Source organism: Botryllus schlosseri, chromosome 2, assembly GCF_051294905.1.
Source record: "Botryllus schlosseri isolate E-star chromosome 2, Bs_hap1, whole genome shotgun sequence".
NCBI classification, from domain to species: domain Eukaryota; kingdom Metazoa; phylum Chordata; class Ascidiacea; order Stolidobranchia; family Styelidae; genus Botryllus; species Botryllus schlosseri.
In genome coordinates this window covers 26,193,490-26,265,578 of record NC_137237.1, presented here as the reverse complement: position 1 = coordinate 26,265,578, position 72,089 = coordinate 26,193,490, and the positions used below count along the sequence as shown (strand labels likewise).

General features: G+C 40.0%; 2 protein-coding genes across 2 annotated transcripts in view; one reads left to right on the top strand and one right to left on the bottom strand.

Annotated features, from left to right (window-relative positions):
- Positions 1-9,407, top strand: part of LOC145457292 (retinol dehydrogenase 10-like) — a 241,837-nt gene extending 232,430 nt beyond the window's left edge. Inside the window, exons 6-7 of the mRNA XM_080335484.1 lie at positions 3,301-3,457; positions 7,290-9,407. Of these exons, the coding sequence (XP_080191610.1) occupies positions 3,301-3,457; positions 7,290-7,545 (413 nt within the window). The 3' untranslated portion in view covers positions 7,546-9,407. The remainder of the gene's footprint in view (positions 1-3,300; positions 3,458-7,289) is intronic.
- Positions 9,408-19,674: 10,267 nt separating this feature from the next.
- Positions 19,675-45,777, bottom strand: LOC145457094 (uncharacterized). Its single transcript, XM_080335261.1, has 9 exons — positions 41,052-45,777; positions 38,755-38,892; positions 37,988-38,130; positions 36,805-36,992; positions 31,460-31,546; positions 28,431-28,667; positions 25,283-25,461; positions 23,202-23,804; positions 19,675-21,326 (listed from the first exon to the last, which is right to left on the bottom strand). Exons 1-9 carry the CDS (start codon positions 41,094-41,096, stop codon positions 20,361-20,363), a joined length of 2,586 nt encoding a protein of 861 aa, XP_080191387.1. The 5' UTR covers positions 41,097-45,777; the 3' UTR covers positions 19,675-20,360.
- Between the last annotated feature and the right edge of the window lie 26,312 nt (positions 45,778-72,089).

The window sequence follows — 72,089 nt, the reverse complement described above, 5'->3', positions numbered from 1 at the left end:
ATTACAAAATATAAACTCAAATATATGGCTTTGTTGCGAGAACGAATTCCACAACGTATGCATGGAAGAATATGCGTGTCAGTCAACAAGTTTGTTACGGTGGGAGCGATATTCTTCCTCCGACACGTGTCCTCGAGAACTGTTCTCTGGTGTCTATAATTTCAGTAATGTCAGTAAATAATGGGCGACACTCTCTTCTTGGCGGCACGTTGATCAATTGGCTGAATCTGCTATTCCCAATTTGAATAGATGTGCTTGTAGTCCACAATGTTCGGTTTGTAGTCGGAACATAATCGCTTGATACCTTTTCGGAAGTCCATTCACGTCTGCTCTGTGGTTGGTTGGTTGGTTGCGGTGTTTTCGAAAGTATAGGGCCAGTTATAAATTATGATGCATCTTCGGGCGGTCCAATAGTTAATATTCATTTTGTTGCATGCTGTTATTTATAGACCTCCTATCAGCATTGTCGGTATAGTGAGGAGCACACGATTCCATGTTGGTATTTTTTCATGATGCACATCATTTCCCTCTGCTGTTCGTATCTGTATTGTGGGGCTCTGATTGCAAAGGGCGCTATACTATATTGAAATCGAAAAATGAAGTCACATTAACAAGATTATTTGAAAGCTTTCAAGAAATCGGGAGTCAATTCGTAAATTCAAATTGCATGTCGACGGCCGCCAACACATAGGCCTGCTAATTGAATTAGATGTCCACGGCCGCACAAATTTCCCTCTACGGCCGCAGGTTGGCCACCCCTGCACTAAGCATTATCAGCCAGGGTTGATGGGATGCATGGATTTTTTTTTCACCACCAGTCACAAGATGAACAACATAATGAAATAACAACAAAAGTCAATTTATTTAATGTGATGGCTGCGTTTGTTTATTTTCCACCAGCTGGTCGATGCGTGGCATACGTTTGCTCACAGCGCATCAAAAGTCATGCAGCATGGGCGCAACAAGTGGATTTTGTTTCTTCGACTTGTCGGTCATCGGGGATGAAAATCCTTGCTCGGACTCCAACGTAGAATGAAAAATTGGCAGATGGGGAATAACGCGAGAAGCTATAGCGTCGAGTACGAGGAGGCCGTGCTAAGCAAGAAGTTTATTGGTGAACAATCTTCTCAAAATCAACCCCACCTAAAAATAACTTCATTCGATATAAAAAAAATAGAATCTACTCGCGTACCACCTGGAAGACCTTCGCGTACCACTAGTGGTACGCGTACCACAGGTTGGGAACCACTGCTCTAAACCTTTGAGGACCACTGTTATATATATAGGAGGGCAAGATGTGAAACTGCGATGTAAACCATGCTGAGGTTCTAGACCTTTTTGACATCTCGGACCGGTAAGACTTCAAAACAATTGCTGCGGACCGGTGATTTTGCAAAAATCAGTATCAAACCTAAATTTAAGTACGAAAAATGTATGCAAGTCAGATGTAATATTGGGATCACCATTTAATGCTGCATTTTGGAAAGTAGATATTTATACTTGGTTCTATTGATGTTTTGCAAGATGAAGCTTACATAGTACTGGTATAGACCCTTGCCTTGATTGTGAGTGTTCGGTTTCCTTTGCAAGCAATGCGACTTTCCTGTTTTGGTTTACGAGTGTCGCTTAATTGCTCTGTTGGGATTTATCAAGATTTGTTTCAAAAGTATTCGTGACTTTCATATATAACTAGTTCGAAACGAGTTCGTCTAGTTGTAGACTGCTATTTGACAGATTCATTCAGCACTTGTGCTATCGTGACCCACACCCAAAGTAGACCATGAATTGTCTATTCCGACACCATGCAGAACATTACCTTCCAAACTTCTGAATAAAATTAATATTTTGCGCTTTATATCTCTAAAGCAGTGATTCCAAATCTTTTTTCGACTCATCGCCTCCTATCAAGCTCAACGCAAATTTTCTCCCCCGATATTTCCGGATCCGAAAAAAGGACATATTAACGGGAAATTTATTCACCTAACTCTGATCGCTGGTGTGAGTTGGCTATAAAAGTCATTTTTTTCGAAATCTTGCTCGGAAAAGCGGCTTCAGCCAATACTTCCCGTCGGGTTGACTTTTTTTAGTCAACCCTTGCGTCATATGCAGAATAAGCTGTCTTCACGTCCATTTTTGGCCGTGTTCATTTCATATATGTCACTGGACGTTCCAACATTTTCGTCCCCAATCGCCCACCTTTGGTATTTCCGCCCCTTCCTTTTCAAAATCGTCCACTTGGAGGGGATATCGCCCACGTTCGGAACCACTGCTTTAAAGCGTCCAAAATCTTGCATTTTGAAATTGAGATAGATATAAAAGTTGAATAGTATATCCATATTGAAACAAACCCGAATAATTTCGGCTGACACTCACTATGCTGGTGACGTCATATTTTGTGATACGATTGTTGATATACAATGTTCTTTCCAATTCTCTACTAGTTGTTGACGATTACCCCTGACGAATGTCAGCCGAAAATATTCGGGTTTATTTCATTATAAATATACTATTCAATTGTATATTGAAATTCTGTACCTCCAAGAAGCTCTTCAGATATAAAAGTCTAATATATTTACGGACTGTCGGAAAACCTGCCACGGGTCGGCACCGGTCCGCCCACAGGCGGTGGAAAACCACTGATGTAAACGATAATATCAGTATGAAGCAACATGGCGTGTCACCAGCACTACATCAGTGTGCACGGAAATTCTGTGATGCCGGCCAACAACTTATGCTGTTCAATGCCTTTCCCATTCCTACTAAGTGACTTAATTTCATAAGGACAGGCAGTTCTAACCAAAAAATGTAGACACGTACATGGAAACATTTTACGTTTTTGTGCAATAATTAGCAATTCAATCATTTGAGTTCTTGATCATAATAATAATAATAATATTACGTAGCCACCCGTTAGTGAGCAATGAGCAGTCGAGCAAGAAAATGTTCATATTGCATGGATCGACTCATCTATTCTGTCCATCTCTACTACTACATCAGTATGAAAATTAGTATTAGAGGCCAAAGTCTTACTTAACCAGCGGTAGTATAGCTTGTAAGCATCGATGAAAACACTTGAAATTTTTAGGGGCAGGGAAGCTACAGACATTAAAATATACCGAATGGATTCACAGGACAAAAACGTTGGGAGCCACTGTAGTTCATTTTATCGCGGGCCGAAGTAGTACTATATTTTCCCCGAAATTAATTTATGCCGAGCTTAAATATAACTGTTTCACGCTAGTAGTCAAGTATAAGGAATATATGAATGTATTGGAATGCATATACCTTTCATTACCACAGGTCTCTTTGCAAACGCCGGTATGACAAGTTACGTTTCCAGCAAACACGCCGCAGTTGGATTCCACAACGCTTTGGAGCTCGACTTACAAAGTAAAAAGTCGTACGGCGTGAATACAACGCTGGTGTGCCCGTATCATATCGATACTGGCATGTTTAAGTGAGTAAAATGCCGATATTTTGCTTACAGGTTCAACCTTTTGCGATTGATTAGGATTACTAGATTTTGTTATGTAATGCAGTGCTCTTCAACCGTTTTCGTCGTGGTACACTCTTTTAGCGTTTACTCAAAACTCGTACACCCTTGACCATATAGTACACCGATACCGTAGTAAGTTGCATTTCGATTAGATATATAGCATTCCAGCGGAGAGTCGTCATGGCCCATGGACGACACATACTGATGTTAAATTGGCTACCGGGAAGGGAACTTTGCAGCGCGGAGAGCCATTCAAGTATTTTGTGCCATCACTGATTTCTTGAGATATCCCTTGCGTATAAAATTTTCTAAATGTAGACGCAGAACATCTCAGCAGGCATTATATATGCATCAAAACCATGAGTATAAATGTCAGGAAAAGGTACTGGGTTAGGTTTATAGCCGCGCGTAGCGTGAAAATGTTATTCAAGCCCTTGAAATAATTTTGTCGATAATTCTGGTAGTTTCAACCATGACTGTCAATTTTTTATTAATTCTCAATGTACATGATCAGATTAACTTGTAGAGCTTATGAATGGGGTGTCTTTGAAAAATTACTGATGATGCATCTTCCGGTTTTTATTAATCGCTTTGTTGCATGCTGTTATTTCTTGACCTCCCATCAGGATTGTCGGTATAGTCAAAATATATTGAAATCGCCCAATCGCCCGCATTTGTACGGTGGGGCTCATATTGCAAGGATATTATTATGTTAAAAACGAAATATCCAAGTCACCATGAATCGCACCATGCGCGAAGAAAAAAGATTTGGGAACCAATTCGTAAATTCAAATTGCATATTGACGACCGCCAACACACGCTAATTTAATTATGTTTAGACAGCCGCATAATTATGGTCTTACCGCTGCATGCTGCTGAACGTCCGCAGGCTGGACACCCCTGGCTTAATCGAAATAAGGATGAGCAAGGACGCAACGTAACGTATAGGAAATGCTAATTACTACTCAGGGCTCGAGGTTACCAGACCACCATCTAACACATTGGTTCTCAAACTCGATCCTCTGTCTAGACCCCCTGGCTACGCCCATGCAATTATGTACACTGGGCTATTTATAAGCTTGCCGCAGGAAACACCAATTGAAAATGTCTGAGCTATCGAGGTGGTTTCTTCGAAAATCAATATAGACAGATATCGCAAGCTGAACATATGCTAACTCCATCCTGTTCTACTTCAAAAAGAACCAATAAGTCCATTACCAAAGGTTAAATGATGGAGAGAAGCATTTGCGTATGACATCACAAAAGGAATATAAATTACAAGCTGTATACAATTGACATGAACATTGTACGGCATGGCACATCCGGTCAACCTGTTCTGAAGCATAAAATTGCCTATTTATTGTATTAGCTATTCATCGGCTCATTATAATGCGGATCTGGTACAACCCTTTACACCCCATTCGAGAGGTACACCCTTTCAAAATAATGGTACACCGTGGGGTGTACGATAGACCCCGTTGAAGAGCCATGATGCATGATGTAAAAAGATTTAGCCGCTGTATGAGGAATGGTGTGAATCCCTAAATGCTCCTGGTTCATGTGAGCGCCAGCTTTTATGAAAGGTTCGCTGTGAACACGAACAAATGACTGGCGTAACGTAACAATGCTATTTCCAACAAAAATCACTTTAGCCTGTCTACGACCGTGAGACATTGCTAGTAGGGGTAGTGTGAACTTCTGAAAGGTTCAGGTTCGTGTGAACGCGAACGTTAACCTCGTGACGTCACGTGATGTCATATTGCTACGTGGAACCCTACATTTCAGCCTATACCCTATATCCTATATTAATTTATACGATACCAAGCGACCACTCGGGTATCATATAATGCCACAGTACTGAAGTACATATTGACGTTTTAAACGTCGCCAAATGTATCAACTGGGGCAATCAAGTGATATAATAATCCCATAAATTCAATATCGTCCGTCGCTTTGCCAACAATTTAGGCGAGAATTTGCAAGGGAATAAAAGCTTATGCCTTAACGGTCTAGGCCAGACCAGACAATGTATTCGGCGTCTGTGTATTGCTACGTAGATATTGAGCATAGTGTGAAACGGTTTTTACACTTGCTACCGATATTACACCATTAACAAGTTACACAGCAGTATCCAACACCCCAATCGCACGGATTTGGTTTCTGTGATACAATAAACATATGAAATCAAGATTAACCTCGTACGCCTGCTAGATTTTTTACACCCAACGACGATTTAAATTGCATTGATTGGTTGAATAGGCATCATTCGCTGACTATACGTACCTGTAGTGTATTTTGCTCTTGATGCTGTGTGATTGCTGGTCAAGCTCACAGCAGAGAGTCACTAAATATTCGAGCAAACTTTTGTTACATAGCAAGTAAATATTTTGAGATTGTCAAGGTGCATGCTCGTTTAGTCTTGATTTGTGTTGCTGCCAGCGTCATGCATATAGTGGCCCGCAGTTGAAATGCAATAAATTTTACCCAAAGATGTTATAATGAAGTAAAGATTGTAATATATGAAAAAGGTTCACAGTGCAGAACCTATCAAGGTTCGTTTGTGAACGTGAATCTCTAAATTTGTGAGATTCACGTGACTGAGTCTGTGACTGTCCTATTATATGATCCTACATTGTTCGAAGATATCCGGGGTTATCTGGCTATCCACATTATTGAATGATTGCAAAGAATCGAGGACCCTAGCGTTGAATATAAACTATCGCATCAAATATTCCATTGACACCAAAACGATCCAATGAAATTCAAACCATGTTGTTTTCTTCATGTTTGAGTATTAATACCAAAGAAGCTTAATACAAATTTTGCCGCGACGGCATCGGTAAATTCTAAGATAATGCCAATGTAGCGCGCCGTGAAATTTTCAGAAACGGACGTATCTGTGTATTTACTAACAAAGCAAGAGTCTAAATGTCCAACTATACGGTTCAAGGCCTCAAAATGGTAAGCGGCCATTTTGTCTTGCTGCCTACTGGGGGACGTTGCTGTACCTCGTGGATTGATAAACTTTTATAATTCAGCTTTACTGGAAACTAATCCCTGTTAATACTTTGTCTACTGAACTGTAAGACTGATTATTGTAATCTTACTAAGCCCAATGTCATGACTGTTGCGTGAACAAAAAGGACGGTCAGTAAGGTCACAACAAAGTTAACTGTGTGCACAATAAGGACAGCCCAATACAGACTTGTATTCCAAATACAATTTTGAAAGTTTGGGCGATCATCTTTCGCAAATCTTAATTCCGAATCAAAATGTTGTTTTGCTTGTTATAGCTAAGGTAATTCTCAAATCCTAATATTTTTTTCATATATAAACAGTCGAATTAATGTATCGATTGTCCGTCAGAAGTGATCGAAGTAACCATTGGTGATACTTGAGAACAATTAGAAGTGCCGCCGTTAATATCTGCTCAATTGCAGGTAGAATCATCGCTTTTTAAGGCTTGTAATATTACTGGACGTAGAAATAGCAAAGGAATGGCGAGAAATGTGCATTAGTAAAGTAAGTTTGAAAATTTATATTTGTGTCATGCCCGCCCTGCAGCCAGGATGTAAAGTTGTGGCTGTCTTTGCAGAAAAATTCGTTTGCTTCCAAATTCAATAGCTTCGATTGAATATTATAGACCACTTGGATCGATGACACGTTTATACTACCTTTTGACGAAGTCGCATTATTGCGATATCACGAAACGAGGAAATGTTTCCGCAGATGATCGCATATTAACGAACTATGCTGTTCATAGAAGTAGTATAACGCTCTTATGTCGTTACAGAGGCCTCACCCTACGTTTCCCTGACTTGATACCGCCGCTCAAACCGGAAGAATGTGTCGAAAGAGTGATGCACGCCGTTCTGACCAACCAGAAAATGATTGCTGTGCCGCGTGCGATGTATCTAGCATACAACGCTGCAACGTGGATGCCTCAACAAGCGTTGGTTTTGCTTGGAAATTTCCTCGGTTCAGACCAGGCCATGGACTCGTTCATTCCGAATCGGGACTATCAGCTCGATACGAAAATTAAAGATTAAATTATTGTTCTTTATTATATCCGTGATTCGTTATGTGATCTCGCTTATCGATTCGCTAATCCACGATCAAATCACTGTTTCGAGAGATTCTGCAATCCGATGATGTCCCCTAGCGTATTCAGTATTTCCGAATACAAATCATAGTCCGGATTTGAGTCCGAATTAATATTTCCAATTTATTTCAAATTTCAATTTTTTACTAGCTGCTGACGATTTGACTGGTTTCAATATGAATATATTATTTAACCCTAATTTATTTTGTCATGCCTGAATCCGAAGAGAATATGAGCCTATATAATATTACATTTACTCGAAATTCTCATGAAAATTGAAAATTTCTAGAAATTCCAAATCTTAATCCAGTTTCTGAAAATTGTTTAACCGGACACGGTTAAAACGTTCAATCCGGTATCGTCAAATCCGGAACTAGGCTCATCTCTTTTGTATACGTTTGGTATAAAGCAGTGATGCGAAGAATATCGTGTAAGCGGTGTCTTTAAAACGCCTAGAAGATGGCCGTGCTACAATTAGGCAGCTACGGAATTAAAACGAAGAACGTTGGCCTGTTGTAAATGGTAGTCGACAAACACCATGAACACTATAAACAAACTATCTCATTATCTGAGTTGTTGAATGATGCGTTTCCAGTTGCCATAAAACGAGATGGTTTATTACAATTGTCGTGTTAGAGCAAGGATTCCCTTAGAGTTCACGACGGACTTGGCAAACTGCAGCCCGCTGTCGGTCGAGTACTGACTCGACTGAGTCAGTCTGGAGTCATGTTTTCTGAATCATTTGAACTTACACGAGTCACTACCCTAAATTGACTTTACTTGACGGGACACGGCACATGAAAAATGTGGAACGAGTCAATTCCCAAGTCCTAAAATATACTACTTCGCAAATACATGTGATAAAAACTAATTCGTATTGATTTGATTCCATTTGCGGTCACATTACCGATGTGGTTAGTTCTGTCAGCAGCGACATCTTCTACAACAACTTCTACAACCACGTCACAACAGTCGTGAATGCCATTTAGATATTACAACTATGCGTAAATATATTGAGTGAGGTGTATAAAAATTTAAGTTTGTCCTTTCTTGGTAATTTCGGCGGACTTTGATAACAAATGACTCATACAAGCACGAACATTAGCTCTGCTCTACTCCAAATTAGATCGTCGCTGCAATTGTATTACTGCCGGCATTGAGCAATTATACTCCATACTATTTTGAATAGAGTGTATCCCATGGACAGTATGCTCATTAATTTACATAAACTTACATATCCGTGTTAACTCATATATTTGTAATATTAAAAAAGCATGGCTGTAAATTTGACTATTTCGGCGTAGTCTAGCGGCTCTGGGCAATATGAAGCCATACATCGACACCTGCCTCTTTAAAATCAAACGAAACAAATTGAAATTATTTGATGACTTGAAATTGACTCGAAAGCGGACATTTTAGATTACTTGACTGCAGCCGAGTCCCTGTGAAACTATGAGTTACTTCACTTGAAAACCTCTGAAAACGATTTCTGTCGACTCCACTCCAACGAAAATTTGTAGTGACTTCCCACTTGATGCAAACTCTGATTGTGACATTGCAACTCAATTTAGAGCGATACAGGTTGCCAATCATTGCAGAAAACGTGCGGAAAAAAGTTATTCTTCTAAAAATAGAACCTCCTTCGATCCGGCGCGGTTCGTTCTCTCAGTGCCGCCCGTTATCTTACCGAGTCCTCTTTATTTTTAATTTCGAACGAAGTAATCTTATGCCTACTGTGAATTGCTATGTATATTGCATATATTGTATCCGTACCAGCTTTCGATTAAATTACTATGAATCCACGAATAATATATTGGATTCTGATGGTTATGCATCAGTTAGCATCAGTGGCAGTGTATTGCAACTTGTGGAACAGAACAGTTCCATCTCGTTGTCGTAAAAATCAGTTATCGATTTATCTGTTCTCAATTTTGGTGGGGAGGATCGGACTTCAGGCGTGATGTGCGGAACGACCAGAATTTCTAATAAGTGACCAGACACTTATAACTGGAAATGAAAGAGAAATTCCAGCAGCTTGCTTCTCCTATCCGCGTAACGACTGGAGTTTGACATTGGGGATTGGATCATAGGCTTTATCATTATCTCTAAATGGACTGCAAACAACTAGAGATCGATTTTTGTATTGATTTCGATTGCTTGGGGGTATCAGGGTTGTAACCAAGTCACATGGTTCCGAGTCACGAGTCAATCATACTTTTGTGATTTTGACTCGAGTCGAGTCATTTTCAATTCATCACAGACTCGAGTCCGAGTCCAAGTCACCGTTTAAAGGGTCAAGTCCGAGTCATGGTGTTATGACTCGAGTCGAGTCCAAGTCACAGTATTGAAGTCATGTTCAACTCATGTTTTCAATCCTGCTTGGGTGATATCGAATTCCTTGTTTGCGAAACATGCTCATTTTGTCCCTATCAGAGTCTTGGCACGTGTTTATTTAGGCAGATAACGGACAGGTCCTGGCCTCATTTACCGATGCCAAATATAACTTTACTAATCTTAGAACTTAAATCAAATATCTCACTTGTCAGTCTGATACATTACCAATACAAGCATTCAGTTTTTATTATGAGCACATCGACGATAGCTAACGAATAGCTGATAGAGAACCAACGAATTCACGTCTACATACTATCTGATAGAGAACCAACAAATTCACGTCAAGATACTAGTTGATAGAGAATCAATAGATGCATGTTTATGTAGAGGTATTTACAACAGGCCAGCATGCTGTAAAAGCGTGCATGCAACTATGTGCATTGTGCAGTGACAACAGAACAGATACCTTTTGATTATACTAAAGGTTTTCCCAATTGCATTACAGACTACATCGCAGTTACAGCATTCGATAAATAATTGTACAATGGGGCTGTTCAAAAACATTTTTTCAAATTTTCCGGCTACTTCTTAAAATTGCTAGATTGCCTAAAAAATCAAATTTGGCTCAATTCCAACCAGTAGAAAGCAATGCTATGAAAGGAAATTTTAGACTAATTACAAATAGAGATTTTAGAATTTTACCGGCTATCTCATGATATTGTTACATTGTGTAAAAACATGATTCATAGCAAATTTGACTCAATTCCAACTCGAAAAAGTGAAGTTTTTAGAGTAGAATGTTTAGGATATGAAAAAATAGTCGCATTACTACTATGTAATTATATTATATGAAAGAAGTTCTCACTAAAATACTCCATTTATTTTCAAATCCAAAATATTCTCCTCTCACATCATTGATTCCACTTTTTTCAAATTAAGCCAGATTCAGTGTTCCTTTTATGCAACATAACAATTTTATCAAGTAACCACCCAGTAAAATAAAAAAGAAGTTATTTTAGAACAGCCACATTGTACAAACATCACACAACATTAGCCATTCATTATTATACTCACGTGCACAATGCACATACCTAACAAAACGTCAAATGGACGAGGGGCATTGTGTGTTTTCACAGACAGCAGATCAAATCAATGAGTTACACCTCAAAAATACTAATGTGGAAAGGAGATCCTCAGATATGTTAAAGCGGCATGGCTGTAGAATGAATCCACATCTACTGAATACACGTTCCACTAGTGCACCTGATGCAGGAATTGACAAGCATTTTTGAACCACACTGAAGAGCATTGAATACTCATTCTTTCTAGTCGCCCAAAAATGCAAAGAATCATCGCCTTCAAATCTACACATGAGCTTATCAGTCTCTTGACCATCTGAGTCGTTTCATTGGCTCTAATTGAACTTTGCTTCAATTGTTTGCTTGCATAATTGAAAAGTCTTGAGTAATTTAATTGCGGAGGATCTATTACCTCTTCATCACTGGACAATTTTGTACAATGCATTATTGCTACTATGTATCATTTTCTGTTGTTTTTACGGTGGCATATCTGATATCAGACAAGTGCAACGAAAGCAGTGGTGACAAGTAGCGATGTCGGCAGAATTCGTCGGATGCGTTGATCTAGCCATTACGATTCGCAAATTTCTTCATCTTCAAGTCATATAAAATAAGCCGAGTCAATGACTTGGGTCGAGTCATGCGTAATGACTCGAGTACAAGTCGAGTCAATCCAAATATTGACTCGAGTCGAGTCGAGTCATTTTCCCATTTCAAGAAAATGACTCGAGTCAAGTCGAGTCATAAAAAAATCGTGACTCGAGTCTGACTCGAGTCGAGTCATGACTCGAGTCATTACAACCCTGGGGGGTATGTCCTGAAAATTGGTATCTCTTTTTTACTGATGATATTATACGACCGCCGACCGTATAACGCAGGGGTGGACAATAATTTTTCTCTGCGGGCCAAACGAGAAGCAAAAATACGTTTGCGGGCCGACCGAGTCAAATATTTACCCTATATTCCCCAGTGTATTATATGTACTAGCAACCCAAAAAATGAGAATTTTCGATTTTTTTTTCATGGTAGGAAATATTAACATTGTATATCTGCTGTCACCTCATGGCCTTATTTCACCCAAACAATAACTAAAAACATCAATTTTTCAATTTTATTTTCCTTTGATAATGGGGTGGGGGGGGGTGTTTTTTTTTCAAGTTCCAAACAGAAGTTCGCATATTTTGTCTGATAACTCTATAAAATATATATGGTTTGACCGATATAAAATATATCTATCTATATTATCCCCGAGTACAAATTTTTTAGATTGTTGTGAGTTGTCATTCAAGCATTCTGGCGCTCATTCTTATCATCACATCGGTGATACTTGTTCATTGACTTTTTACTTTGCAAATGTTTGTAAGTGTTTTTCTCAATTATAAAATTTTGTTTCGTCGCATCACGGTGAACCAAAAATTTGTATGACATATTTGTCCTAAATGATTCACTCAAGGTTTTTTTGGAAAGCGGACATTCAAACCTGTGCTATACTAAAAGTTTTTTGACATAGGTCTACCATGCTAACAGTTACAGAACTTCAAAGCAAACTTACAGCCAACTTACAGCAAATTTATGACAAAAATTTGAATTTCTAATTTTGAAATGAAATTTCTCCGAGAGGGGTATCACAGGGTTGTAACCAAGTCACATGGTTCCGAGTCACGAGTCAATCTTACTTTTGTGGTTTTGACTCGAGTCAAGTCGAGTCATTTTCAGTTCATCACCGAGTCGAGTCCGAGTCCAAGTCACCGTTTAAACTTTAAAGGGTCAAGTCCGAGTCATAGCGTTATGACTCGAGTCGAGTCCAAGTCACAGTATTGAAGTCATGTTCAACTCATGTTTTCAATCCTGCTTGGGTGATATCGGATTCCGATGCTACAGATAGACGAGACAGGCCACCAATATGATAACTCTAATCTTAGAACTTAAAATCAAAAATCTGTCTTGTCAGTCTGATATACATCACAAATACAAGCATTCAGTTTTTTACGAGCACATCGACGACAGCTCACAAATAGCTGAATTCTCACGTCTACATGCTATCTGATAGAGAACCAACGAATTCGCGTCTAGATACCAGCTGATAGAGAATCAGCAAATTCATGTTTATGTATGGAGAGGTATTTACACCAGGCCAGCATGCTGCAAAAGCGTGCATGCAGCTATGTGCAGTGACAAAAGAACAGATACATTGCAGTTACAGCATTGGAGAAATAATTGTACAACGGAGCTGTTCAAAATCATTTTTTCAAATTTTCCAACTACTTCTTAAAATGGTACATAGTAATTGTACATAGTAAAGTCAAGCTCATGTCACATCGATAAGATTATTTATCAGCCTAATGCCTGTGTCCAATGCGCCACTGAGCTATATAAACACTGCACACTTGGTGGTTTCCAATTGTTTATGGTCGCGACTCCATTTCCAATATGAAAATGTTCCGTGGCCCTGCTCAAAATTTGATAAGCTGATTACTAATCACAGGTCGGCATATTTGCCCTGACTTATCCACGGTATATTTGGAAACTGATTTGATTACATTCAACATCTTCGCGAACCCCAAAATAAAGGCAAACCACCCCTAGGTTTAGAACCTCTATCTTTGAATAAAGTATCGAAACGGCATAAACCGACTCTACGAATATACCGTCATCTTGTATTGTAATTGCGATTACTATTAGACTTATTTATGTAAATGAATGTTATTTTTATTTATCTTTGATCGCAGTTTTTGCGAGGGTGGTAGTCCCCATATTAAAGCCGACGTGTGTGATACTAAATCGCGCCACGCGCGAACAAAAATTTCATGTAGCATAAAGCTACCCAAATATAATATTGTTCATTTTGATTTAGGAAAAAATTATGAGCTTACTTAAAATTCCAGACATTTCGGCATATTTTCGAAATTCCTCCCGGACGCAGTTTAAACAGTGAAATTCTGGACATGCCCTGGAAATCCCAGACGCCTGGCAACCCTACCTCAGAATAAACCCACCTCTACTGAATACACGTTCCACTAGTGCACTAGATGCAGGAATGGACTAGCATTTTTGAACCACACTGAAGAGCATTGGATACTCATTCCTTCTAGTCGCCGAAAAATGCAAAGAATCATCGCCTTCAAATCTACACAAGAGCTTATCAGTCTAGCTCAGGGGTTCTCAACTTCCCTCGTATAGCGGGCCGCATTTTTACACTAAAAGACGCCGTGGGCCGCAGAACATTATCACCATGTATTTGTGAATCACTATTAAATTTAGGTTACTGTAGCCTATTTACCAGACTGATACGGGAATTTAGTACATTTGTATGTATGCATTCTAAAGCATTAATGGAGAGCGTTCGTAAGTTTGCAGTTGCTGTTTTTTGTGAGGATATCTATCTTCAAGTGCATGGCGCAAGTAAATCCCTTCATGGAGCGAACAATCTATTCGTTGCCATGTTGGTATATGTACCCTTCAAACCCTTCCACCAGAGAACCGAACTCGCTGTTTCAATGCGTGAGAGAGCAAGTATAAAATTACGATGACATTTTCGATACAGGGGTCATTATCACTTTGAGCTCTTGGTGCTATGAGATGAAGTCAGAAGTTCGAGGAAATTTCTGAGCAAACCAATCAACTCTTCTCCTTTCCTTACATGGCTGGAGCCTTACACGAATCGTTACAGAAGTCAGCTTTGTCAAATTGATGTTTTTCACTGCTCCCCTTCCCACGTTTGCCCCGTCAGCATTTCATCTGGAAATATGTCCACTTTGATAAAACGCACCTGGATAATTGGCTATGTAATGTGTGTGCAGTGTACACTGTGTGCAGTCGATGGATTCGTCCAATGCTAGGCTAAAGTAGTCTATGCGTGGCAATGTGCTTCAAAACATGCGATAAAAGATCGACTGAGATAGCTGTTACTCTTCTGGTGACTGTTGAATCAGACAACTGTAGCCTCGAAATTTGTCAGGTGATGTCGGACTTGCTGCTAAGTTCTGGAAACAGCGATTATTCGCACAGTACGTTAAATTTATATTGAAGACACACATTCTCTAGCAAACTCTTCGGTTTATCGATATTCCAAGCAATTTTGAACAATGCGTCTGACACGTCGTCGGCAATTTTAAAAATGCCTCGAAATATGGATTGCTGGGCCTGAAACCAAGCTAGCAATGTTTTCTCTAAGATCAGGCGATATGTATAACTCCAGATGAAACTATCGTGCAATCATTTGAAGCTTCTAGGCTTTGTTACAACAACTGTTCTTGGACAAATGTGACACATCGGTATTCCATAACAATACTGTACCAGTGGTAATTGCGTTCATATTGAAAGATGTCGCGGGCCGCAAAAGAACCGTCTGCGGGCCGCGGGTTGAGAACCCCTGGTCTAGCTCTACCAAGTACTTGACCATCTGAGTCATTGCATTGGCTCTAATTAAACTTTCCTTCGATTGTTTGCTTGTATAATTGAAAAGTCTTGAGTACTTTGATTGCGGAGGATCGATTACACCTTCATTACTGGATCATTTTGTGCAATGCATTGCTAATATGTACCATTGTCTGTTGTTTTTACGGCGGCATATCTGATATCAGACGAGTGCATCGGAAACAGTGGTGGCAAATAGCGATGACGGCAGAATTCGTCAGATGCGTTGATCTAGCCAATACGATTTGCAAATTTCTTCATCTTCAAGTCATATAAAATAAGCCGCGTCAATGACTTGGGTCGAGTCATGCGTAATGACTCGAGTACAAGTCGAGTCAATCCAAATATTGACTCGAGTCGAGTCGAGTCATTTTCCCATTTCAAGAAAATGACTCGAGTCAAGTCGAGTCACAAAAAAATCGTGACTCGAGTCTGACTCGAGTCGATGCCCCGCACTATTGTAAGCTGCCGAAGGCAGCATAGCGGTAAAAGCTTGAAAGAACTGCGCCCGCAAGGGCGCAGTCTAGGGCTTCCGCGAATGGATCCACCAGATTCCTTGTCATGGTTTATATAGAATGTGTTTTATATGTCGTATAGCAATTTGGTTAACAAGACGTTCTGGTGTTTTACGATAGGATCTTCCTCGGTAAGATGTCATAGGCGGGCTTGACCCTACCGACAAGAATTCAAAGATTGGATGTTTTGGGTTGATATCATGTAACATAAAATCTGGAAAAGTAGTGGAAAGGGTAAGATGTAATTAAGTGAAGGAGTTGTAGTATAGATATCTGACGTAGTAGATATTCAACAAAAAGATATATGGGTTCCATGTGGTGCAGAATTTGAGTATGAAAGTGTTGTTCGTTGCAAACAGATATATTTATATGCATAAAAATAAAACATAACAGATATAAATTCGTGAAAACATAATATAAGCAGAGGGAATGAATATAGTAAAATGGATATTGACTCGTTCCAAAGCAACTCTACCATAGCACCTTACGTCGTCAGGGGTATAAAGATGTAGGTAGGGCCTTAGCCTCTCCTTTTCTGTCGCAAATAACCGGTAATGCTTACACCCGAAGGAGCAGTTGCGTCTTTTTTTTATAATTTGGGAGTAATATCCATAGTGCTGTATTACGAAAAGGATATAAAATGATAAGATAGAAAGAAGTAAAGTGCATATTTACATCGTGCATATAAGGTGAGTATAACAGAAATTAATGCAAATAAAATATAATAACTTAAAGTCATTTAATGATCAATTATTTAGATAATGGGTAATAATAACGAACCTTGGATTTGTTGATACGATGGTTGGGATGGTGATAATGGTTGAGCGTAGCTGCAATTCGAAGCTGCTGGCGATGACAAGTAGAAGTATAGTGATTTTTTGAATTTGTAAAAATTATGTTTACCGTAGTTGTTGACGACCGAATAATACGGTTGTGACGTCATAGTGCATTGCTTTTTGTGTTCTAGAATATGGCTCATAGTAATTAGCGTATGTTCTGCTTGGTTGGTTGAGTTTGTGGCACATGGAAGCAGTCTGATAGAAAATTCCTTTCTTTGATCGAGTTCTACAGCAGCGCATCTTTATTACAATGGTGATATGTCAGTTAAATTGTTTTTATATATACAATATATAGATGTAATATAAGGTCCGGCTCCGGCTCCGGCCCATGCCCCGCAACTTGCCATACGTCCGGAATTTCCCGGACATGTCCGGAATTTCTAAAATATGCGTAAATGTCCGGAATTTTGAAGGCTTGATGTAGCTCATAATTTTTTCGTAAATCAACATAATATCATTATTTTTGGGAATATATATGCAACATGAAATTTTTCTTCGCGCTGCGCGCGATTTCCTGTCACATTTATTGTTTTTAATATGGGGACTACCACCCTCGCAAAAACTGCAATAAAATAAAAATAACCTTCATTTACTGAAATAAGCCTAATTGTAATCGAAATTATAGGAGAACGGGGTATTCCTAGAGATGGTTAAGGCCGTCTAAATGCTTTATTGCAAGATAGTGATTCCCAACGTGGGGGTAGTTTGCCTTTATTCTGGGGTTCCCGAAGATGTTGAACGTAATCAGCTTCCAAAATAGCCCGTGAGTAAGTCTTGGCGAAGGTGCTGACTTTTTTTAGTAATCAGCTCGTCAAATTTTGATCTGAGCCACGGAACATTTTCGAATTGGAGATGGAGTCGCGATCATAAAAGGTTGGAAACCACTGGATGTGGGGTGTTTATAAGGCTCCGTTGTGCGCACCGGCATAAGGCTGATCAACAATCTTATCGGTGTGACATGAACATGGCTTTACGATATACAATTACGCTCCATGTGTTTTCCAAGTCATTATGCTCCATACATGCTCTACCGCTAACTCTGATCATGTGGGCGAAGAAAGGATCAAACTATATAGTAATATGAAAGAACGAATAATATTGACAGAAGTCATTCAAAATATTTAACGACCAGATGCATATAGAAACCAGATGCATATAGGAATACCCCCAGAATTAACATCGGTTACCCTATGGTGGGAACAAAATCATTGTAAATTTGGGCGGGAAGGGTCTGAACAAATGTGGTTTCGGTCCTGGTTAAACAACACACAGCCACATCCTCCTGAACCTGGTTCGTGACCATCTCTGGTCTATAAGCAAACCTTTGCTAGTGTGACGTCATATTGACAGACAATGTGCTCATAACTCATTTTGAAATCCACTAGTGGTCGCTAAAGAGTGTCCGGAATTTGGGTCACAGAAATATGGTAACCCTAAATAATGCAGCTTTATTTTCGGAAAATAGAGGCATTACTACACTTGCTTTTATACTTCAACATGCATGTTCTTTGAGAACGAAATACAAATACTAGGCCAACTTCTAAAAAGCGGAAAATATATTTTATCTCTTTTGTCCAGAAAGAATAAACCTTGGCCTGCTAAAACAGGTCCAACCCTAAAAAAAGTCGGAGTTCACTTTTACAGATTAGAACACGCCGTGTGCTGCTAGATCACGATATGATAGATAATTGTGAGATTGTGAAACTGTAGTTTAAAACGTTGAGTCATATTTACTGCGATTTCATATGGGCTACAATGCGGTGTGAAAGGAACCACACAACCCGCTACCTAAATTATATTCACCGATACTTTCGTGAAAACATATTTGTCACGCATATCTAGTGTTCGCGAAACGCGATTAAAATTCTGGGCTTTAACTAACTTTTATGAAAATTAAATGTTGGTACTCCGTAAAAACAGCCCCAAAATTCTTCAGGCAATCTTTCTGAAGAATTTATCTACTTCTACTTGACAAACTGAAAATAGCGAAAAGTAAGTAGATCACGAAATATTACGAAGTAGAGGCAGAAGTAGCCTAATATAGATTTAATTGAGTAAGAACTGCAAGTAGCGGAAAACTACTTGAGTACTTCAAAAAAGTAGAAGAAATTTGTAACTGACTACTTCTGATTAATCATAGGAACGAGATGAAACAGTAGTGGCTTGGGAATTGGGAACTGCATAAAATTGGTTCATAGGCGTAATTCGTTGGAGCCATTTATTATTTTCTTGCCTGCATGGTCACGTTGTTTATGCTGGAAATTAGCACTGCGGTTCTACAGCGACTTCGGGTAATGATAAAATCCTGCCAATACACATCCCAGATACGGATTCCTGCTTCACACTAATGCAAGTATATTTGTACCGTACATCCATGGATGCGTACATGCATGAAGAGAAAGTCTGAAGTTCTTCCTAGAAATTGTAGATTAGGTAAGTCCAAGTGATGTCACCACATTTCTCGATATAAAGACAAGGAATTATGAGAACAATTACTTTTGTTGTGATAAGATGGAAATAAACGACACGTATAAACCCATATTTATTGTCGAGTGTAATGTTTGTCACAAGTAGGAACATATACTCACTTTCGTAAATGAGAAAATTAATAATTGAAGAATATCGCAAATGCATGAAAAAGGAAACGTATCCAGTAGGGTTGTTCAAAAATAACTTTTTTTCCGGATTCCGGGATTCATTGTTTGAATAGTTATGTCGCCTAAAACGCTGCAGACCAAATTTGGTTCGATTTCGACTGGTAGATGTTGTTGTTGTTGTTGTTTTTCTTTGTGGTATTCATGGTGTTTGTCGACTACTATGGCTAAACACCAGACCCACATTCGTTATATTTGATTCCGTAACTGCCGACTTGTAGCACGGCCTATACTTCTTGGCTTTTGTAAGACACTGCTTAAGCGGATGAGATGGCGCGGAGGAGACTCAAAGACTCGAATCCACGACACATTAGTGTTGTAGCTGTGGATTATACCACCACGCTTTCTCGCTACTGGTAGATGTGAATGCACAGAAGTGTGAAAATATTGAATTTACTGTAAAAAAAATCAGATATTACTGTGAACCCCACGAAATTGTGAAGTTGTCTAAATGAACAACGATTATGAATTTTTGCTTACTTATTACCTGCAGAAGCGAAGTTATTGCAGTTGAAAATTTTGGATTCGAAGAAATAGCCTGGACGGTGGGTAATCCCCGAAATATCAATGAAAAACTCAAATAACTTCACTGCTACTGCGGGCTGGAAATCTGTCAAATTTGTTTTGCATCGCTTTTGTAGACAACTCAACAATTTCATAAGATTGACAGTAGAATTTGTAAAATATTTTTTAGTTTTATATAATAAATATTTAAAAAAGGTTCTTTTTGAACAACCCTAGTGTCCATAGATAAGTATCGGACTGCAGCGCCATCCTCGATGAGCACGAGAAGACGCTTTCGACAGATGTTGCGCATCTTACTTTACTCAGACTCCGATGAACGCCTGCATCGATTCCCGGAAGACTGACAAATGTCGTTCGCATGACACGGTAACATTGAGAGCTACGTTTATGTCTCCTCTCGTCAAGTGACATCGGTCGTCATTTTATTGGTTGATGGCAAGTCACTGTCACGTTTGCAAGTGCTTCCTCGTAGATATTTGTTGTTATTATCCTTTACTTTCAACTTGATTTTCAAAGACCACTTCTTTACTATCGCAAACGCGATACAAACACTGAGTATTAAAACAATAGTTCCCGATGAAGCTAGAATGGCAGCGCGATGGAATACGTTCAATGCAGGCTCAATGATTGTTAAATTATGTTTGCATGTCGTTAAATTCCGGACAACTTCTACCACGGGCATGCCATACTTTTCGATAGGCTTTTCACATGTCCAGAAATTAACATCGCTAACAGTATCTACTTTATTCTCCAGCCAATCTACAAAGTATAGTAGTTCACATTCACAACGCAAGTTATTGTTTGATAAATATACCGAATTTAGGTTAGTCAAGCCATAGAAATCGAGTATGTTGAGTTGGGATATGTTATTCGAACGCATATCTAACGTATGCAGATTAGGGAAAAGAGCAGAAAAGTTATTTGAAATACTTGTCAAGTCATTTGCCTTAAGATATAGATGTTTTAATGATGAAATTGAAACGTTCACAAATGTGGTTAAAAAGTTGTTGGATAGATCCAAAGTATCCAGAGCAGTCATGGCATTGAACATTGGTAAATATAAATGCGTCAAAGCGCAGTTGCTTAATTCTAACACTTTTAGTTTATTAGCCTTCATTAATGCGGCGTACGGGACATTTTCAATGTCATTAAATGACGCTTTCAAGGTCTGCAAATTCGACGACATGATGTTGGGCATTTTCCAAATATTGTTATAAGACAGATCTATATATTCCAGAGTTGGTGCTCGAATTCGCTCCAGTACTTTTATTTTATTGTTCTGAAGGTACAGGTGAGTTAGCGCAGGCAAGCTTGCAAATGTTCCCTCGTAAATGTAGTCCAATAAGTTGTCTTCGAGATGGAGAATCTATTGAATAAATGCAATACTATTAACGTATTTAGCAGTGCTCAATGGTTGTGTTTGGTAATGGAAGTTAGTTATTAATTTTTGAACGTCCTAATAATGTAATTAAACCAGAAAATATATTTAAAACTGATGTTCAAGCATTTTTATGTACCTATACCCGAAAGAGTGACTGCGTCAAACGAACTGTTGAAATTGCCAATGGAACAATACTGCTGTTGCAAAAAACAATGATTATTCTCCTGTCATCTATAAGGAACTAGTCAATGTGGTCATTGAACAACACAAAGAGATACAGTACGATTCTGCGTTACGTGACAAGACTATTGGAAATACTTGGCCGCAGTACACACATTATTTATTAGGCGATGATAATTTGTATTTTTGTGATAAAGGCCACGAAATGACATTGACTTGCAGCAATTAATGTTCACTAATGATTAGGGATGGTGCGAACACCTGAAAGCTTCAGGTTCGTGTGAACGCGAACGTGAACCTTATCACGTCACGTGACGTCATATTGCTAATTCGAACCCTACATTTCACGGCAGTGATATCTTAATGTACAGTGCGCACGATAGCTAGCGAAGACTCAGGCCACACGCCACACTATGCCACAATGCTGAAGTACATGCTGACTTTTTAAAAGTAACCAAACGTATCAACTGAAGCAATCAAATGCCATTGATAATCCCAAAAAATCAATATCTTCTGTCGCTTTGCCAATAATTTCGATGAGCACTTGCAGGCTCACGGTGAAGACCAGGTCAGACAATATATTCGGCGGTTGTCCGCATCGAATGTCCGCAAACATGTGTGACGCGTGTGTACATGCGTAATTGATTTCCGCTAATATTCAAACATAACTATCAGAAGATGTGTGTCAAGGCTTGTGTTATAAAAGAGGTAAGGTTTGAGCCACCTGAAATCGGCGTCATTATACCACATATTCCATAAAAACTCGGACATTTTGACTTGTGCAAATTGACACCGAGGCTGCTCAAGACGCTTTGATAAGCGCGCGTATTTAATTGTTCACAACAGAACAGGGACTCGCTAATTAACAGCACTTCCGGAATCCGGACTCGTGAACAAGCTTATCATACGCGTATAATCGCCAACACGAGGAGATTGTATAATCGTAAATTGTAAATTCGAAAAAATCTAAAACGGGTTTCTATACTTGCTACTGATATTTCCCCATAAACAAGTTATACAGTAGCCAAAACCAGATTCGCACGGAATGAATTTTCCATGATACAATAAACATATGAAATCAAAATGGATCCCGTAAGCCTGCTGGATTTTCTACATCAGACAACGATTCTTATATACGTATTCTTTATATCAATTTCAATAATTGGTGGGAATAAGCATCATTCGCTGAGTACCCATGTAGTGTATTTCCTTCTTGGTGTTGTGTGATTGCGGGTCAAGCTCAGAGCAGAGAATCACTAAATATTCACAAACGGAATCTGAATATTTGGAGCAAACTTTTGTAAAAAAGCAAGTGAAATCCTTGAGATTCTCAAGGTGCATGCTCGTTTAGTGTTGACTTTTTATGCTTCCAGTGCCATGCATAGACTCTTTCAAAGTTGACATACAAAGAATTGCAACCAAACATGTTATAATGACGTGAAAAAATGTGATATATGAAAAAGGTCCACAGTGCAGAACCTACCAACCTCTAAATTTATGAGGTTCACATACAGAACGCGAATGTGAATCTCACGTTCACACCTTCCGTACAATGATCTATGATTCACACGATGATATTATATCTCATTTCCTTAAATCGTGAATGAGAATTATATGAAGATTAGGATTACGAAGTTGGCATTTTAAAACCATCAGAATCAAGCCATACATAATACTCACTTTCAAATGTTTGATCCCCTCGAAAGCACGCACATTTATACGGGAGAGGTAGTTGTAGTTTAGAAAAAGGCTCTGTAAATTCTCCAACCCATCGAATTGTTTCCGTTTAAGAACCTTGAAAAAGTTACCGCTCAAGTCCAAAGTATGAAGCTGACGATGGCACGCAAACGCCCGTCGGGAGACTCGCGTCAAAGTATTTCTGGAAACATTCAGCGTAAGCAGTCTCGACTGTTTTTCGTGCACTGGAAGAGCGCCACAGGAACCGATTATTAAAGTGTTTTTAGTGAGTCGACGTAATTTGTTTCCGGATAGATCCAGTTTACTCAGGGAATGAAGATCCGCGAATGCGTTGTCCTCGATATCGTTTATAACACCATTGTCGAAACGTGCTTCGAGTAATTTTTGAAGAGATGCCATCGATTTCCGCGACACAGTAGATATATTAGTTCTTCCCAGACTCAAATGCAGCAGTGACTCAGGAAATCGTGGCGTTTCTTTAATCGGACTTCCCACGAGCGTAACACGTGTGAGGTTTTCCGCGTTCGCAAATGCGTCTTCGCATAATGAAGACACCCCAGAGAAACTCAGATCGATACTTTCAACCTGGAAATATGACAGCCATTAGTGAATATTAGTAACTGAGTGGGATAAAACTCATTGCGGCCGCCTCTTTTTGCATTTTCCCGTCGTGTATGATAGACCGACTGCATTATACACCGTCATTATGCTATACTCGCTACAACTACAATCGCCCTCACTTACCGCAGAGGTAGCGTAGTGCAAAGCTGCAACACCGATTAGGTTGCGGGATCGAGTCCGACACTAGAATGGGGTTTATTTAGGATTTTTTCGCCATATCACCATCCTAAGAGGTGTCTTACAGGAGGATTTAGACCGAAAGTGGGCCGAGCTATGACCCACCGTACACTGTCTGCATGAGGCCCGCGAGGTCATATTTTGAGGCCCGCGATTTGATTTGAGTTTTCGGTAAAATGCTAAGTAAAGCATTTACAAATGCTGAAATTGATTTCAGTATCAATATATTTTAATTGTGGTTTCAAAATAGGCTATTCGTCAGTATCCAACATGACTATTCCTCACTACATTAAATAGCTGCAGTGATGGCAATGACATTCCACCGAGCGAGAAGCAGCTGATAAGAATGGTCATATTGCCTTGACGTACAATGGTCTGGACAGTCACTACCAAGAACGAGACGCCTAAAAACGGCTTAGGGCATCCCCACAAGATCAAGGTTTACGAGTGGATAGTACCGTCTCTCGCTAGTCCCAATATATTTGAAAAGTGTCGTCAGGTATCGTGCGCAGCTCATAGTTCGAAATCAAATAAAGTTGATGATCAAGATATTTCTTGTTGTATTTGCACTTCTATAATAATGTTACTTCTTTTGTGGTAACTATGCACATTGTCCATGTTAGAGAGCACAGCGCTGTACTGACATAAAGTTTTAAAAGGGTTGTTGCAAAACTCTGTGACCCATTTCGTCGCGATATTGCATTCTTGCATCCCTCGGCCTCTCTGAAATTTGACGAGTGGTCCGCGACCCGTTTTGAGTTGGAGATCCCTGTACTGTATAACCATTAATTACAAGTCCCTAATACGCCATCTACTACAACGCCATTTTTCTTCAGCGACCCTCATACCGTCCCCTGTTCCGAACGACCCCATATCGCCCCTGATCGTTTCCGCCCCCTCCACATCCATATCGCCCCATTTAGATTATATGGCCAGGTACGCTTGAGCCAAGCCCTAATGACGCCTACTTTGGAAACTACATTTTTAAACCAATGACCGACGTTTATTTTCGGTAACAGAATGTCAATGTTGAAGTCAATGTGTGTTGCGTGAACAAATATAATTCCTTAACTTAACTCTTAAAATAGCTTAGAAATAAACTTTTATTAAATTGTCTCAGCAAAGCTGGGGAGAAGGGGAGGGCATGCCTGAAATCATTCATATTCTTGCGCTACATTTTGGGGAATATTAGTTCGAAAAACATCCCAGTAAACTCTTACATCCTATTTTATTTTAAATGACAGGAAAACATTTACTGCACTTACTGATGAATGTTGATTGAATATCGACTCTTCCACTGAAGATATTCTGCAATGACTCATATTAACCTCTTTTAAAGAAGGAGGCAAATGAAATCGCGAGTTGACCTTCAGTCGCAGGTTATTGGACAAGTCCAGTACTTCCAAATTATCATTGAACCAAATATGACGCGATTCGTTGACGGCTGTAAAACAAATAGATATTGTAAATATATATATATATATAGAGAGAGAGATATACAGCTGAATGATGTGGCATGTTGAGAATATTGATATCAAACATGTCTACACCAGGGTTGTAATGACTCGAGTCACGACTCGAGTCGCGATTTTGTCGTGCCTCGACTTGACTCGAGTCATTTTTTCAAGTGCGGAAAATGACTCGACTCGAATCATGTAAATTTTTGTATTGACTCGACTTGTACTCGAGTCATTGTGCATGACTCGAGACTAGGACGGCCAAGGCAGATAATTCATTGTAACTTCGAAGAATAGTAAAGTGACCACATTATTGGTATTTCGCCTATTAGTCCTGATATTCAGAAAACAGGACCAGAAAGTGTTCAGACAGAGGAAAATTACGATATTATGAATGCGATCCATTCCACATCACTCGAGCAGAGTTGACAAAAGCGGGTTGAACCGGGTGAAACTGAAAACTGAACAGTGAACATAATGACTTGGACTCGGACTCGACCCTCTATTAGCTGACTCGGACTCGGACTTGACTCGATGGTGAATGTAAAATGACTCGACTTGACTCGAGTCAAATCTATAAAAGTGAAATTGACTTCTCCCTCGGAACGTTGTGACTTGGTTACAACCCTGATCTACACCAACTGTAACAAGGTTTAGAATGATCATATAAGATATGACTATCAACGCTAATACTTGCGAATACTTTTTTTTTACCAATATCACGATTCTGAAATGAAGACTTATTTAGTAGGATATCACAATAAATGAATACAAAATTAAAACGTTGGATGTGTAATTTTCAATTGATCACTAATATTGTTTATGCTATAGGACTTGGAACAATATAGAAATACTCATCGTTGTGATTGTGCGTATACGCCCACTAGTTTCCTTTATTACTAATGTTCCTATTTCTTCTCCACCTGTCTACGCTGGTATCAAAATTTATACCATTGCTTCGATTATTACTACTTAGATCAGGGGTTGCCAACCTTTTTGCTATTCACGTCCGCATTTGGATTACTTATGTAGCATACAGCCGCATTCCAGGACATGATCGTAATGAACTAACTAGACGTCAAATACTAGAGTTGCCATACGTCTTCTTTTAAGAGGACTTGTCCTCTTTTTTGACTTTTTTGATAGTTTCCTCGGAGGACGCCCGAATGTCCTCTTTTTTGAGATTTTGTCCTCTTTTTTGAGATTGTGTCCTCTTTTTTGAGATTTTGTCCTCTTTTTTGAGAATCTTGGTTAAATATAGGGCAAAATTCTACTGTGATACAGTTAATCAGCACTGAAGTAACGCTCCTGCGGCGAGCCGGAAAGCTGACTTTTTTTAGTCAACCATCGAATAATGTGAAAGAAAAACTGTCTTTTCATTTTTTTAGTCAACCGTCCACGAAGTGGGAAAAATTTACCATTTTTCAGGATTTTCCTCCGGTATTGCAAGTCTGAAAAGTTTGAAAAAGTGTCTTCTTTTCAGATTTCCAAAACATGGTAACCCTACCATATACCCATGTTAAACTGTCCAGTGTCCATGCCCAAATGCGGTGAACCCCGAACTAATCTGTTTACTCATATCGGCTTACTATACGCACCAACATGTTATCAATAGTTACTGGGATCCGTTCCGTTATGTTTCCAGATTCACGAATGAATTTCGTCATTTATATCAGTAGTTTCACATATTATTATCAAATATTTATCCTTTCTCAGCCCACGTGATGAGATTCGCCGGTAGCGTTGATGCAGAGAGTGTTTTCGAAAATTTAGGGCAACTTATAAATTATGATGCATCTTCGAGTGGGCCAATTGTTGTTAGTCACTTTGTTGCATGCTGTTAATTCTAGACATCCCATCAGGATTGTCGGCATACTGGAAAATATTGGAATCGCCAAAACGTACCAGAAACAAACTTCTTTCGTGAGGAGCAAACGAATAAAACTTGGTAATTCCATATGGGAGCATGATTTTCCTCTTCTGTCTTTCAATCTCTCAAAATTCGGGAGTCAATTCGTAATTTTAATTTGCATGTCAACGGCCGACCGGGCCCTACGATATCGTAGGCCCCGGGCCGACAACACATACTAATTGATTTACGTGTCGACGGCCACGTGAATTACCTTCTACGGTGGCAGGCTGGCCACCTTTGGTCTTTAGGGTCACAATTACACAATTACGACATGATAATTTAACTTTTACCAATTTTTTCGAAAAGGCATTTATTTAAAACACTGCTTTTAATGAAGTGTTTTCACACACCTCTTGCAGCTCTGTAGCTCTACCATTATTATATTAAACTTCATGAAATTGAGAATGTGCGGTCTTGATAAATTTTACGGGCCTCTGATGTGTGTTATGCAACACGAGCCTGGCCTGGAGCCTATAAGGCAGTGGTTCCCAACCGGTGGTGAATTCCCCAGTCGTGCTGAATTCAATGGTTTCTGGTGGGGAATGGACGCAGTTGTTAAACATTATATACAGGACAGTCTACATATTTGCGCAGACACATGCGCGATTAGCGTTACCAGTTAACTGATGCGGAATGTATGTATCGAAAATTATATTGCGTGTTGTTCACAAAAACTAATTTTTAACTCTGAATAACCAATGAATGCGTCATAAACGCATCAAGCACGACCGAAATGACGTGATATAACCAGAGTGTACACTCTGATATAACGCTTTCGCCAAATTTGAGGGTTACCGAAATCAGTTCACAATACGTTCTTGGTGTTGTTATAGGCGATTGCCTTGAATACTGTAGTGTGGTTGGTGTGTCTTGTGTACTCAGACAAGCAAATAGTTTTGGGTAGTGGGGAATGAAGACTCGGGATAAATCTGAAGTGGGGAATGACGCCAAGGAGGTTGGGAACCACTGCTATAAAGAAAAAATGTCATTTCAAACTAATACCGGTATAAATTATCATCTCGAAATTATCCAAAATTAACCAACCAGTATCGTAATTGCTGACATTGCTTCCGCCCAATTGCGGCAGCGAAGTAATCCAACTGCCGCTCATGAGAAGGGTCTTCAGCCTTTTTAATTTTGAAAATGAGTCTGGCCTCAATCTCCGACAAAAACTTCGTGACAGATCCAGGTACTGTAGCGATCTCAACTCATCAAACGGCCTTTCTCCAAATTTCAGCGATGAAGACGCCATATTGTCGCTCAGGTAGAGAGCAGTCAAGTCTAAAAAAGTAAATCCCAGTGGTAATGGTCATGAATTACAGTTGCTAAATGTCCTTCATCTCCCGTTAAAGTATACAAGTAGAGATTGAGCGCATGATTGCATCTACTCCTGCCAATGGATAAAAAATTCAGATTGGATAGAGATCACTCTGAAATCTTTGACCAGCGTCACTAATGCTATTCTACAGTACAGAACAGGTTATAGTGGAATGATACTTGGTTATAAGTACAAATAAGGACTTTCGATGCAGTACAAAACCGACCAAATCGACATTAGAAAGCAAGAGGTATAGGAAGTACTCAAACAAGATGAAATTTGATTGATAACGAATGGTGCGAGATATCAAGACTATATTTCAAAAACGTGGTGTCGAAAAATGATCTAGAGAGGTAACAAGGTCAGATAACTGCACGTGCGCTTGAGTACATCACCGTTTTTTGACCAACCCTGAAGTTTAAACCGAATTCTTGGCATAAATATGACCTGGTCAAAGTCTAATCGTGACGTAATTGCTGACCAGACTTAAAGTAAGTAGCCTACACAGGGTGACGGTAGAGAGCCGTTTTTCAGACGGACTATAGATAGTTAGTTATCTATAGACCAGGGGTTCTATCTCATCTTTTATTATGAACACAATTACTACTGGCAGAGTATTGTTACATTTTATTTTAGCTACTTAGCTCTCTTATCGCACCGTCTCCGTTTCGTTTGATTATACTCATTCTTTAATGTGTTCTGGTTTCTTGATATAAGGTTGAGCTAAGATTCTTATTGATTCGAATCGGTATTCGGACAGTTCCATCTGGAGTTATACATATCGCTTGATCTTAGAAAAAGCGTTGCTAGCTAGGTGTCAAGCCTAGCAATCCATATTTCGAGGCATTGTTAAAATTGCCGACGACGTTACAGACGCATGGTTCAAAATTGCTTGGAATATCGCTAAACAAAAGAAATCTGCTAGAAACGGTGTGTTGTGTATTCAACAAGAATGTAATATAGTGTGGAAATCTTCGCTGTTTCCGAAATTTAGCAGCAAGGACAACGTCACCTGACAAATTTCGAAGCTACAGTTGTCTAATTCAACCGTGACCAGAAAAGTAACAGCAATATCAGTCGATCTTTTGTCGCAGGTTCTCATTGTTCTGAAACACGTTGCCGCGTAGACTACTTTAGCCTAGCATGGGACAAATCCATGGACGATAATTATATGGGTGTATTTTATCGGAGTGGACATATTTGCAGATGAAATGCTGGCCGGGCAAACGTGGGGAGGGAACTAGCAACAAACATCAACTTGACAAAGCGGACTTCTGTAAATATAAGTGCAAGGCTCAGAAATTACACCGAACGTTAGACTTCTCATATCACTGAGAGCTCTAAAAGTGATAACGGCCTCTGTAACGGAAAAGTCACTTGCTCGCTTACTCATTGAAACAGAGAGTTCAGCGCAAGGGTTTGGAGGTGCACAGCTGCACATACCGACTTGGGAACGAATGCAATGCACGCTCCATGAAGGGATTTACTTGCGACGCCGGAAGATGACATAATATCACTAGAAAAAGCAACTGAAAACTCACGAACGCTGTCCATTAATGCTGTAGATTGCATAAAAATGTACTAAATGACCGTATACGACTGTTAAATAGGCTACAGTAGCCTAAATTTGATAGTAGTCCACAAATACACGGTAATAATGTTCTGCGGCCCGCAGCGGTTTTTGTTGTGAAAATGCGGCCCGTTATACAAGGGAAGTTGGGAACCCCTGCTATAGACGGACGCCGTAACTATTTTCGGCCGGAATACCTTACAAGCAAAATAGCAGCTACATGGGCGTGACATAGTTGTAGTGGTCGACTTCTCCTGTCGCAGATCGGCCTAGTAGATAATGAACAATGACTCTTTTACAAGGATCGTTGTACAGGACACCCATATTTAAGCATTCCTATGACACTTGAGCTAGCTAATCCATTGTCTATGTATACAATGACAGTAACACTTCTTCAGTGCATATATTGTTTTCATGGCAATGAATATAGAATAGAAAGAGTGAGTAATGCACAAGCACATGCATATCGTATTCCGCGATTTTGTTGATTCGAAAGAGCTCACCTTGTAAGAGGATTTAGTTACGGCAATACTGCTTTTACCGTAAGTAAAGATCAAAGGCGTTGCATTATGAATACAAAATATTTTGCCAGCTTTAATATCCGGGAATGTAATATCACCTGCCTCTTGAATTTGTATTTCCTGTTAGTCAAACATTTCCTGTGCCAAGACTTCTGTTCACATTTTTGTCTTGCATATTTTGTAATCTCTCCTTGCGAAAACTCTTTTGTCACCAAGTACAGGACGAATAGGTCTACCTTAGTGGTTCCCAACGTGGGTGATATCGCCCCTCGGTGAGCGATGTTATGAAATAAGGGGGCGAAAATGTTAGAACTTCCAGTGAGATATATTTATTAAAAAACACAGCAAAAATTCACGTGAAGACGGCTCATTCTGCATATGACGCGAAAGTTGACTTAAAAGGGTCAAATCAACGGAAACTAGGCGCGGAAACCGGTTCTCCGGGCAAGTAGTCGGAAAGATGATATATTCTTTTAGTCAATTCTCCAGCGGTTAGAGTTTGGTGAAGAAATTTCCGGTTTATATGTCCTCTTTTTCGGATCCGAAAATATGGGGGGGGGGGGGATTTGTATCGGGCTTGATAAGGGGGCGATGAGTCAAAGAGGGTTGTTATCTCTTGATCAATGTGGTGCGGAGTGGTAAACACATAAAATGATGTGCCTACCTTTGAGTCCAGAAAATGTCGCCCGGGAAATGTACTTGATGCGTGTGAAACGTAGGTCAAGCTCCGTCAAATTTGAAGGCAACGAACCTGCAATATCAAAATATCAATATACTTTATAGAAATGTTTCCGCGTCATTTCTTTTTTTGTGAAAGCCATAAAAGCGAGCGAATTGTAGCAGGATTGTCATGGCGTAGCCAGAAAGTGATGGATTTGGGTATTCCATAACTCCCAGGGGTATCGCCCGCTTGACCCTCCATATTTCTAGGTGGTACTCCATCACTTCTCACACATACAAGTCACACTCACCCCCGTTCCGCAATGCAAAAATTTTGAGATTTACGAACGAGCCGGATTACTGGATTAGCTATAAAAGTGGACGTGTATTGGCTTACACCAAAACTGCAAATACCAATGTTGTGAAAATCAGTGTGCATTTATTTCATTGTCGGGCAAAGCGCGAAAAATCTCCAAAGGTATTGAATGATTTAGATCAGGGGTACTTAACCTTGCCTCCAGCGCCCCCCAAGGGACGCTGGCGATTTTGACGGGGGCGGAAACGCTCAGGGGGCGATATGGGGGGTGCTGGGCTCAGGGGGCGATATGGGGGGCGCTGAAGAAAAATGGCTTCGCAGTAGATTATGTGGCAGTAGGATATATCCTTAATGAGTATTCAGAGCAAATTAACATTCCACAAAACATGTCAAATCCCGAAATTTTTGGCCGCGCTACGCGGCGATGTTTGCTACATATGTTTTCATAAATGTAGTGGGTTATTATAATTCGCGTAGAACGAATTGCGCGTACTTTTAAATCGCCAATTTCCCGTTAAAACACTGCCGTCACGCTTGCCAGGGTTGCCAGATCAGATATAGGCATCCCATTCTCAGTTGACTTACTATTTGTTACACAAAGCACTAAGACAAAACCCAATACCAGTAATTTCCCCGTATTGCCAATCGCAGATGTGAATTCGGGATGGTTCGAACCACAGGGTATGAGACCGTGCCCGATTGTTGTTATAGCAACCTTGATTTGACCCTGGATATACCACACACAATTATTATATGGTTTATTATAGTCGAATGGTCCTCGAGCGCGAAATATTTCCAATACCAAAGTCCCGAAAAGACCGACTAAACTTTGACCTCTTACCAGGACCGAAACTGCTGCAACCCAAACCCCCAATCGATGAGCTCGAAGGGTGCCCTAAATTATTTCGGTGATTGAACATAAATTAAACATCATCGAAGACATATGAAGCTCCGGTCAATATGGGACTCCGAGAAGTGTGTCAGAAAGATCGTCAGCGAGAAAACCTTAGCCGAATAGGATTGCCCTTATGTTGACCATTAACTTCGATGTATATAAGTCTAATTGTCCATAGGTGCTAAATCGCTCTCGCCGAATTTTCGTGTCGACGTAATCTGCACCCCACAGGACAAATAACATCCATCAGAGAAAATTATTTGCCAGTGAAGATCTACCAATCTTGAATCGTGTGCTTACTTTAGTTAATACGTTTATGCGTTTCAATATCTTTTGACTATATAGCGGACAAAAGCTAACAAAATAACAATATGTAACGAAATAATTGTACCAACGGGCACGCCCGAATTTATTCAATTGTTAATTACGTGCCCTTCATTTCCAATACAACAGCTCACTCAGCGCTACTGGTAAATCTGATTACGTGAGCTGAGAAGATAAAAAGTTTATAGCGACATATATATGCAATTACCACCTATTCATTCATGCACTATAGAAAATTTTGACGGCTAGGGCGACCAGGTCACACAAACTATGCTGACCATCGAAATCTCGCGACGGAATTCTTGGGGCAAAGCCCTCAGAAGTTTGATTGATCACGCTATGGGTGCGCAAGACAATCGTTTTATTTTAGGGGCTGACGAAGTGCTGTTACGGCCCTCCCTCTTGCCCATTGTCTTTATTACAGTCCTTACAATATGAGGGGGCGCTGGAGCACGATAATTTTTGAAAGGGGGCGCTGGAGTAAAAAAGGTTAAGAACCACTGATTTAGATAAATATATTGGTATATTGATCTATATTGCATATACTGGCATACTAGACACATATAAGCTGGCCGTGTTATTTTTGGCATTTCAGGAGCCAGATGCCAAAACTGCCAAAAATAAAAATTTGAAAATGCAAAAAATAACGAATTTCTGGCATATGCCAAAAATAACACGGCCTGCCAATAGTGTATTTCGTTCATGGTGTTGTGTTAACAGGACCGCATTAAAAGCGAGAAGAGCGTGTGTGAAGGGCAGGTTTCTTACTCTATGGGTCCAGCCCACCCATTAGGGGAGAAAGCATGGTGTCCTAAATCAGTGGTTCTCAACCTTTTTTTAGACACGCCCCCTTTTAGATGATGAAAGATTTCACCCCCCCCCCCCCCATTATCGTCATATCACAAAATCCCACTGGGATGCTAGCAACCTCAACAGATTGTTTGGTGGTGTGAAAGGTTATGAATGTTGATGAGAGAATACAAAATAAGAAATTGGGTCTATATGGGGAGAAACACACGTGCATTGGAGGTAAATCGCGCGAAGCGCGAAATTTTTTTTCAGGTGTCCGCTTTTTCGCGCCCCCCTTTAGATGTTTCACGCCTCCCTAAGGGGGGCGCGCCCCCCAGGTTGAGAACCCCTGTCCTAAATGGTGTGGGCACAGCGAGATTGAACGGCTGACTGCATTTGGTTTACGTCATACTTTCCATTTGTCCAAAGGCAATTTTACGGCCATTTTTGACCAGCTTGCCGAGCGCTAAATTTGATAAAACGGGTATCAATGGAAAGCTGCCGCTGTACTGATTATTACTAAAATATAAATTGTATTCTGCTCATGGATCTGGAACCCCCAAATTCAACCACGGTGTTTGCATTGTGATCGAGTTGAACATTGTGACTCAACAAACAGTCCTGCTATTTCTGAGCTGCAGTCTCGTTGCCAGACAGTCTTGTTGCGTTAATGTTCTTAAACAAGCTAACCTTCCCAGGACTCTTCCATGTGAGTTGGTAATATTAAAGCCATCTGACGTGACAAAAGTCCTAAAATATATCGGTAGACTGATGGAGATGGGATGGTCGGGCTACAAAATAGAATGTGTTGAGAGACAACACAGGGAAATCCTGGAAAAGTATCGGAAAGAAAATTATTTCCGCGATGAGATCGATGGCACTAGCGCAGTGATCTCTTTTCATGATGCTTGGAAGCCGGTTCTGCCCTCCGAAATTTTTAAGCTCTGAAAACCGTTTGTGGAGGACTGGCAGCATTCTTTCCCTCAACGGCTACTGTTGAAGCCGATATTTCCCAGATTCGTTGGGCGAAAAAATTAATTCAGGAGAAACTTTGCTGACCTGAGTTTAGAAGCACTGATACAGTGCAAACAATTTAAGTATATTCCAAAGCTGTAACAATCAGGTGTTGAGCGTGTTTGTTAGGCTTCTCATTCTTTTTGCTTATTGGCACCGATTCCGAATGGATACTGCACATTTTGTGGTTTCGTTTGATATTATTAACCTATGTAATTGCTACGTTTTTTTCTTATTATTATTTTTTGTTGGTACTGATTATAAGTGGATGCTGCACATTATTTGGTCTCTTTTGATAAACTGACCCAAATAAAGCGATTTTATGACTAATTCGAGTCTGAAAATATCTATTTAGAGGTTGATGCCAAAACTGCCAAAAATAAAAATTGAAAAATGCGAAAAAATAAGCTATTTTTCGCAGTTTTGGCATATGCCAAAAATAACACGGCCTGCATATAAGTCATGTTCAGTTCATGTCGTGCGGATTAGAGCAGTGGTTCCCAAAGCGGGCGCCAGCACCGTCCTGTTGCGAGTACGATCTTGAAGGTGGTGCTAACTATAAATCGGGTGATTGGGGACGCTGAGAGTGAACGTGGGAAATACGGACCATGTGAAACAGTTTGAGAAAATCGGTAAACTATTATCTCTCTCCGTGTAACTACATGGTGACGTCGTTCGTGGCCGTACAAGGTTCATTTTATAGAAAATCGGTACTAACGCTCACCGCATATATTCATTGTTCTGCGACATTGAGTTATACAACCAATCAATCAAACAACGAATATACTATTTTTTCAGTGCAGTTACAATTATTTAGCGCAAGTTACGAGCTGAACACACATTTAAACGCATTGACAAGACAACAATGAAGTTTTAAGCGCATGTCGCGCTAAAGCAAAGTACGATGATTTGAAAGAGAAATTGCCGTGTATGATTATTCTCACTGATTGTGTCTGTCAAATAATTCGTACAAAATGTGACTCTGACATAGCGCACAAAACGTATATCGGGCTTCCCATTAGGTATACGCCACAATATAATGACCGTGCAATCGGCCAAATATTCTTTCGGGAGGAGGAGGGAAATTTTGGGTGTTCGATACCGGGCTTACAGACCATGGGGAGTTGTGTAAAATAGTTTGGTAAACACTGGTGTATAGTATTCCTGATGTTCACACATACTAGAACACACTAAATGAAAAACTCCTCTAGCGACACTAATAATAGTTCAAATTCTCATTTCTTCACCTGGTGCGATATTTTCCTCTGACCTATGTACGGCGGGCTCCCGATTGCAATAGCAGCACTATGCGGCATCTGGACATACCATTAGCGACGCGGAAAAACATCAAGTTGAATAAATCGGGCGAAAAATACTCTTTATGTTACTTCACGATAAATTTTGGGAGGGGCGCATATCCCATTTGCCCTTTGGCTACGCCTATGTCATCATAACTCATATCTTATCAGGCTTGAATCAGGGATCAACTATATGCTTGATCGCATTCATCAAATCTGCCTGCTTTCATCTATTCCAGTGGTTCCCAACCTTCTCGACTCATCGCTCCCTTATCTAGATCAACACAAATCCCCCACACCATATTTACGGATCCGAAAAAGCGGACATGTAAACGGGATATTTTTCACCTAATTCTGATCGCTGGTGAATTGACTAGAAATGAATGTCATTTTCCCGAGTAGGTTCTCGGTAAACCGGCTTCCGCGTCCATTTCCCGCTGAGTTGACCTTATTTTTAGTCAACTTTCGCGTCATATACAGAATAAGCTGTCTCCACGTACACTTTTTGACCGTGTTAATTAAATATCTCTCTCCGTACGTTCAGAAATTTTAGCCGCCAACTCGCCCCCTTTGGTGTTTTCGCCCTCCTGTTTCTTAAAATCGCCCACTGGGGGGAGATATAGCCAACGTTGGGAACCACTGATGTATTCTATGGCGTGTTGATATCCACCGCATACCGAATAAGTACGTTCGACATGACACGTAAACCATACCTTTAGGAATGTTACTGATGAAATAATTATGCGATAAATCCAGATGTTTCAAATTGCTGAGACGGGTAAGATTGCGCGGTACGCGACGCAACAAATTTCGCGATAGAGATAACCGCGTCAACGATTCGCTCATTTTCGTCAGGTCAAGCGTGCGGATGATATTGGCCGACAAATCCAACTTTTCCAGGCTGCAACGTGAATGCAAGTTCTCGGGTCATTTTTAACGTGATAAACTAGTGACCTGAGAATCAATAGGGTATACTGGCTATACTGGTCATCATCACATTTATCTGCATCTTTCTCAGTTATTTGTGCACATAGACTTGAACAACTGGAGAATTTTCAGCTATTCCAATTTAGATTATAATTAGAATTATAGCTACTCTGTTACTTACAAATTAGATAATAATTATGATAATATCTGCTCAGTTTGTTTTTCAAATTAAATTAGAATTAGAATTTTAACTATATAGTGATACGATTGTTGATATACGATGTTCTTTACACTTCTCTACCATTTGGTGACGATCACCCCTGACGAGTGTCAGCCGAAAATATTCGGGTTCATCCCAATATTAATATACTATTCAATCGCACACTGAAGTTCTGTACCTCCAAGAAGTTCCTCAAATATTTTTTTCCCGATTTAGATTAGGATTAGAATTACTAACTTGGAAATTGAATCGGCAGAAATTAGATTAGAATTGAAATTAGAGCAAAGTCACATTACGCAAATTAGATTAGAATTAGGTTACAGGCATTTCGCTCTAATTAGTATAATTAGACAACTAGAATTATTTAGTTGTCCAAGTGTGTAGGCCTATACAGCATAAAGTGATTAGGATATAAAAATGTGAAATTGCGTAAGGGATCGTAAGGGATGGAAAGTAAAATAAAACTGAAAATGGAATCCTGTACCGTGCTTCAAATCAACATCCGTAACAAAATAAAGGATATACATCAAACTGGATCATACGTATGCACTCTGACCGAGGGATAATTGGACGGATTGTTACGGTTTCCGTCAACAGCCTCAATCAAACTCGACAATCTGTAAATCGCATCTGACGAAGTTAATGTCAACGTGCAGCTAATCCCATCAATGCTATCCAATAATTTCAAGTTCTTGTTTGACAAGTATAATCTACCTATAGCTACCCCTCTACAGAAGGCAGTGGCTTACCGTATCGCTCCTGCGAACGCATCACTGTCAACACGTTTGATGGCGTTGCCAGTGAGATTGAGTTTCTGTACGGTCCAGTAGTTATCCAGGGTGCCGGAATGAATAATTTCGATACGATTGTACTGGAGATTGATTATTTCAGCCTGAAAGAAAAAGACTCGGTAATTCCGGGCGAACCCCTTGATCGCACATCATTTAAACATATACACGGGAGAAAATAACAACTTCATAGGTAACTTCATTTCCGGTATCGCTAATCACAGTAGTTGTAGTTGTAGGAGGACACGTGGTGACCCAATTATATTATTTACCGGGCTACCCGACTTTGGGATTCCGGGTCGCGCCAGGATTTGGATTACGATTTATATGACGTCATGCACGGAACAATAACCTAATACTGAAGACTTGTTTTTGATAAGCCTACCATCAAGATCATGCCAGGGACACTTATTCAATAAGATAGTTATATTTGGCAATTAAAATCTTAATGTCGCTTTTTGATATTAACCAATTTGATTCAAGACTGTATGAAACAGCATCTATCACCGCACAAGATTATGTGATGCGATGACATCTCACTTTATTGACTCATCGGTCAATGATAATATACCTCAGTACAAATCTTGTTGTATCGTAAACATACCCGCCAGTCACGTTCGGTAACATTGGTGAAGTCGTATCCACTTACTACAAAGCAGTTTTATGATTGAAGCGAATTGAGGTCTGGAGCACTATTAACGTTGTATTGTAATATGAGTTGATTGTACCTGTAATTTCAGTGCATCTGCTTCTGGGAATCTTGTCAGATTCAAAGCTTTGCAATTAATCTCGATTTGACCGAGTAATCCATTCCTGGGAGTTGATCTGACGTTGCAACTGTCCAAGGCCTCAGCGGCAGTGAAAATCTGAAACGGGCATATTACATTTACACCATGTGTACGCTACATATTATGTACTGGCAACGGCTTCATGTAACACTTGAATAGTTGGACTTCAAAGTAGAAGCGAATTGCGTTTACTCTGAACACAGCAATCGATAACAGGCGTCGGACAGATATCGGACTGAAGTCTGACGTAACTGGCTGAAAAGAAAAGTATCATCTTTGGATATCTAAACTAAATGGTACCGTGTGAAACATGAGTGGAATTAGGAAACATACAGAACATGCTATAATTTGAAGATAAATGCAATCAAGCACGTTGGGTTAAGTAACGTAGCAGCCGACTTGTAGCACGGTTCGCTTTCGTTCTAAGCTTTTGTAAGGCACCGCTTTCGCGGATCCGATGGCGAGGAGGAGCCTATAGAATATAGCCTATAGAATACTCCAGTATTTCAAAAAGAATTCTGCAGTAGACCACAATTGGACTCCACCTCACCACTAGGGCTGGACACAATGATTCGAGTGCTCGAATCTGAATCGCGTATTAATTTTAATGATTCGAGTCGAGTAGTAAAAGACTATTTTTTCGAGTACTGAAATGATACGCTTCTCCCCAGTGAAAGTATCTTTTATGTGATGGATAACAGGCATTATATTCTTTGTGGTGGCATAAACGGTACATATTTGAACTTTCACATAATACAGTCGGCTATGACGTCATAATGTGTGATACTTGACAGTTGACTACTCGATTCGAAGCATAATACGTGAATCAGAATCGAATTACTCGGGTACTCGATTTTGCCCAGCCCTACTCACCACCCATTGCTGTTGCAGCTGTTGAACATACTACTACGTTATCTCGCCATTTGATATTTGTAAATATTTTGAAATGGCCGTTGTGTATATTTTTGTCCTTGATGCCTTTGCGGCATACACACCGACTCATGATATACAGATTATACACTAGTGCGAAAGCGGATCGACAAAATTTCTGGTCCGATTCCGATCCTGTTTTTTTAATTCTCTAGTCCGGCTCCGACCCGTCTCCGGTATCAGGAAAGTACTGCTCCGGCTCCGATCCGACTCCCGATAAAAATGAAAAAGTCCGGCCGGATATCCAATCTGGCTCCGGTCCATGCTCCGCCCTACACGGTACGGTGGTTCCGTGAATTCATAAATATAGCTCGTTTATTTTCGCACTGGTTTGGTGGTTGGTTGGTTGCTTGCGTGTGGTTGGTTGGTAGTTATTTAGTGACAAAAGTCATGCATATGCTTATCAATAAAGATTCTAGCCGTATCAGAAAAAGTACTGATCCGGCTCAGGTCCGGCTCCGGTTAAAATTAAAAAGATCCGGTTAGATATCCAATCTTGCTCCGGTCAATGCTAAGCACTAATACATACATGATGTGTATATGCCGCCCGACAGGGAAGGTCTCAGATATAGCCTTTTTAAGTCTTGCACCACCCCTCCATCTTTTCCCGGTAATGCTGAGTGCCAAGCGGTGAATTCATAGATACCAGTGTTACTTATCATGTCTTTGGTCTGGCCCAGCCATACAAACAGACATACATGAGTCCAAAGACTAATAGACTACGTAATTCATTACCTAGTGAAACATTGCGCCGTGCTGTAGACATGTATATTTGTATAATTAATATAAAATATATTAATTATATGAATTATTAAATTATAAAAAATATAGAATTACTCAAACACATACCTATGAAATATTCCATATAGGCATCGACGATTTTTAGGTTATATAGTTTTTGTTCGGCTGTTTTAACTCCACTACACGTATATACTTGGCAGAATACCAATGTCTTCAAATCACGTTTTAAATCATAATTATTTAATTAGGTCAAACCCAAAGTGGATTTAAAGGGTTATGTCCCATTTTTACGGCAGCATCACCCAGGTCAAAGGTGATCGCACAAGTATAGCATCATGTTACTCTTACTTTAGCAATGCCAGGGTTGAATTACGCTCAATCATATACAAGGGTAAGTTTATCACCCAAGATTTCAGATCGCCTGTAGAGTATACACACAAGTACACACATATGTGTTGCGGACCCACCAGTGGTGCAGATTGACCTGATATAAGATACATGCAATCACACCGACCTATGCGGTCTAAGAATTTTGATAAGAATGGGATAAGATGAGCGTCACGTACCGTTATGCAGATCAGGAGTCCTCCCATGATGTGTTCGGACTTCATATCTTTTCATATCATACCTCAAAAATGTAATTTAAATAAATGTCTGAATGATAGAAAGCACATGGTTATTTCGAAATCCACCGGAACTGAAGCATGCCTTCTCGATCTTTTCCGTGACTCTACAGCTGAATGAATATTATAAAAAAAGGTTGACTGGCATAAGATTGCATTGTAGGTAAATGACTATATAGACAAATATTTCTGCGAAAGACAGGTCAAATATATACACTCTCTATCTGTACCTCACTCGTATTTATCGCACCAAAAGTGACATCCATACGTGCATAATAGCGTATCCATTGCGTATCTATAGATACCATTGCATATCTGTCAATGACCATGATGAATACGACGGAAAGTACTTTGATTCATAATCCGGTTTATAGGACAAGACCTGGATTGATATATTGGTAGATTTGAACTTGTACCGCTCCGCGGATTTGACAAAATATCTCCTAAACGATTATGACATTATGCCTTGACTGACAACTAAATCCACGACATGTAGGTAGATACTAGGTAGTACCAGGCTTGTAATCAGCATGACTTGAATACCCTATGATAAATCATATACAAGAAGGGTATAGCAAGCACGGGTTTCAGTATCAATGAAGCGATAGTCAGAAGCCGAATACAGTGTCCGGTCTGGCCTAGAATATTAAGACGTAACTTTATATTCCATTGCAAGCCCGTGTCGAAATTGTTGGTACAGCGACGAAAGATATTCATTTTATGGGATTAATGTGGTATTTGATTGCGGCAGTTCATAAATTTGGTAACGTTTAAAATGCCAGCATTTACTTCAGCACTGTGGCATAATGTGGCATGAGTCATCGCTAGGTATCGTTTACAGTATCGCTTCACTGATATGTAGGGTTGGAATTAGCAATATGACGTCACGTGACGTCATAGGTTCACGTTCGCGTTCACACATAACCTTTCAAAAAGGTTCGCGTTCATACGAACCAGAACCTATCGGGAGTTCGCACGATCCCTATAGTGACTAGTTCACCTCTGTCCGAAAATACTGCCAATAACAACAGTGGATTAGATACAAATGCGGAATTTTCGGGAATATAATAGGAAAATGAATAAATAAAAAAACATTACACGTGCAGACGCAATACAAATTTACTGCGTTAAATCAGAGCACTGGTACCATAAGCCTCATACGTACGAGTTCAGTTTTTTATCGAAGTCTGTACAATTTTGAACACTTTTTCACTTGATATTATCGCCAAATCTAATCACGAGCCGATGGCTTGAATTGCTAATACAGAATAATCGGGAGATCTTTCGCGTAAACGTTAACATTACGCACTGCATAAGCATTGCAGTTCACGACAGCAACGATCTTGTGCATATTTGACCTTTGAACTTCCTGTGTAGAATGTCTCATGACGTTAAGGACAGATTAGCAGTAGTATAAGCCGAAATATCGAGGTACATTATAAACAAATAAGATCTGGTAGTCGACTATCACGGTGGTCGTCAGAGCTGTGTTCACCCCGCCACACATGTCTCGTGGCGATGCGGCTACGCATAAAGACTCATACTTCGCTCGGCGTGAAAGCAGCTCAACTTTTAACAGTAACAAACGTACGGCAAATCAAGGTGATCAGTGATATTTTAATTATACGCAACTAATATTTTCTATATTTCTTCCAACAGAAAATTCTTGGCGCGCTTTGCGCCATCTTCTGTAGATAGTTTGTACAGACTCACGCTCGCTGTATCGGGTACTATGACCAATAAGCGAGACACGCAGAAAACTGGTCAATGCAATATGGCTGGATCATGAAAATATGCCGAACTTTGTATTATTCAAATTGGTTTGATGTCATGATAAGCTAAGTCCGACATTGGTACAGCCGGAAGGTAATACTCGGGCAGAGTATTTTTGGCCAATATCGGTAATAGCGCCGTGCCTAAAAGATCGGCGGCGGTAAAACCTTTTCGCGCGGGTTGGCGAAAACCTTCGATATCGGTATGTCTGTCTAGTCGTCGAAAATATCGGCACTCCCGTCCTTGCAATCTGAGCCCCGCAGTACAAATTCCACCCGTAGAGGTAAATAATGCACCCAATTTGAAATCGTGTGCGTGACTGACACATTTTCCATAGAACGGAATTTCGTACAACTGGTTGTACCCACGTATACTATATGTCATACATGCCGGTAAAACGTAGTATACTAACATTAGAAATGCATTCATTTGGATGTGCAAGGCATTGCGTGGCGAGATGCCGGTAAAACGTAGCATACTAACATTAAAAATGCATTCATTTGGATGTGCAAGGCATTGCGTCGCGAGATGCCACTAAAACGTTTAGGAACCATCGAACCCTTCGTGCGAAAATTAAATTTACCTAATAATAAATATTACATACGCGCCCCTTTACTCGCTATCAAACTTATGACCGATAAAGCTATTATGAAATCTAATCCACAGTTCAGATCACCCATGCTAATGATTCAGACACATGGACTAAATGTATATCGATTTTAGACACATATTGAACTATAATTCGCTAGGCAAGTCTTTGTAGCTGCTACTCCCGAATAGTTCAAACATGTGGCACAGATAATCTTCAAAATCTAAAAGAGCCAGTATTTCGACAGAGGCAGCTGTTAACGCTTGGTGCTACGAAGATAAATCCAGACATTAGTTTGTTTCGCACATATTTTCAAATCGAGGAATCATGAGGGTTGTTCCAGTCTATGCTTGTTTGGTCAGCTGTGGCATGAAGCGTTTATAGCCAAACTAGCACCATATACTTCGAAAAATAATACTGCACGCCCCTAATATGATTCGTCACAGCACAAGCGCGTGTGATGATAATATCATTTGCAGACGCAGAATGAATTGTCGCAATCACAAGTTCTTATATCTATCATCGAGTGAACTAAATATGTACACGGTATTGAAAGATGAGTTATAGAAGCGACATTAGGTGCTCCGTTTTCGATGATAGAGTAACAGTCATTGACGTGACCCAAGGCGTATTTAGAAGTATAGTAAACATATACTCTCGTTATTATACGGTAATATAAACGATTGCTTTCTACTTATATAGCTTGCTGATAGATTGAAGTTATACATAGCAAAGAATATTAGTATCGTGAGTTGTGAGAAACAGTCGCAAATGATCAGAGACGAATGCGAATGAAAGTTTCACAAACACATGCCATGGTCACACGATGCGACCTCCCGTGAGCACTTAAATTAACCTTCAAGAATTTGACCCTGAACCTGGCAGCTACACAATCCAATCAACTATACGGAAACCAGCATCAAATTACAAATAAGAAGAATACCCCTATAAATCAGGTTAGCTATTCCATAGTAAATCCATACTCTAAATAATTGCATTGTTTCGCAGAAAATTATCGACTATATTTAATCCGCCTATGCCTTGTTGTGATGACAAATAAAATCATCCACTTTCAAAGCCACATTCAAGATACCGTAAATCAATGTAATACTATCCGACCCACAAGCTGTCTCCAGCGCGCTGAGTTATATGGGTACTTGTACCAACTCGCGAATTGCTTGTGGCCAATATCATCTTTGATAATATGCTGTGGAAAAGTCATTTGAGTTACCACATTCCTTTGGGGATGAAAAGTTGTAAATCACGTTCTATATGTCTTCTACTTCAGCTTGTATTGGTATTAATGCTGTCACACTGTCTTAAATCTAAACAACTACGAGTCAGGAACATTGCAAATAGATCCTCGTAGTCAAATAGCGGTGACTCCTCTGATCGGCGTACATATTAAAGACATGGTGCGATATCTTATTTGTCTCTGTTGCACACTTATCTCCTTTTCCGAACATCAAGTATTAGCATCCCCTTTCAAAATTGACCCAGTGGATAAAATAGATGATCTAAATGGGTATGAAGTTGACCCTGTTCTTTTTGTAGTTGGCACGACTGATAAATATGTGCGCAAACATCTCAAAACTGTCACTATTGAACGTTACACATTCGACACAAAGATGAGAAATGGCGAAATGTACGTGATGCCAAAAGTAACGTTACTTTGATTACTTTGTATGTGGCTGAAAGAACGTGCGATTTGCGTGTATGGTATGAATATTGGTACAATAATATTCTCCAAGTTTGCGTTTAGTCTCATTGATATGCCTATGCACGCAAAAGTCCGTGATAATGATAATTCAAGTCGAAAAAATACAGACGATGTTGACCGATCATATCTCATCTGCAATGAAAACCGGTTAAGATCAATACTGCTTGTGAAGAAGATGTCCGCCTTTGAACGCTATCGTTTCCCATTTGCGCTTGTATTAGTCATAGAAACATCACAAATGAATGGCACTTACACACTATGTTGCCATATATACCGCGGAAGGTGTAACGAGTCCAGTTTGTTTGTTTGTTTTGTGGTATCATGGTGTTTGTCGACAACTGTGGTCATTTACACCAGGCCGATATTGTTCATTATTTTCCGTAACTGCCGACTTATAGCAGGGCCCACCTCTAGGCTTTTTGTAAGACACCGCTTACGCGGATGAGGTGGCGAGGAGGAGCCTAGGTAAACCTCCAACACTTAGGTATCGGAATTCTGAAGTCGACCTCGGTCGGACTCGAACCCGCACCCATTGGTGTTGCAGCCGCGGATTATACCACTGCGCTATCTCGCCACATAACGAGTCCAGTTGTTAAGGGAGAATCAGTTACAGCTCATTAAAACGTAAGGCGACACTCGGCATTGGCATTAATTCCTCGCGATAAGTGCCGAGTCGTTCTCGCTGATTTATTGTGTCCAATGGGCACGAATGAATGGCCGGCGATATCCGATTTTGAAGTACTGCTCAGTATTCTCTACGTCCGGTGTACCTCGTGTGTTGTAATTTGAAAACAAACTTATTTAAGCGGTCGGTGATTTCCTTACTCGGTGACAGCGACAGCTATAATATACAAACTGTCATAGAAAGCCGCCAGCACACAAGTCACGATCACACTTGATGCAATAGAACAATTCCAAACATAATTATAGAAATTCTCCATCATATATGCTAAGCTGTATTCCTAAACCAATCAGACGCATAATACGACTATGATATTTCAAGCAATCAGCGAACGCACATCGACTGTCGCATCACGTTTGCTAGCCGGAACTATTGGACGTGCAAATATTAAAAGACCCGGGCAGATAGCGATCAGAGTAAACTTAAGTAATAATTCAAACAAAGTCGGGCAGCACACGCACTAGAACACCTATCGCATTATCTAGAAATAAAATACGGCGCTTGGAAGCGAGCTGATAAGTGTTGGCGACGGATTAGCGCATGCGGGATGGCTGTGTCTCACACTCAAACTTTATTATAGGCCTATCACAAGTTTGGGAGAGATTTCGTAGAGTGCTTGTTGGGTTATTCACACTCTCTTCATACAATATATTGTTATCGCAGTGGATCAACAAAAGTATAAATTTAGAGGGGTCAGAAAAACCTCAACAACGATGTAGCTTCAGGAATTCCGGTAATTAGTGACAATGGATGATTCATTTTCAGTGTACAGTGATCGGATATAAATATATTGTCTGGCAGTTCTTCCCGTTACTACTGTATCAATTCCTGCAATAGTAGCAGCGGAATCTGGGGTTGTAATGACTCGAGTCATGACTCGACTCGCAATTTTGACTTGTAGCTCAGAACCCTGTGACTTGGTAAACCTTGGAATTCACAATTACTGCATCTGCATCAAATAGCAAATTGAGCAAAACAACATTCATATAGGGTTGGTAGAGGTCAAATTTAATTTGTCCAACCTTACTGGCTTGTTGCAGTTTGATATTAATGATGTTTCAACATCTATTATGGTACGTCATTTTATGCCAGTCCGATATTCTTGTGTATGATTCCTGATCTGTCGACTCACTTTGCATCCTGGCTTTTGTAAGTTAGTTCTAATGCGGTTGCAATGCCTTGCAGGGACATTGCACAATTTGCAGTTTGCACAGAATGCACTGCACAGTGCACGCACACGCATACTACCAGAGATATAATTGTATTCCCCGTGTGATTATTCAATTACCCGTGGCAATCGCTCCCGCATAATTCTTTCCTTTAAAATTATAAGAATTCAAAGCGCGCGGGTGATTTTATCTCCAGCGGGGAAATAACTCTCACGGGACAGTTGAAGGAATCTGTCCTTTATGTGTACCATGCGATGTTTACTCGGACTGAACACGCTCCAGTTCCCAATTTTGATTTCAACATTTCCACCGCTTAATCTGTAATGTAGCTTAACCTGGAACGGGGATCGAATCGGGACGTTTTGTTGCTGATATCAACTTGGTGTTTCGGCATCCTCTCTATTATACCTGGCCGATAAATCGGACATGCGAATCCAGAGTTGCGGACTTACAGCACGACCCACCATTGTTATTGGCTTACACGGTTAGGATAGCGATAAGGAGCATATTTAAATCCTCAACGCTTATGAGTCGACCCCGCTCGGACCCATTGGTGTTGCACCTGTGGAATATACAACTATGCTACTCGCGAACAATCGGGTCGCGCATATTGGCCAGAAGCTGAAGGTTGACTGCAGTATAATTTGAGCCTAATCGACCCAGAAAACCAATAGCAATTTCATATTATTGATTTGTCGCGTGTTCATCCGACCCCATGAGCTATATAAATATGATCAAAGTCGAGCCCGAATCCGGAAAGCCCAATTCGACGCCCACTAATGATCTTCCGAATCACTTTAGAACGAACGTGGCAGTATCTGATTTCAAGGATGGCGAGGCAAAGCTTTGGTGCTCACGTCGACAAAGAATATAGTCGTTTATTCATCCGTTTTCAAAGCCACCTTGCCACTCAGCATTTGATTATTCGACTAAATAGCCAAAGACTTTACTAATTTTTAAAATACAACATAATGGACGAGGTTTCAATTGTACAATGCGCTAATCCCTGTATATATGCAATCAAGTTGAAGCTAGCATCGTTCACGTGGTAAATTATGTTTTACTTCGAGCAAAGGAAATGCAATGGTTATATAACGTCAGAAATATAGCAAAAGTCAAAGTGGAAAAAATTCCACAAATATGTTTATATGTAGGCCTACAGTTTTACGAAATAGCTTTGTAGGCTATATGAAAAAGGTAAACTGACCCCGGGGTATCCAGCCATGACATATAAAGAGATCGCAACGCCGTCACGCGCATTTAGATTGGCGGATGGAAATATTTGGGCTATTTTCTGGATTTCGCCATCGGCGGACGGAATGAGATGGGAATTAGAAAAACCGATCATTTATGACAATATACCAAAGTCTTGCCCGCCCAATTATATTTTAAATACGTAATAAGGTAGATATATCATGTTTTTTTTATTCGTCCATGGTATGCAAAATATTAAGAATGAAAGCGTCAAGAATATTACTTTCGGATACGATGCTTATCGATTCGTATCGTGCATTTATCTTAAATTTTAGTACGCGTTTTCAAACTATAGCTTAAACCGATGTCTACTCGTCTATAATAATAATTGACGTTCTGAGCGTTATGAAACCAAACATTTGCATTTTTATGCGGTGAACATTTGTACCCAGCAAAGCAAATACATTACTAGAATTCAAAGTAAAATATTTATATTGATTGAATGATATATACCGAGCTCAAACCTTTCGATTTATAATTTGGTCACAGGAAATCGCGACGATGATACCAATGCTTACGATAAAGCTGGAATTTAGATTGTGCTCGAATAGCCACAACTATTCGTAACTAGTAATATTATATTACTGACATTTTGGCAAAATTACTGCTGGATGCTGTTATTCAAATTGTCGGCATTATGATGAGCTAATCTGGGAAGATAATTAGTGTAATGTTATCATGCATTCCTCTTCCTTGCGTGTCGTTTCAACTGTTAATTTTATATGTCGCTCGCAACCAAAACCAGGACTGGTCCAGCTTAAATGTGCAGGGTTAAGGAAGGAAGGACGTCCATAAAACTTCATAGTCAAAATAAAAAATAATTTTTAGGAATCAGAACTTCAATATAGATTCTGATAATATATTCATACAGATATTATTATGAAACCGAAGATTACACACTCGAAGGTCGGGTTTTCATATATTAAACAATATGAATATATTCGATTATAATGTGTATTCAGCCAAATTATGCTGTGGATAACTGAGCCGTTAACGCTGACTCTCTGCGACGACCGCGCAGACGGGAGAAACTGAAAGATTCAATCTTTCGTTTACTGTTCAATTTATATGAGCAGAAATTTTGAAACACCAAATTTCGGCGAAACAGGAATTGGATCCTGGTATTTCAATTGACTGAGTTTGAGGACTTGAGCAAATTCAGCTTGTCTGTCCAACAACAAGATGTCAGAGTTCATTGAGTGCAGTCACACGTCACTAAAGTGCAAAGCTCCGAGCCTACCACTTCAAGGTGCGTAATTAACGTACAGTCAACACCCTCAAACACAACGAGTAATTGATTAAATAGTAGATAACTTGAATGCTTGGCTCATATTTACATGTCGCGACGGAGTGAAGACATGACAATTTCAACAGCACTTTGAAAACAGCGTCAATTGGCGAAAATTTCTAAATCAAGCATACTTTTCATCCCCCGTGATTACATTTGAGAGTTACAAAACAATGGAAAATTTTCCAATCAACATGTGGTGCAGAAGTTAACTCACATCAACATTGATGTGCACTTGTGCAGTGCAGTTAACACCAACCATCTATCGTATATGTAGGGTTGCATTTAAAACGAATGGCTGTTTAAAACACTTTGTTTAAAACATTTGTGTTTCTAATTTGTATAATTATGCCATAATTGTGTAAATACTTTCCAAAACGTATGCTGTATGAGCCTACAGACGATTACCACCCGATATAGCCGACGTATACGATATCGAAAGGTTGAAACCCTCAAAATAGTCGGTTCAACAGCTATAGTACATAGATATTCCGTCAAAGGAGCTGTATTTACCCTATATTTTCAATTCTCCATGTCAATCCAGTATGACGTAGCAACTGAATATTCGTGACGTCATGGCTTGAAAAAAAATAACAATAAAACATGTTTTAAGGAAGGGCTTTGTTTCAAACATGTTTGTTAAAAATTAATTTTTGTTTTACATGCAATCCTAATCGTATGGCTTGTAACTGAGCATGCAGACTGTTCGGAATAGACCAGGAGTGTTCAGGATACGTCTGACCATTTCATTTGGCCCACGACACAATTATGAGTAGGATATATGAAAAAAGATATCTGTTTAATCCAGCACCTTACTATCACATGTTGGGACTTATAAATACGAACTATTTTCGCGTAAATAACACTTATATAACATCGTCATGATCATACACCACGTTATACCGATTCCACGGCAATGTTTTATTTTCACTCTGATTACTAGCAGTAACAAATCGATGAATTCAACGCCAACTTGCGAGAAGGCAAAATAAACTTCACACCAGGTTCAAAGCTTCCTGAAGATATGGTCCGAACAGTAATTGTGCACATGGTCCGAAAAGCGAATGTGAAACCGTTATATGCAAGTTACACAGAAAATATGGACAAGAAGATAATGCAAAGGTTGCGCAAATAGCTGTGGTTGCATTGCTGTATAACTTCAGATTTAAAACGTACCCGTCCTCCGTCGGAACCCAATGGTGGTATAATAATGAACGAAATCCAAAAGTCTGCATTCACCGTTAAATCTATGAACTTTCTCACAAACCATACGCGGGCCACGTTGCCGAGGCCGCATCACGACTGAAGGAGCACATTACTATATCAACTTTTATCGTCGTGACTCGTACAGTAGAGCCACTATTTTGTGGTTTATAATTATATTTAAAGGGCTCTTATGTCGTATTTTAGACAATTTCATTGTTTGCAATTAACGGCTTGCTAGAATAGAGCTTATAATATCCCTAATATTATATATTATGTATGGGATTGTTAATGAAGCAGAGGTTTGGATTTGGTAGTATTAATTTGATATCATTTGACTGGTCCGTCCCGTAAGCGTTGAAAAGGTCTGGATCCGGTCAGCGACCTCAAAGTCGAGTTTGACACCCGTGGTGTAGACTATTCGATTTGATTTTTTAGTCCGTTCAGGCCTGGTGTTCGAGACCCTAGTAACTAGGCACCATGAAATACCTTATATAGACACGCACATACACACACACACACACACACACACACACACACACACACACACACATACATTGCATACATACATTATACTGTATAGAAGTTCATGGTGATTCTGATAAACCCTGAATATGATTTTATTATCGCTCGCACAACTATCACGCAGTCTCACACCGGATGACCAGATGCGAGATATATGAAATAAAATCTGTGGTATGGCTATGGCTGGTTCTGTTAGGAAAAAATATGAGCTGTGACAATAGTTGACCATGGTAATTATCATTGATGTCAGTGATTGCGTGTTTCTAAACAGCTCGACTAAACGAATATTTACTACTGGCAGTGGGAGACCCTAACGACCGAACGTCTGAAGTTGCAAGGATTCTTCATCGGTTCAGCAATAGCTTCTTAATACAACTGCATATAATAATATAACCTGTAACAAGTCTCCGCTCTCCATACAATGTGTATTGATCCAGCACTGTAACCGTCTGCATATGAAAGACCTAATCGCTGAGTTGTTTTTAAGTGTTGGCCGATATTCAACTGTAAATTCAAAGCCAGGTCTCCAGACTACCTAACACCCTTTGCTAACATGACGACTTTACGAGCGATTTGCCATATGCGGTGGTATATGGTCTGGCCAAATCTCGGCACACTGTGTGACTGACGAATTTCTGCAAATGCAAACAAAAACATTACTCATATCACATCAAGTCTGGTTCGGATGCTAAAGCAGTGATAGATCATCAGAAATTAAGAGCACGCCCCTGCCGAGACTGTAAAGTTCATGTAGGCCTACAATATACATTCTACAAATGCATTATGCGTCTGCCACGAGTCATTTCAGCCATTTTTATTCATCGTCTGGTGTCGAAATTGGTGAACACATGCAACCAGATGATTGCAACATAGGATATAGTAAGTCGTAAAATGTACTTCGAGTAGATTTACAAATTATTTGACTCCCTCAATGTGCAAACTTTAAACCAGAAACATCAAACATTCTCAGGCCTGATCCGGCCAGTCGCACGATTACATAATGTTTTTCGAAAATATATTTCCTATCACTATCATCGCAAAGCCTAGATTGATGTGCAGTATTTGACATTTTTTAGTATTGGCATGTTCATTGTTCACGTATCTACATTCCCATGTAACAAAACTGCTGAAAGAAAAGTGTGTCTGACTTCCTGAAGATTTAAATTCAAATCTGCTTCTATGCATCAATTAGATCTATGTTGAAGCTATTCATGTCATCTGGAACCTGAACTTTGATGTATACCATCTACTGACGAATTCGTGGTCTTAAGCGGGCTTCCACCGACATTGCATGTTCAGCGTGTCACTTTATGTGCCCCTCGATTTTTTTTAAACATAAAATTACATCAAATCAAATTACGAGTCCGTTCCATTTACCCCGCATCCCCCATGGCTACATTTCTGATTCGTCAAATCCCGACTCAAAAGACAATGTAAGCCTGGATCGGATGAAATCGATTGTAGTAGAGATCGATTCCGCGTCGGAGGTTCATCTGGGCTCCTCCTGTCCCCCGCCGCTGTTCTTACGGCGACAGAAAAACCCAGTGAAAAACCCGACGAAAGAACGCACTGACAAGGAATGGGAAGAGCAAGAAAGAGCCGCGGAATAGAGAATTACATCGAAAAGAACTGTGTTATCGAGCACTAGATCGCGGTGGATGCCAGTTTAAGAGACCGCAACTGGACGTTCGGCATCCTCTTATCTGTTCATTACATCGCATTGTGTCTTATCGCATTGTACATTGTGTGTGTCTTGGTCAGATGAAAATATAATCTGACGATTGGTATGGTTATTATTAAAACTCAGATGTACTTCACGTTTCAAACCGACACCCGGAAATGGCAAGTGCTATAATAAAGTTTATGTTTCCGTTTGAAGCAATTTGGTCTGTAGTACATTGGACACCTTCCTCAAATAGAACAATTTACAATCAGCTTGCCAAAATATTCCGTGATACACATCTGATCCCAGGGGATTAAACTCTTCAAAAGCCACAAACCCGCATAACCAATTAAAACTAATGCCCCCGTATCCCGGATCGGTACATAGTGGGATTACTCCACGTCAGTCCCGTACAAATCATTTTATTCTGGTACAACATTGCTAATCCAACAGCATGAGCTCATTGAATTGATTAGCTTAAAGCATGACAACCCTTCAGCAATGAGCGTGCTACAGCACGATCATGAAACATAACTTCACACGGTCGAGTACAAAGCTGCAGTAATTCATCGCAGAAAACTAAAGAATATTTGACTATGCATACAGCTGATTTTCCGTAAAATGTTAGTAGTTATAAATGGGCGTAATCAGTTTTGATCATGAGGACATGTATGAGCGTACGTCTTAGCATAGAAAAACCTCAATATATAAACTTAGACATATCGATCAGTGTCATATCGAGTCAGTAGAATCCAATAATTAAAAATTATTCACAAACATAGGTGTAAAGTGGATTCGTTATGTGTGAAGCTATTGATCTATCACATTTTAAAATCGACAAGATGGCATTCTGCCGATAAACAGTAGTTTGGGGCGCATAGGATATCACTCAACTACATATCGAAATAATATGCGCCAACGGAGCAGACCATACGTGAGGTGAGTTTTATTCTCATGGTAACGAAGGCGTTTTTATTGTGGAACTAGGCTTGCGTGCCATGTAGTTGAAGCATTCGGTAATCTATATTAATTGTTTCGGGGCCTACGATATCGTAGGCCCCGATTGTTTTTATCTCTGCGAGCGCATACTTTGTAAACTGCGAGGAAATCGACTCCGTTAGATACAATAATAAAATCCGCTCTTGAGATGTCCGCTGTCCTCTTTCCAGTGGCAGACACCGGATTATCCGCATCAACCGAATAAATTACCGGTATATAAATACAATAAATCAAATTCATAGGAAGGCGTAAGTCGGCTTACACACTGCGTCTGATTTTTAAGTGGACCATTGGACATCTCAAGAATTGTGCAAATATTATGTGAAAACACTCGAAAGCGTTTATAGGTAGCACATGTTTCACGTATTATATATAAGATATACAATGATATGGGTTGTTAAAAATCATTATATTGATAAGGACAAATTGCGCAACCTCATCTCAAATGTGTAATATACGCAGAGAGCCGATTACCGAGACACCTTGACAGGTGTGACTATAATGCTGCACTAGAAATGATCTGTGTACTGCGCATAGGATCCGACTGAACTATCTAAAACCCTACAATTACTCTTGTCAAATAGGATATTCGAACATGTTTGCTGTATTTCTCAGTTTGGGTAATCTGTGAACGCGCACATCTTTCTTACTCGAAACTCAATCAACACTTAAACCGCGATTGCAACGCGGTTTATCAATTAAGCCATCTGAGCGTAGCAACAGTCACTTCGCAGTTGATCAAGCGAAAACCTCGACCTCGGGAAACGGCAATTCGCGTATTGGGCGAGAGCCCGACTTTTATTGTGATGTTCAAGTTATCGTGTTTACGGGAATGACAATAGATGCTATATCACAGAAAAGTTACCATAATTATCCGGCATGTATCCGGGACCTATCCCCACAGTGGAATCAGAGTAGTTTTGCAAATTATAACCATTGTCAAGATGCGACCGAAAGATATTGATAATCAAACTTGATATCCTCAAGATTTAAAAATGGACTACTCTGATTCCACTGAGACGCCGTCTTATAATATATTTCATATAGGACATTTGGTTGTGACTGCGTAAATATTAACAAAATACAAGCAGGAAAATCATTCTATCGCTAACACGTTCTTGTTGCTATTGGCACAAATTATCTTTCTAACAGTTACGAAATCGATTTTTCCAAATCAACAATACGAAGCATCTTACTACATCTTGATAAGCTTGTGTAACATAATCTGGACAGTGGACAATGGTCGTGCAAACGTCACAGGTATAAAATATACCACTTTGGGTTATTAGTATAATAAATAAATGTCACATATCTCATTCTGTATTGTACTGTAACGGAGCAACCAACATACAAAAAAGGGTATAAAATGAATTACAAATCCTAGATGTTAGTACACGCGTACAATACACATGAACATTGCTAACTGACACAAACCGTTTCAGAGAGGCTACTTGAAACAAACAGATCACCACATGAACAAAATCACCTGAACAAATTCATTAAACGCCTACTGCCAGGCGCGTATATATCCGGTCATATAACTACATCAAGTTTGCAAATGGAAGCCTCCTGAACACTGTAGACCTGCTGAGCTTCGCGTGAGTTCAAATTCGCTGAAACACTCACTCCCTATTTGGGTGGTCATGTTGGGAACACAAGTCCAGCCATTTTCAAATTGGGAAAATTAACAGCACGCTTTAAAAGCGTAAGTTGACACAGAGCACACTGCGGCAATGGATTAAATACCACAAGGACACATTCACCGGGATATTTATACACCTGTCTCAACCGTCACCGCGGCGTAATGAATGTAAGCACAACAAAACAAAACAATAATTAGTGAGAAAAGGTAAACACATGTGAGTAACTTGATACAGCGGTCAATTACAGAATGAAATGGGATCCTGCTAGATCAGTATGCAGCATATACACTCGATACACTGCAATTTATTTTTCAAATTGACCGGATTGTAATTCATGTAACCTCGAATCTTGAGCATGTGACCTTCTGGCCTCTGGGTCCAATCTCAATCAAATATGTTATTACGGGAGCTTAGGATATATGACTGCTTCAAGTACCGCAAATGAGCAGGTATGCTTATAATATGGATTGATTACATGTGCAGCTCTAGTCATTACATTGACTCCAGAGTGGTTTGTACCGCAAAATACACCGCGCGATGTTGGTATCGGCAATTACGTATAGGATAGCGAAATCACAGGTTTCATGCAATGTATTTTTCGTCTTTTCAAATTATATGAACAAAATACGTCTACGCATTTTAATTTATGGATTTGTGGAATGCATCTAGGCAACCTAAATCGACGTATATAAATATTTGTCTAAATGTAGTCGCAGATGTAGCAGTCTTCCATGTCGTTTCGACGATAGGTCAGGATGAAGCTTTCGCGCCTGACGAAAACATGACTCTACGTCGGCGAGACAATGGCAAGTCGCCCGATGTTTTACACGAAACGTCGGTATCCATTACCACAGCCTGCCTGATACTGGAATGCGAAAAGACGCACCTGCCGCGTAGTATGCGCGTTTTCTAGTAATACGGCTTACTACAACGCTGGTATCCGGCTGATTTCACTGATACGCTGACTTGATCAAGTTCAATTTATGTATGCGTCGTTACATGCCGGTAATCGATGATATATTGACTACAATGCTCACCACGTTACATGTGATGAATACTCCTTTTTTCCCGGCATTATCCAGCAAGCATCGTCTCGTTCAAAACGGCATCGGCTTATAACGAATGCTGTTAGTACATAGCGGATAATACATGTTGAGCACTAACTGCAGTTCGCTTCCAAACGATTTCTCTCGTTTTCGAAATCCTTCGAGCGAGGTATCATTTCTAGGCTTAACTTTTTCGGGGCACTAGTCCCTGATCATTGCTAGCGACATCCTCAGTTAAACCTAAGAGGAAGGGATGTGAACCGTACATCTTCGTAAGCGGAAAGGTGATGATGATGTTAAGCGAACGTTTCCACATCTATCGCCGCTCCATTCCGCAATAGCATCATGATATTCAGAAAGGGACTCGCCGTCGCAGTTCAGAGGTAACCAACCAGTCGCAATACCCATAACAAAAACGCCGCAGTACGCTACACAGGTGCGGAAACTGAAGCCGTCTCTTTGACTTTCCAGTTTCGCAGCCATGGGAGCACTTGAATCAGTAGATAAAGCTCTATCTTTCGCGGATGTGAATTTTGAAACTTGGTATACTAGTAATAAATTTAAGACCCTCATTTTAATACAATAATAATATCGACCGCATAGCTTATTACATCTGGTGTGATGTCCTATTAGCTTGATACATCAAGAAACAGCTTACATTTTACGAAATTGTATCTGCCAGCTTCCATCTTGAGGATATAGGTACAACTGATTCATCTAGAATTCTTGAATTATGAGTGTACTGTACACTGTACAGCTGAAATGCCAGGGGGTTTTCAGGTATCGGATAGCTCATAACCCGAGTATATGAGATTCACTATAGTCGACCGCCCCAAACTGCGATATTTATCTAACCACGTTGCTGATATAATGATGCGAACATTGGTAATGTCAAACAGATCTAAATCAAAAACAATAACTCTTGCTGCCCCTTTCACTTAAAACCAACTCGGAAGTCTCGTAGCTGGACCTGAACTCAGCTAAGTGACACTAGAAACACATTGACACATTGTACTATAATTGCTTCTGAAAAGGCATACAAACCTGTCAAACGCACTTATATGAATATGACTGATTTTTATTGTAACATTTCCCATATCAGTTACACTATTTTGCTGATGTGTAATTGTATATACATCCAAAACTAGCAAACTAGGCACTTGGAATCTACGTAATCTCATCTCATGTATTACAAATGATTTCGTTGTTTTTTGATGTATCACTCCCTCGTTTTACAGTACAGATGCACAATGTACAATCTACATGGCTTATAGAGCTGATCAAGTGAAAATCGAATACATTCAATAAATGTGAACAGTCTGTTTCGAAGTGGTGGGATCAGTGAATACCATCAGCTGCGTTCTGCTTCAATGGAGGTGAAATGCAGCAATAGGCATCCATCGACAGATCATCCCGCAACCTAGATATCGATGCACTATGTCAATATATTTTCAGATTTGCATTAGGAAATTGTAAAGAATTTCAAGACTTGTGTAACACACACGCAACGTTGCGTCCTTAATCTGGTTTATCAGTGTCATTGACAGATACACGATGCGCCATGATTGCGTATCATTTCTAATACGAATTCGTAGCTGGCGAAAGAGACAACGCAACAAGTAAAATGTTTAACAGAAATGACCTGCGTCTAATACTATATGTGGTAAAATCCAATATTCCATCGTCGCCACTTTATCTTATCATATTTTCTTTCTGGGCAAATTTAACTGTATTAGTAGATAGAAACGGGATATATCTCGGCTAGATTTCCGCGATAAAATTTTGTGAACGAGATACCGTATGTAACCCATACGGCTTGAGATACATTGGTTTTAAAGCGGCGCGCGCGGTCATGATATGAATCACGAACTAAGTAGGCTTGATAATTGTGTGAGATCGGCAATTACAATAAATATGGAATCCTTCTTATGAGCTGCTCGTTAAGACAGGATTATACGTCAATTTTTTCTTCAAATCCAAGTTTCATAGGGAGAATCGTTCTCTCTTCGAAATCCTATCCTGACGTCATCTGCAATTTAGGATTTAGTCTTGGTCTAAATAGAGTTCTTTACACGCGTTATTTACTGGTGACGTTCTCCCAGATTCGGCGCAACGCATAATTTTGCGGTGCCTCTGTCACATAGACGAATTTGTAACGTGAGTTGTCTGCACTTTCCGAAATTACAAGGCTCTGGTGGCGTGCGAGAGAGCACGTGAAACATTTGAGCAACCGGATTAATATCCGAAACACAACATCACCGACAACAACAACGTTATTGCAAATCGATGTAATTTTTAATGTTCCCTCATCAATGTAACTGCTATATATGTTGCTAATCTGTACACTACATTCAATGCGACTCCAAATCGGATATCTTGGTTGATATAATATCTAGCCACGGAGGTAAAAGATCCTGTAGCAGTGATCAGTTTAGTTTCCGAGAACACTAACCTTTCTCACTTGAAAGTCCAACTGCCTACTAGGAGATAGTTCGACTGATATTACTGACAGAGTAGCCACTGAGAAGTGCCAGGCTTTAGAAATGCCTTTATCACAAGATATATCGGGATTTTGCTTTTTATCATTGGGCTATCAATTCCCATAGGTATCAATTAAACTAAGCCCCTGCTTCGGCATATACAGACAATGAGCTGTTATTCACAATGATTGTTGAAGAGGAAACGATTATGCAGTTTAGTGATAGGCCAATTGCAGGATTGGTTGCCTAAGCAACGATCGACCAGTTATAGTGAAGTTCTCATTTTCTATCTTCGTTGTAGGATTGTAAACATATCCACATCACACGGTGAAAGTAAAGGAAAAGAATTAGGTTTACGAAGATATAAAATGAGAACTTTATCATAAGAACAGACGAAGAGAAGAGTATAGCTTGTTAACCAGTCGATCGTTGCTATTCACAACCAACCACGTGCTCAAAACCCTACAAATAGCCTATTTTCCCGCGAAAAGACAGACTAAATAAGTTTTGAATTTCGTCAGATGAGAAAACCTATGTACATTGTACATTTCATGCACAAGTAACCTTTTTAATCCAGATCATAGTTCCTGGTTCCTTATTGTTCCCACAATTTCACAGGGAGATTTTCTAAACTTAATACCGCAGTCAATGGGTATCAACGCCGCTACGTTTTTCATGCTTCCATCAATCAGACATGTATTCCCACGCTGAAAATAATTTGTTTAAACAATATTTTCGCCGGGTAGGTTATCCAACCATCCATCAGCGCAAAGCAACTCAAACATTTATTTGAAAACGCAGACGCCATAAAATGTCCCTTTTCTCAAATGAAGAGTGTTACAGCAACACTAATGATCTTTCAACGTTGCGTTACCGTTAGTTATAAGAGCATATGAGTGCGTGACATCGTACTCCACGTTACTTGAAAGTACTTGATGTATTTTCCTATTTATTGTCGGATTAACAGGATCGTCTAGGGTAGAACAACTTAAGATTGTAAGCACAGTTGCGAATTTTCCCTGCGCCCCATGAACATACCAACTTCTTATACTTATATCTCTGAAATATGAATTCATACGATTATTTACCATTCCGCATATTTCAGCATGACTAAACGGAATACCACAATAGTCTGAAAGGCTAATCCATTTTCATGTCTGTCAGTGGATATTTGACGCCACCCGCGAAGAAATGCATTAATGTGCGGCAATGAAAGTCTTTTTCGACGCGTTATATTGAATAAGAACTTGATGCGCGTTGGGAATTTTGGGAGAGCCGAATTTATAACATTAACACATCTATACTACTTCGATATACATGGCATCGAGCGTAAGAAGTACGTATGAAGACTATAGCCATGAAATTTAGTAACTTCTACCTGTACATAATTTTTACAACAAAAGGGATTACAAATCAAGTATACTGGTTTGTAGGATATTATACTGTTTATCACACGCAAATCCACTCGCAATAGCATTCGGGGTTAGGGAGCGATTACTGGGCACAACCGCAAGCTTTCTGTGGTAAATGCGTGCAAACTGCATGTCATGCAACGCAGACAGTTCAGACAACAACTCATTCTTCAAATCAGTTAATAATGATGATGTATTGGCACACACACACGGCTATCGGACTTATATCAGGGCCTTATTATGCCCACAATATCATCGTAGACAACGCGTGAGATCGCAATGCAAGAATCAGGTGTTCGCCCTGTATGAGAATACAATATTGGACTCCGGTTCGGAGATGAGAGGCACGCCATTTTTGCGGATCCACGCTTAACATATTTTATATTTTAGGTCTTGAAATCAGAACCCAGCATGGATTACATTTAAGAATCGGATTCGATTGCTTTGACCGGATTAGGATCGGATATGGATTTGGACTATAGGATCAACTCTATAATTATTCACAATTCCAATGCGATTACCGGCTTTGGACTTGGACTTCAACATTGTACTAAATGATCTTCGGATTTTAAATTCGGAAGAGCAATATCATTTGTAAATCGTAAATCCAGTCTTGTCTACTCGAAATGTACCAGTATTTTCCAAATTGCTTTCCATGTTGCTGAACAATTTGTAGCACATGTGGGGTTACTGTTTTGTCCGAAAGAGCCCCTGATCCGCACCCAATGTTTTCTGAACAATTTGGGAAGGGATTATCATGCACCACCGAATCCAAGTATCCATCAATTGCCGTTGTAACGGGCATAGTGAACTATGCTGCAGCGTGGGAAGATAAACGCCGACTATCTTACTATATCCCGTTTTCGCACGTAGCAGTGGTAAAAACGAGTGAATATAATACTTACAACTGAAATAACGTGATTATACGAGCCAGATTCCTGAGAGTCATTATGCCTTTTGACGTGACAAGTTTTATCGAAGTTTTTAGTTGGATTTCCTTTGTTCTTGCAGTCAGCAATGAAAAGTATAAACCCAAGTTTTTTCGGGGGGCCTAACGAAGTGCCGTTTTGTTCCTGCCAATAGGTATACGCCCGAAGATGTATAATTATTATTGAGGGGTTCTACGTTTTCAATCACACATCACTCAGCTCTATCGATAAATCTGTTTACATGAGCAGAGAAAGGATAAAAATTGATATCAAAATAAATGCAATTTTCGATCATATTGACCAATTCAATCATTAATTATTGAAATTTTTCGCTCTTCGCGCGTCTAGGCGAGAATAGCTGGCTCAGTAAATGGACACACAATGTAGATGACTAGTATCAGCAAATAGCGGACAGCCGAAGGGGGGTCAGGGGGGCGAAGCCCCCTGGAAGTTTTTTTTTTCATCACCCGATGGGGGCCTAAGACCAACGTATTTTTGGGGGGCTGACGAAGTGCTGTTACGGCCCTGGTAACGAATTAATTGTACCCACGGGCACGCCCGAATATGTTTAATTATTAATTACGTGCCCTTTATTTTCCAATACAACAGCTCACTCAGCGCTACTGGTGAATCTGATTAGGTGGGCTGAGAGGATAAAAAGTTTATAGCGACTTATTCACACCTATTCATTCATGCATTATAGAAAATTTTGGTACCTAGGGCGACCAGGCCACACAAACTTTGCTGACCATCGAAATCACGCTACGGGGTTCTTGAAAGCGAAGCCCGCAGAAGTTTGGTTTATCACGCTATGGGTGCGCAAGGCAATCGTTTTTAGGGGGGTTGACGAAGTGATGTTACGGCCGTCCCTCTTACTCATTGTCTTTATTACATTCTTTACAATATGAGGTTGGGGGGCGCTGGAGCACGATAATTTTTGAAAGGGGGCGCTGGAGGAAAAAAGGTTAAGAACCACTGCTCTACATTATGTACAATGATTTCCAGGGCGGACATTTTAAACTGACTTCATAGATCAGTGGTCGGGAACCTTTTTTGTCCGAAGAGCCATATTGGACGTATTTTTTCCGTTTATACTCCCAAAGAGCCATACTTGCAAATCACCTGTTACGTCACAATTGAAAATTCGTGGCGTCCTGTTAGCACTAATTTGAACTCACTACACGGGATTCGTCGAGTGCGCCACATTTTATCAGTGAAAACTGTTATTTTTATTGTTCGAAAATAAAGCTCGAAACGAGAGGTAAGGCACAGATGGGCCAAGCCTCGCTATTGATAACGCAATCCTTCGTGAATAGCTTAGAATTTATTATAACTGATATTAATCGAATGTAACAGTTGCACTGCTTCCGAAAATCTAGTTACTGATCGACTTCTCAATTCTCAAAGTATTCGGCGGTAACATAACGTTGCGCTGCACGCATTATCGCCGTGGATTGCTATGGCTTTGTTTGTAGTTCGAGTTCGTAATTGTAACTCCACGGCAGTTCTTATCGCGCCATAGATCAGGAAGACAATGTGTATTTGTAAACTGCGTTGTGATGTGGGCGTTGCCATGTCTGTAATTAATCAACGTATCGCACAATCCAAGATTGCGAGTCGGGTATGTAGAATTCGCCGGCGCGACACTAACTTAAATTTGAGGATTTTCGAGAGAGGGGGTCCGGGCCCCTAAACCTGAAGACGGCATTGTCTTTACCTCTCAATGACTTGATTAATTGGTTATAATGCCACGAGAATAACTATTCTGACCGTGATGAAAATTTACTAACAAGTCGCTGCAATATTTACCAATTCAGTATAAAAATAAATATTTGGCAAAGAGCCATATCTTATACCCAAAAGAGCCATAGGTTCCCGACCACTGCCATAGATCAATGCGCTCCGCAAAATCCTCAATCCATTACAATTCGTTGCGGCGTTGCAGTATACCTCCACCAGAAGTTGCTAATAATCTGCAATTATGGCTATTTTTATGTTACTATATTACGACTTGACTAAGCAGAGTAAATCTATGCATCTATTACACTTCATTCCGAGTTTATTGCACACCCCTTTCAACGGCATACGACCCTGGGGGAATAGTTAGTTACTTCAGCATTACCTTTCAGGTATTATGTACTCGAAATTATTTTAGTTGCTGTTGGCCGTAGGTTGTCATAGCCAGTGGAAAAAGCCACTGTTTTTCCCTCCCGTTTTCGACTTGTACATGCCGACTCCATGCATGCCACTACGTCTCATCAGAACCGTATGAAAAGCTTTACGTAGCCTACGTATAATTAGATAATATGAATATATTTTTGGCTAATAACATAACAAAATAACTAAACTTACATTATTTCTAACATTTTCTAAATAGCTTTGTGGCCCACCTCAAATACTCCTGTGGCCCACCAGTGGGCCATGGCCCACCCTTTGAGAACCCCTAGTTTAGGCGGCCGCAGATCTTACGAATCTTTCGTTTTTAATCGAGCAGTCACGCGTCAAGAGCAACGTACACGGTTCCCGAACCATTTCAGTTAACAGTCCGCTTTCTACAAATTACTAAACTGTTTACCTGCCAAGTATTGACTTATAACCGTAAATAGATGACAATTCAACGACAATGAACATTCGTGTCAACGCGATCGCGGCTATAGATGCATCGGTTGGGAGCGACGCTTTGTTTCTGCGTTACGCTAAGACCTGAACTGCTGAACTGCAGACACAGTTTGTTTACCGAGATAATAAGACTATACCGCCCGCTGGGCAACCTCAGCTACTATCCACTATAGAGCGTTAATAATCCGTTATGTTGAAAACTGATTCACCACGTATGTGCGAATTTTAAGTTTATGTTTGGAACTTCGAATAAAGGGGCGTTTCAGGAGGGTTTGTAGTCGGCAGCCCTGCCCACTGCGTAGGCCAATGGTGACTGGCGTTAGTGGCGGATATATTGTACATGTCTTGGAGGTTCTCGTATTTTTCGTTGTAGAAATAATGGAATAATATTTTTGTCGTGACTATATTTCGAAGGCTCCGTGATCGACGTTTGGGTCTTGACAACCGTACAGTAGTGAAAATAGCAAAACCTGACCGACTGACCGTGCTTGACAGCGGTTCTCGGTCCTTTCGACTTCGCGGCACACTATACTCCCATAGCACTTCGAGAACCCCGAGGGGCGAGTAGCGTAGTGGTACGTTGCACGACTGTAACGCAAATGACTCAGACGTTCGAATCCGACCGAGGTTAACTCCAGAATCCCCGTCTGATAAATGCCGAGCACTGGCATTAGGCTGAGAGGATGGTAGATTGAGGGGCAGTACTTGGTCGTTTCGGCATCCTACTATCTGTTCATTGCACCGATCACTACGATCATTCTAGTCTGGTTCATCTACATTACACTGAAACGATGACAACTAGTTGCTTCGATGAGAGATTACACGGATATGACAAATCAAAACAAGTTTCTAATTATGCGATATACTACTTATGGTAGAACCGTTACTCCGATCGACATAAGCCCACTCCAATTTTCGCAATGATTTTGGTTTACACAGAAGTAAGAGGTCAAGAGCGGATGAGAATAGCAGTTATCATGAGCGGCATAATTGGCTACATCTGGACATTTGACATTGGCCATGCAGGTGACGAGAAAATATTCACACTCTATCGGGTGCTGCCAAACAGTCAATGAATGCCGCAGCTTTTAACATTGACTTAACACATAAATAATACCATTCGATTTCCCGACGCAAAGTTAATCCTCTCCTTCACTTTTGAGAAAATGACTTTCAGTGACACTCCAACCAGGTTTGCATGTTATTAAGAACTCGACAACATCGTATATTTGTGGATATGTAATTCGTTAATGCCATTGTGACTATATGGGAACGGAATTTTGATCAATGAAATTTTAATATACCGTCAGACGCGACCACCAACGTGTAAAAGTCTGAAAGTCTTGGACACTCGCCCTTCTATGCTTCGATTGTGATCTAGTTCAATATCGTACTATTTTTTAGACTACCTGTATTTCCTTCTGAGATCAGCGTCAAGCAATTTTCGGTCGAAGATTCATGATTCCGATTTAATTTCATATATTCGGGTTGATGAAATGATAGATGTTAAGACTGAACTATGTTTGAAATTGTGATGTGCTGCAGTAAGGTATTTCAGCACACTGGGGTCTTTCGATCAAACAGTATCGATTCCGTGGGTGCCCAATATAGAGTAAGTTGCTTGTCGTTGCTGATGTATTGAGGGTCCAGGGGACTCTGAATGCCTTAGCCTGGGAATAACTGGGTTAACTGGCAAGTCTTTAGTATATCAGGGAAAAATTGAGTACCAGAGTGATTCAATTCTGAATCGAGATTTGACTTCGAGTCGAATCAAGTATGTTGGTATCACTCGTTGTGACGTCACAACAATCTGGATGATGTGGAAAGTTCAAATATGTACTTTTATGCGATCACAAAGAATATAATGCCAATTTTACATCACATTACAGATCATTTATTTTTCGACCGTACCTATTTCATTCTACTTTGTGACCATGCTGTGGGTTGATGAAGACTTACCAGAAATATCATCTCCACGACAATGCATAGTTTCGTAATACACGTGTCGGACGCGGTGAGACGACCAATCGAGGTTTACAGTATTGAATGTAAACATGGAATGGGAACGACCGACTTTGTAGCTTCTCGTTCCGCTTCGTTCAGGCTGAAATCAGAATTGTTTTGCGACAGCGACTGAAGGATTTCTGGCAATCCAAAAGTTTTCTTTCAGACCGCCGAATTTACTGAATCTGGTCTTGATCGAAAGCTACTGTCGCAACTGATTCCGAAAATATAAATTAAAATATGGTCATGCTCCGGACTTTGACGAAATATCACGTTCAACATCTAAAATTTGCATTGTTCAGAACAATCAGACGACCGCAAAACAATTACCATAACAATGACCCGTTTCGACTCTCCGATTGTTCGGGCAATGCTGATATTTCAGACTTGGAGGGCGAATGCCGGGTGGTTCAAGGCCTGATCACATTTTAATTTATATTTTCGGAATCGGTGCGTCAGTAGCTTTCGATCAAGACCTGGGGGTCATTAGATGCTCATTCGTGATCGTGTTCGTAATGGTTTTCGTGATAGTGTTCGTAAACGCGTTCGTGTTCGGGAATTTGCACAGCCGAACAGAATATTTATTTTCGGGATACGTATTACATGTTTTGTTCGTACTCGTGACTTCTGTTCGTGATGAGTTGGAAGCGGAAAACTTAACACTTCGTTTCGTACATCAACGAACTGAGAAGTATTCCTTGATTGCTTGACTACCCAGTACCCATAGAAATTTATTAACGGCAAATTCTGGGAATTAATATTGAAGTGCAAGCAGAAACCCATACAATGAGCTCAGAATTTGCGGAATATTGATTTATCTGTGACTTGATTATTAATAAGCTTGAAACGAATCAAAGACTTTTTGAGACATCAATTTTCATTATAGCAGCCCGATTATGATATGGCAATTACCCTGCGCTATCGGCAATGCCATAATTGTTTTCATCTTCGCGGCTATCTAGCAGCTATTAAAACAGCAGTAGCATGTAAGGGCGCTTTCTTATCGCAAATGCTTGTCTGCACGTTGGTTTAAAATTTTTATAAAGTTCTTGATACACCGTTTTGCGGCAAGTACTTCCAAGTTTTAGTTGGCATGTAAATGAAATTTGGAGCCATCGAAAGCATTGAATCGGAAAATGCGCTCAATTCTGAAAGCTTCCTGAACAGATCGTTTTAAAATAAACTAAAACTTTGTGCTGTAAGGTTAGGTCTGTCGAACGATGACCTGATGATTCCATGCTATTCTTTACTGCTGGTAATGAACACAAATATTCGATTTCAAATTTACTCATTTTGAGTTGTACTATGTAGCGACTTTTTTATCGCTCCGCATTCGTTCAAGTCAACATATTCCCGTTCTTGACAGCCTCCAAAGTGCGATTATTTACAAAGAAATAACGCGCAGCAATAATGTCGAAATATAAGTCTTCCCGAAACAAGCAACTCTTCCCGAATGACGATCGCACGAACACGAATGGTATTGAGTGTTCGCGGTGTGCCGAAGATATTTGTCTGAATTCCCGAAGATTTTTTTCATCGAGTTTGTGATAAGATCGCACGAAATACCGATCATAAAAAATGTTCGGCGATTCCCCGAATACCGAAGATTTCTATTCTTACGAAGAGCATGTAATAACCCCCCAAGATTCAGTAAATTCTGTGCTCTGGAAGATAACTTTGGGATTGTCAAAAATCCTACAGTCGCTGCCGCCAAACAATTCTGAATCCAGCCTCAGTTAAGCGGAACGAAGCTGCAAAATCGGTCGTTGCCATTCCATTTTTACGTTCTATACTTCCACAGTGGAAAATTGTATCGAACCTGTAATTCACGTAGATAAATCAACTCTTAGTGACATGGAGCATCTAATTTCGGTGCTGGAAAATTCATCTCTGACTATTAGTCTCGAAGCATTTTTATTAATACTCAAATCAGATTCGAGTAGGCCTACTCCAATCATTGGGCTCAGCCCTAGTCATTGGCGCTAATTTGATCTTTTACACCAATAGCATATGCGCTTGGATGCGTTTCTATCATTCTTATATACAACGGCAAAATTGTTGCCACACTTCATGTGTTTGTAATACCGTCTATGGTCACGATGTGTCACCTTAAAATGATCATCGGATAACAAATACATTAAGTCGGCGTTGGGCTTTACCAGTATAAGTATAAGTCGTGACTCCATTACTACTCTCCAACTGTCATTCCATTTCTCTAGTTCGTTGCAGACAAACGTTTCAAAGACTTTCACTCAACCTTATCTGGCGACAGATTGGAATTGATAATAAAAACATTCTTGTTCAGTTGCCTGCCACCAAGGGCGGTCAATGTTTTGATAATCGTCGATTTATGAATCATTACAAGGTATCAGAACGCCGATCAGCGAATACTTTCTTTTTATGACTTAGCACACCCTTGTCGGCCAAGGAATACCAAAATATTGGCGAATACAACTTCAAAGGAGCATTCATTTTTTAACCATTTAAGCTGATGGATACCATGCTGTCGATGGCGATTTCCTTAAACATCGCGGGAAGTGGTCATTACGCTTTCCTGTAAAATATTCCTCAACCTAACATTCTTATATCTATACCAGTGGTTCTCAACCTCTCTGACCTCGCGGGCTGGTAAAACTTCAAAACAAATTTAGCGGGCCTGTGAATCTTCAAAAATCAAAATCGAACACAACTTTTTAATTACGTTTAATTGTAAACTTCATTTAATGCTGTCTTTTTGATAGTAGATATTTATATTCGTGGTTCTATTGAAGATTTTGCAAGGTGAAGCTCGCAAATGTCTCCTAAATGCTACTAACTTCATTGTGATTATTCAGTATTCTTTTGAAAGAAATGCAACTTTTCTGTTTGCTATAGCCTTTATTATACTGTCACTGGTAAGTATTTAACGAAATTAGTTCAAAACTATCCTTAGTGTCCATGTAGATCAGTGGTTCCCGAAGTGGGCGATTTGGCGGTCTAGGGGGGCGAGAATAAAGAAGGGGGCGATAGGGGGGCGAAAACGGACGAAGGGGGCGATAGGGGGCGAAAACAACGAATGGGGGCGATGGCGCGTTAAAACGGCTATATTGGAGTCGGGACCGTAACTACCGCACCCCAAACCCCCCAATTGGGGGTGGGGGGCCCGAAATCGAAGGAAGCCCAAAATTATTTCGTGAACTAACATGAATAATAGAGTATTTTTTTAGAAATTCATGCGACTTAATATTTTCATGTATCTTGATGTTGGGGTCCCGTCACCCAACAAAAATACGCATGATTTATGGAAATGGGAGACTTCATTACTACGCCACGACGCACCAAGACGTATGAAGTTAGAGGCCATGTAAATTGCGACTCCGAGAAGTGTGCCAGAAAGATCAGCAGCGAGAAGACCGAAAACTTCGATATATACACATATATGTTTAATTGTCCATATGCGCCTCAATGGCTGGCGTCGAATGTTGCTGTCCTGGCGACCTTAACCCTACAGGACAAATGCCATCCCGAAAGGAAAAAATTATTTGCCAGTAAAGAAATACCAATATGAAATCATGTGCGTCTTTTAGTTTGGTACGTTTTGACGATTTCCATATCTTCTGACATAGCAGATATAGGAGGTCACGAAATAGCATCATGTAAAGAAGTCAATATAACAACGATTCCGCAGGAATATGTTTAATTATTATTTACGGGTCCTACCTTTTCCAACATACCACATCGACCATATTGACCGATTCAAACATCGATTATATAAATTTGTCGCGCTTGGCGCGTTTAGACGAAAGACGGTGAGTAGCGACAAAAAAGCCCACTGGCTGAGGGGGGTCTGGGGTCTGGTTTATCACACTATGGGGCCAAAGACCAACGTTTTTTTCGGGGGGGGGCTGACGAAGTGCTGTTTTTCGGTTCCCAATATTTGGGGGGCGATGATCGGTGTGGAGCTTCAAAAGGGGGCGATGAGTCGAAAAAGGTTGGAACCACTGATGTAGATGGTAGAACTAATCCGAAACGACCTGTAGGCCACTTTTAAATGATTTCATACACCACCTGCACCACTGTCACGCATACACAAAATATACCATGAACTTTATCACGGCACCACGGACCTGCGGTTGAGAGTCACTGATCTATATCCTAGCTATATAGATATACATTTAGGAATTCGCTACAGTCTGATCGGTCTGACTTGATTATATTATAACGAGAATCAAACATACTGGTAAAAAGCGTCAAACACGAATCCCAAAACTAGGTAAAGAGCGCATGGGTCAATATCTATTTGTCTGCAACTTCCTTCCTATATACAGGTTCCGTATCTTTACACTTAAACATATAGACTACTAGTAAATCGACCGCGATGAAGCATACTGAATATCCTAACGGAAACACCAATCCATTTGACTAAGAAAATATGGACGATCTTTTAGTAATCGATCTGGTCTGTGCTGTAGCACCGCATGGAGCTGTCAATTTCTTTACACTCCCATCGGCGTTATGCATGCAACATATGGTACCAGGCCTTTTGTATCATTCCACTCAGGAAGCTGATGAGATTAATGCACAATTAAAAAGAGGTAATGTTTCAATATTTGCATAGATAGATATATACTCTAATTACTATCAAATGTTGAAACATCTGCGACACAATTATATTCGGCTCCGTCGCCGAGTTTCGGAAATACTTCACAAGTGAAAAAGCATGGAGTTGAGAGTAGATTGCGGGAGTAGTTTATTTTTATTCAGAGCAACACATCCGTCGATTTAAAAATTGTATTCCGTTTGCATAGGTCATTTTATATTATGTCAATTCGTATTAAAAAAATAAAATAAACAATGGAAGGTTGAAATAGTCTCTGTGCCAAATGAAAAAGTGTAGGCCCTACATGTTTCCAAGCACAAGGAAATAATAGAACACGAAGATGGTGATTGGGTAAGTATTTACATGAGTTGGTCGTTTCATTAGTTGATAGCCAACGTCAGATTTCGAGATGGGTATATGATGCATCTCCGTAACTTACGAAGAATGATTTGGTACTAATAGCAGTTGGCACAGTGCACCTGCATTTCAAGATTGTCGTGATACCGAGTCCGCGTTTCCCAATATTGGTACGATGATATCAGTGAAGAAAACGATGCAAATCTGTCCAAATTCGCCCAGCTACATAAGCACGGATGAAAATTAATCCGCCTCTAATTCCGAAATTGAAAGGAAGTACATCACTGCTGACCGCATATGTCACTCCAGCGAGGCTCCGAAACGAATAGTTAAAAAATTGAAGCATCAATACGTACAAATACAATATAATCATAAGGTAATACGATAAACAAATTTATATGAAAAAAACACGATTCCCAGAACTTTTGCCTTGGGTATTTAGCCCAATGTCTTTGGGTGCGATTGCCAATAATTAGCTCGTGCGAGCTTCCGTCAGAGAATTAGTCCTACATCCCGCCGCATGGCATAGCTGCACATGACGCGATACCAACGTCAGCTCGAGAACATGACGATCGCCATATGATATACATAACACTCTATCCTGTCGAAATTCAGACGAGTAACTATCAAGACCGGGTAATGTATTACAATAGTTTACTCATTTTCATAACGGAGGTCGAGGACTATATCACCGCATATCAATTCCAAGTTTGTGGTTTAGTGTTCTCTGTTTGATGGCTTTCATTCGGTCAGATTATGGATGAGGCCTCTATTCACGGGCGTGTGGCTAGTGGCTACGCACATGCAGGGTAGAGGCGAAGGGTAACTCCTTTGTGTACGACGCGGAACACTTTAGTTTTCATATTGTATTTGTATACTCCTGGGGACACAATGTTCCAGACATCAGCCGTTAGCAGGATGTTTACCGACCTCGACGTTGGTCTATCATAAATACTGTATTTTAAGACGTATTTCATTACGGTATAGTCATTGAATCAGCTTCAGCACTTTACTGCCAAAGTTATGTCCAGTCCATATCTATCCAAC

Coding starts and splice junctions, on each gene's coding strand:
- LOC145457094 (XM_080335261.1), bottom strand. CDS start 41,096: ATGAAGTCCGAACACATCATGGGAGGACTCCTGATCTGCATAACG. Junction 36,993..37,987: donor GCGTTCGCAGGAGCGATACG/GTAAGCCACTGC, acceptor TTCACGTTGCAG/CCTGGAAAAGTTGGATTTGT. Junction 23,805..25,282: donor TATTCAATCAACATTCATCA/GTAAGTGCAGTA, acceptor TCATATTTCCAG/GTTGAAAGTATCGATCTGAG.